Source organism: Entelurus aequoreus, unplaced genomic scaffold (assembly GCF_033978785.1).
Source record: "Entelurus aequoreus isolate RoL-2023_Sb unplaced genomic scaffold, RoL_Eaeq_v1.1 HiC_scaffold_53, whole genome shotgun sequence".
NCBI lineage: Eukaryota > Metazoa > Chordata > Actinopteri > Syngnathiformes > Syngnathidae > Entelurus > Entelurus aequoreus.
This window is the reverse complement of record NW_026907985.1, coordinates 88,081-140,000: the sequence shown is the minus strand read 5'-3', so window position 1 is coordinate 140,000 and position 51,920 is coordinate 88,081. Positions and strand designations below refer to the sequence as shown.

The 51,920-nt window shown below is 38.4% G+C and overlaps 3 protein-coding genes across 8 annotated transcripts; 1 reads left to right on the top strand and 2 right to left on the bottom strand.

Moving 5' to 3' along the window:
• Positions 1 to 11,823: 11,823 nt before the first annotated feature.
• LOC133645424 (uncharacterized) lies at positions 11,824 to 17,464 on the bottom strand. 3 transcript variants are annotated; one of them, XM_062040263.1, is made up of 4 exons: positions 17,424 to 17,459; positions 17,287 to 17,367; positions 13,892 to 14,250; positions 11,824 to 12,578 (listed from the first exon to the last, which is right to left on the bottom strand). In XM_062040263.1, the coding sequence occupies exons 3-4, from the start codon at positions 14,087 to 14,089 to the stop codon at positions 12,303 to 12,305; spliced, it is 474 nt and encodes a 157-aa protein (XP_061896247.1). In that variant the 5' UTR covers positions 14,090 to 14,250; positions 17,287 to 17,367; positions 17,424 to 17,459; the 3' UTR covers positions 11,824 to 12,302. The 3 variants fall into 3 exon arrangements, with proteins under 3 accessions (XP_061896247.1, XP_061896245.1, XP_061896244.1); XM_062040261.1 differs by having other exon boundaries at positions 11,825 to 12,578; positions 13,892 to 14,397; positions 17,424 to 17,464; XM_062040260.1 differs by having other exon boundaries at positions 11,825 to 12,578; positions 13,892 to 14,397; positions 17,287 to 17,446.
• A 2,009-nt stretch (positions 17,465 to 19,473) lies between these two features.
• Positions 19,474 to 27,513, bottom strand: LOC133645422 (uncharacterized). The gene is made up of 3 exons (XM_062040257.1): positions 27,247 to 27,513; positions 21,824 to 23,705; positions 19,474 to 20,765 (listed from the first exon to the last, which is right to left on the bottom strand). The coding sequence occupies exons 1-3, from the start codon at positions 27,282 to 27,284 to the stop codon at positions 20,208 to 20,210; spliced, it is 2,478 nt and encodes an 825-aa protein (XP_061896241.1). The 5' UTR covers positions 27,285 to 27,513; the 3' UTR covers positions 19,474 to 20,207.
• Positions 27,514 to 29,724: 2,211 nt separating this feature from the next.
• Positions 29,725 to 49,871, top strand: LOC133645419 (collagen alpha-2(IX) chain-like). 4 transcript variants are annotated; one of them, XM_062040244.1, is made up of 12 exons: positions 29,725 to 29,796; positions 38,746 to 38,790; positions 38,858 to 38,897; positions 38,958 to 39,011; positions 39,077 to 39,148; positions 46,844 to 46,879; positions 46,963 to 47,007; positions 47,555 to 47,649; positions 47,728 to 47,872; positions 47,941 to 47,995; positions 48,293 to 48,465; positions 49,454 to 49,871. In XM_062040244.1, exons 1-9 carry the CDS (start codon positions 29,777 to 29,779, stop codon positions 47,735 to 47,737), a joined length of 417 nt encoding a protein of 138 aa, XP_061896228.1. In that variant the 5' UTR covers positions 29,725 to 29,776; the 3' UTR covers positions 47,738 to 47,872; positions 47,941 to 47,995; positions 48,293 to 48,465; positions 49,454 to 49,871. The 4 variants fall into 4 exon arrangements, with proteins under 4 accessions (XP_061896228.1, XP_061896230.1, XP_061896226.1 ...); XM_062040246.1 differs by lacking the exon at positions 49,454 to 49,871 and having other exon boundaries at positions 47,555 to 47,587; positions 48,293 to 48,693; XM_062040242.1 differs by lacking the exon at positions 49,454 to 49,871 and having other exon boundaries at positions 48,293 to 48,693.
• Positions 49,872 to 51,920: the final 2,049 nt, after the last annotated feature.

Sequence of the window (51,920 nt, the reverse complement as noted above, 5' to 3'; positions counted from 1 at the left end):
AAAATGGTTGTTTTCTTTCCGAATGGTGCCTGAGTGGCCATGTTGGCATCCCATGAATGCGACTGATGGAGCCATCATGTGACCTCTTTCATCTGGGGAACAACACAAAGCAAACCTACCAAAATAGATGCCACGATCACCGCACACAAACAGGAGGTCGTTGAGGAGCTCCGTGCCACAGCGGAGTTTGGCCGCCTCCGAGCGCACCGGCCAGCCCACAAGACTGAACACGCACAACACCTGAGGAGTACAGGAACACCACGGTCAACATCCACAGGAACACCACGGTCAACACCCACAGGAACACCACGGTCAACACCCACCTTTTGGATACAGCATACATTTGATATAAGACTACCTTTACCTGTGTATGACATCATCATTCAGTCCATTGACACACCTTTCTTCATGTTATTGTATGATACATTTGATACAAGACTACGTTTACCTGTGTATGACATCATCATTCAGTCCATTGACACACCTTTCTTTATGTTATTGTATATGATACATTTCATATAAGACTACCTTTACGTGTGTATGACCTCATCATTCAGTCCATTGACACACCTTTCTTCATGTTATTGTATGATACATTTGATATAAGACTACGTTTACCTGTGTATGACATCATCATTCAGTCCATTGACACACCTTTCTTCATGTTATTGTATGATACATTTGATACAAGACTACGTTTACCTGTGTATGACCTCATCATTCAGTCCATTGACACACCTTTCTTCATGTTATTGTATGATACATTTGATACAAGACTACCTTTACGTGTGTATGACCTCATCATTCAGTCCATTGACACACCTTTCTTCATGTTATTGTATGATACATTTGATACAAGACTACGTTTACCTGTGTATGACATCATCATTCAGTCCATTGACACACCTTTCTTCATGTTATTGTATGATACATTTGATACAAGACTACGTTTACCTGTGTATGACATCATCATTCAGTCCATTGACACACCTTTCTTCATGTTATTGTATGATACATTTGATACAAGACTACGTTTACCTGTGTATGACATCATCATTCAGTCCATTGACACACCTTTCTTTATGTTATTGTATATGATACATTTCATATAAGACTACCTTTACGTGTGTATGACCTCATCATTCAGTCCATTGACACACCTTTCTTCATGTTATTGTATGATACATTTGATATAAGACTACCTTTACCTGTGTATGACATCATCATTCAGTCCAGTGACACACCTTTCTTCATGTTATTGTATGATACATTTGATACAAGACTACGTTTACCTGTGTATGACCTCATCATTCAGTCCATTGACACACCTTTCTTCATGTTATTGTATGATACATTTGATATAAGACTACGTTTACCTGTGTATGACATCATCATTCAGTCCATTGACACACCTTTCTTCATGTTATTGTATGATACATTTGATACAAGACTACGTTTACCTGTGTATGACCTCATCATTCAGTCCATTGACACACCTTTCTTCATGTTATTGTATGATACATTTGATACAAGACTACCTTTACGTGTGTATGACCTCATCATTCAGTCCATTGACACACCTTTCTTCATGTTATTGTATGATACATTTGATACAAGACTACGTTTACCTGTGTATGACATCATCATTCAGTCCATTGACACACCTTTCTTCATGTTATTGTATGATACATTTGATACAAGACTACGTTTACCTGTGTATGACATCATCATTCAGTCCAGTGACACACCTTTCTTCATGTTATTGTATGATACATTTGATATAAGACTACGTTTACCTGTGTATGACATCATCATTCAGTCCATTGACACACCTTTCTTCATGTTATTGTATGATACATTTGATACAAGACTACGTTTACCTGTGTATGACATCATCATTCAGTCCATTGACACACCTTTCTTCATGTTATTGTATGATACATTTGATACAAGACTACGTTTACCTGTGTATGACCTCATCATTCAGTCCATTGACACACCTTTCTTCATGTTATTGTATGATACATTTTATACAAGACTACGTTTACCTGTGTATGACATCATCATTCAGTCCAGTGACACACCTTTCTTCATGTTATTGTATGATACATTTGATACAAGACTACGTTTACCTGTGTATGACATCATCATTCAGTCCATTGACACACCTTTCTTCATGTTATTGTATATGATACATTTGATATAAGACTACCTTTACATCTGTATGACCTCATCATTCAGTCCATTGACACACCTTTCTTCATGTTATTGTATGATACATTTGATACAAGACTACGTTTACCTGTGTATGACATCATCATTCAGTCCATTGACACACCTTTCTTCATGTTATTGTATGATACATTTGATACAAGACTACGTTTACCTGTGTATGACATCATCATTCAGTCCATTGACACACCTTTCTTCATGTTATTGTATGATACATTTGATACAAGACTACGTTTACCTGTGTATGACCTCATCATTCAGTCCATTGACACACCTTTCTTCATGTTATTGTATGATACATTTTATACAAGACTACGTTTACCTGTGTATGACATCATCATTCAGTCCAGTGACACACCTTTCTTCATGTTATTGTATGATACATTTGATACAAGACTACGTTTACCTGTGTATGACATCATCATTCAGTCCATTGACACACCTTTCTTCATGTTATTGTATATGATACATTTGATATAAGACTACCTTTACATCTGTATGACCTCATCATTCAGTCCATTGACACACCTTTCTTCATGTTATTGTATGATACATTTGATACAAGACTACGTTTACCTGTGTATGACATCATCATTCAGTCCATTTACACACCTTTCTTCATGTTATTGTATGATACATTTGATATAAGACTACCTTTACCTGTGTATGACATCATCATTCAGTCCATTGACACACCTTTCTTCATGTTATTGTATGATACATTTGATACAAGACTACCTTTACGTGTATGACCTCATCATTCAGTCCATTGACACACCTTTCTTCATGTTATTGTATGATACATTTGATACAAGACTACGTTTACCTGTGTATGACCTCATCATTCAGTCCATTGACACACCTTTCTTCATGTTATTGTATGATACATTTGATACAAGACTACGTTTACCTGTGTATGACCTCATCATTCAGTCCAGTGACACACCTTTCTTCATGTTATTGTATGATACATTTGATATAAGACTACGTTTACCTGTGTATGACATCATCATTCAGTCCATTGACACACCTTTCTTCATGTTATTGTATGATACATTTGATACAAGACTACGTTTACCTGTGTATGACATCATCATTCAGTCCATTGACACACCTTTCTTCATGTTATTGTATATGATACATTTGATATAAGACTACCTTTACGTCTGTATGACCTCATCATTCAGTCCATTGACACACCTTTCTTCATGTTATTGTATGATACATTTGATACAAGACTACGTTTACCTGTGTATGACATCATCATTCAGTCCATTGACACACCTTTCTTCATGTTATTGTATGATACATTTGATATAAGACTACCTTTACCTGTGTATGACATCATCATTCAGTCCATTGACACACCTTTCTTCATGTTATTGTATGATACATTTGATACAAGACTACCTTTACGTGTATGACCTCATCATTCAGTCCATTGACACACCTTTCTTCATGTTATTGTATGATACATTTGATACAAGACTACGTTTACCTGTGTATGACCTCATCATTCAGTCCATTGACACACCTTTCTTCATGTTATTGTATGATACATTTGATACAAGACTACGTTTACCTGTGTATGACATCATCATTAAGTCCATTGACACACCTTTCTTCATGTTATTGTATGATACATTTGATACAAGACTACGTTTACCTGTGTATGACCTCATCATTCAGTCCATTGACACACCTTTCTTCATGTTATTGTATGATACATTTGATATAAGACTACCTTTACCTGTGTATGACATCATCATTCAGTCCATTGACACACCTTTCTTCATGTTATTGTATGATACATTTGATACAAGACTACGTTTACCTGTGTATGACATCATCATTCAGTCCATTGACACACCTTTCTTCATGTTATTGTATGATACATTTGATATAAGACTACCTTTACCTGTGTATGACCTCATCATTCAGTCCATTGACACACCTTTCTTCATGTTATTGTATGATACATTTGATACAAGACTACGTTTACCTGTGTATGACATCATCATTCAGTCCAGTGACACACCTTTCTTCATGTTATTGTATGATACATTTGATACAAGACTACGTTTACCTGTGTATGACCTCATCATTCAGTCCATTGACACACCTTTCTTCATGTTATTGTATGATACATTTGATACAAGACTACGTTTACCTGTGTATGACATCATCATTCAGTCCAGTGACACACCTTTCTTCATGTTATTGTATGATACATTTGATACAAGACTACGTTTACCTGTGTATGACCTCATCATTCAGTCCATTGACACACCTTTCTTCATGTTATTGTATGATACATTTGATACAAGACTACGTTTACCTGTGTATGACATCATCATTCAGTCCATTGACACACCTTTCTTCATGTTATTGTATGATACATTTGATACAAGACTACGTTTACCTGTGTATGACATCATCATTCAGTCCAGTGACACACCTTTCTTCATGTTATTGTATGATACATTTGATACAAGACTACGTTTACCTGTGTATGACCTCATCATTCAGTCCATTGACACACCTTTCTTCATGTTATTGTATGATACATTTGATACAAGACTACGTTTACCTGTGTATGACATCATCATTCAGTCCATTGACACACCTTTCTTCATGTTATTGTATGATACATTTGATACAAGACTACGTTTACCTGTGTATGACATCATCATTCAGTCCATTGACACACCTTTCTTCATGTTATTGTATGATACATTTGATACAAGACTACGTTTACCTGTGTATGACATCATCATTCAGTCCAGTGACACACCTTTCTTCATGTTATTGTATGATACATTTGATACAAGACTACGTTTACCTGTGTATGACATCATCATTCAGTCCATTGACACACCTTTCTTCATGTTATTGTATGATACATTTGATACAAGACTACCTTTACCTGTGTATGACCTCATCATTCAGTCCATTGACACACCTTTCTTCATGTTATTGTATGATACATTTGATACAAGACTACGTTTACAGTACACACCAGGGCTCCAAAATGGTTCCACTGAGGGCCACACACTCAAAAATCAAAGCATGCTGGGGCCATTTTTCTTTTTCAGAACCAATATCATGAATTTATTTTTAACCCTTTAGGGCTTCCGTCATGTTTGGTACCAGGGACCCAAAAGGGTCTCAGTTGTAAAAATTGGAAAAAATAAGTAATTCATATTTGTATTTTTTCATTCAACACTTAAATCTCTACATCAACTTTTGTCGATATAAAGTTAATTTAAAAAAAATGTTATGTCATTTTTGTCAAACTCTGCTTTTTGTTGCAAAAACACAACATTTATGTTAATATATATTTTCTCTTAAAATGTTCCTAAATTTTGGATTTGAAGTAATTGGAGGTTTAATTAAGTCAATAATTCATTTAAAAATATTTTGATTCATTATTGTTTTTTAAGCAATGACTGTTTAAAAAAAGATCCCACTTGGGGTCCCAAAAGGGTCCCACTTAGTGTCTTTTAAACTTTCAGCCATTGAATCTCGAGATCAACTTCACGTCTATCTGGCCATACAAAGTTCATTTTTACATTTTATTTTATTTTTTTACATACTGACTGGTATACACACATACTGACTGGTATACACACATAATACATACTGACTGGTATACACACACAATACATACTGACTGGTATACACACACAATACATACTGACTGGTATACACACATAATACATACTGACTGGTAGACACACATAATACATACTGACTGGCATACACACATAATACATACTGACTGGTATACACACATAATACATACTGACTGGTATACACACATAATAAATACTGACTGGTATACACACATAATACATACTGACTGGTAGACACACATAATACATACTGACTGGTAGACACACATAACACATACTGACTGGTAGACACACATAATACATACTGACTGGTATACACACATAATACATACTGACTGGTATACACACATAATACATACTGACTGGTAGACACACATAATACATACTGACTGGTATACACACATAATACATACTGACTGGTATACACACATAATACATACTGACTGGTAGACACACATAATACATACTGACTGGTAGACACACATAATGCATACTGACTGGTAGACACGCATAACACATACTGACTGGTATACACACATAATACATACTGACTGGTAGACACACATAATACATACTGACTGGTATACACACATAATACATACTGACTGGTATACACACATAATACATACTGACTGGTAGACACACATAATACATACTGACTGGTAGACACACATAATACATACTGACTGGTAGACACACATAATACATACTGACTGGTAGACACACATAATACATACTGACTGGTATACACACATAATACATACTGACTGGTAGACACACATAATACATACTGACTGGTATACACACATAATACATACTGACTGGTAGACACACATAATACATACTGACTGGTAGACACACATAATACATACTGACTGGTATACACACATAATACATACTGACTGGTAGACACACATAATACATACTGACTGGTATACACACATAATACATACTGACTGGTAGACACACATAATACATACTGACGGGTATACACACATAATACATACTGACTGGTAGACACACATAATACATACTGACTGGCAGACACACATAATACATACTGACTGGTATACACACATAATACATACTGACTGGTAGACACACAAAATACATACTGACTGGTATACACACATAATACATACTGACTGGTAGACACACATAATACATACTGACTGGTAGACACACATAATAAATATTGACTGGTAGACACACATAATACATACTGACTGGTAGACACACATAATACGTACTGACTGGTAGACACACATAATACATACTGACTGGTATACACACATAATACATACTGACTGGTAGACACACATAATACATACTGACTGGTAGACACACATAATACATATTGACTGGTAGACACACATAATACATACTGACTGGTATACACACATAATACATACTGACTGGTAGACACACATAATACATATTGACTGGTAGACACACATAATACATACTGACTGGTATACACACATAATACATACTGACTGGTATACACACATAATACATACTGACTGGTAGACACACATAATACATACTGACTGGTATACACACATAATACATACTGACTGGTATACACACATAATACTGTACATACTGACTGGTATACACACATAATACTGTACATACTGACTGGTATACACACATAATACATACTGACTGGTAGACACACATAATACATATTGACTGGTAGACACACATAATACATACTGACTGGTATACACACATAATACATACTGACTGGTAGACACACATAATACATACTGACTGGTATACACACATAATACATACTGACTGGTATACACACATAATACTGTACATACTGACTGGTATACACACATAATACTGTACATACTGACTGGTATACACACATAATACTGTACATACTGACTGGTATACACACATAATACTGTACATACTGACTGGTATACACGCAGTAGCATGTCAATATCAGGCCACTGTCAAGACTTTCTATGAACATTGAGATGAAAATAGAAAGATGTCTTTAAAGTCAGCCATGTTGACTTGAAAGAAGGTGAATGGGACTCTTACTTTGAAAGAAGGTGAATGGGACTCTTACCTTGAAAGGCCAGCATCTGGCGGGAGAAGCGTCCATGCTGACTGTGCAGCTGACTGTGCACACCTTGTCTATTATAGTGTGGAGGGTGTCCTTCAAGTCTGACATCATTCCCTTATCAGAACATTCAGCTGCACTTTGGCGAAAAATGTTCCTTCTTTCTTTGTCGCACGCGATAAGACGCTGGACTCATGATATTACAGTTCCAAAAGATCATCAAAGAGAAATATTTGTCTTTTCAGTTATTCATTTATATATATAGTTCATTTAGTAACATGTCATTTAACAGTAAAAATGCATTTATTTCAATATGCATCATAACAAAAACGGTAATATTAAAACAATGGTTAGATGTTGATATTCCAACTCCTATAGACTGGTATACACACATAATAAATACTGACTGGTATACACACATAATAAATACTGACTGGTATACACACATAATAAATACTGACTGGTATACACACATAATAAATATTGACTGGTAGACACACATAATAAATACTGACTGGTATACACACATAATAAATATTGACTGGTATACACACATAATAAATATTGACTGGTATACACACATAATAAATACTGACTGGTATACACACATAATACATACTGACTGGTATACACACATAATACATACTGACTGGTATACACACATAATAAATATTGACTGGTAGACACACATAATAAATACTGACTGGTATACACACATAATAAATATTCACTGGTATACACACATAATAAATATTGACTGGTATACACACATAATAAATACTGACTGGTATACACACATAATACATACTGACTGGTATACACACATAATACATACTGACTGGTATACACACATAATAAATATTGACTGGTAGACACACATAATAAATACTGACTGGTATACACACATAATAAATACTGACTGGTATACACACATAATACATACTGACTGGTATACACACATACTGACTGGTATACACACATAATACATACTGACTGGTATACACACATAATACATACTGACTGGTGTATACACATAATACATACTGACTGGTAGACACACATAATAAATATTGACTGGTATACACACATAATAAATACTGACTGGTATACACACATAATACATACTGACTGGTATACACACATAATACATACTGACTGGTAGACACACATAATACATACTGACTGGTATACACACATAATACATACTGACTGGTATACACACATAATAAATATTGACTGGTGTACACACATAATAAATACTGACTGGTAGACACACATAATACATACTGACTGGTAGACACACATAATAAATATTGACTGGTATACACACATAATACATACTGACTGGTATACACACATAATACATACTGACTGGTATACACACATAATACATACTGACTGGTATACACACATAATACATACTGACTGGTATACACACATAATACATACTGACTGGTATACATACATAATACATACTGACTGGTATACACACATAATACATACTGACTGGTATACACACATAATACATACTGACTGGTATACACACATAATAAATATTGACTGGTATACACACATAATACATACTGACTGGTATACACACGTAATACATACTGACTGGTATGAAGTTAAAATATGACTTATTGCTGGTAAATATTAAAAGATAAGTATTATTAAATGAAGCTAAAATATTACTTATTGCTGGTAAATATTAAAATATTAAAAGATAAGTATTATTAAATGAAGCTAAAATATATTATTAAATGAAGCTAAAATATGACTTATTGCTGGTAAATATTAAAAGATATGTATTATTAAATGAAGCTAAAATATGACTTGGGCATAGGGTTAGGGCATGTATGTAGCTGCCTGAGCCGCATCAGAGTGGTCAAGGAGCCGCGGGTTGCCGACCCCTGAGCTAGGGAATATAACAACTACACTACCCAGCATGCAACGGGAGTGACGAGCATGCGCGGTAGCCCCGAAAAGTGTTGCATGTTGCCACGCTGTGAAAGTAAACGTCAAGAAGTCAGCCAACACGCCTCGTCTGCATTATTTATCATTAGACAGACAACACGTCTACAGTGTGATTTTGTAACGTTTACAAGGAAAGAAAAACAAAAGTTGAAAAAGGGAGATCATGTCATATATGTATGTGCTGCGGTTGCTATAAGAACGTTGCGACAGCTGCCGTAAAGGAGGTGCGTTGCTATGTTTCCGGTGGGTCGTAAAAGTGTTCTTCATGTGTTTGTAGTCTGCTCAAATCTCCCAGTAAAGTTATTTATTGGATTATACCTTTTTGTTTAGAACTTTATTACACCTTGGAGCGCTTTTTCCCGTCCATTGTTTTCCTGCTTTCGCTATCTGCGCCTAATGACTGAGCTACGTGACGTCATTTGTTGTGATGTCACACGGAGCATTTTTGGTCGGGACGGGATTCGTTCCGAGGGATTCCAATATAGAACCAACTCTTTCTTTACTATAGTGGTCTCGATAACGGTTTTTAAAAAGGGATTCGAGTCCGAGGACTCGGTTCTTTTCTTATCGAACAACCGGGAAAACCGGTTTCGAGTATCATTCCTACTTATTGCTGGTAAAGATTAAAAGATAAGTATTATTAAATGAAGCTAAAATATGACTTATTGCTGGTAAATATTGGACACAATGTGTTGTCAAGCTGATGAGATGTGTAGCGGCTACCAAAAAATTGGAAAAAATAACAATAAAGTAATGCAGAGTAGTCTTGAGGAGGAGGTGTTTGACTCACTAAATTCCTTAATAAGCACTCGCATAGATATTTCTATATTCCAAATGATCATCATTTATTTTCACTTTTTGGCTGTTTAACTCTGGCCATCAAAACAGCTTAAAAAGTGCTCATGGCCAACAAGCATTAAAGTGTCATTTCTGCACTTTAGATGATCACATCTTATTCCAAAGTGGTTTAGGTTAGGGCAGGGGTGGGCAATTAATTTTTACCGGGGGCCGCATGAGCAACCTGAGCACTGCTGGAGGGCCACATCGACAATATTTCAATTAAATTTTGCTCAATATTATTTTTGATATATACCGTAAGATAAATAATAATAATAATAATAGTAATACTTCAACATAGTGTGTGTAACAGCATTCCATGACTAATATAAATAAATTAACATTAATAATAAATGACAGTAAAATATGCACACGTATGACTGAGGAGTCATAGTGTAACTTTGTGTGGTGTTTGAGTTGTCTGACTTTTTGTGTGGCCATAAACGCACCAGTGGTTTAGTGCTATGCATGTTGGTGACAGATGACAAGTTGCTTTTGGCCTGGTTTGTACGGCAGAAAATGACTAGTTTTTCCAGATATAAGTGTTTTACTCATGTTTTTGGTGTGGTTATGTCCGAATATAAACAGTTTTGCTCAATAAAGTGATCGATATAATTCCTGTCCTCGAAGCATCTCAATAGACGTTACAATAATTGAACGGTGTTGACGAACACCGTTAGGGCCGCTTGTTGTCACTGTCACTCAAAGTTGCATTGCAAAATTACATAGAATAAATATGTTTATTTTGTTTAGAATTCAGATGGGATTTGATTTGGTGCGCGGCATATATTTGCTGTGCGCAGAGGACGCTTGAGCAGCGTTGCTTTGCAGTCCATGTCTTGTTGGAAACACGTCATTCTTCATCAACTTTTCTCTTTTTAGTGTCTCGGGTGTAAAGCGTGCATCACTTGTCGCTGCATGTGCACCTTCACTCGCAGGTTACACACGGACACACGCCCATAAATAATACTTTTCAAAATAAAAGTAGCACAGTTGTATTGCGCGCACGACATAGATGTTTTTTCAACTTTATTTTGTAATTTGTAATTGCAGCTGTTCACATTCACTCACAATCACGCACACGCATACGTCCACACGGAAGTAATACAAATAACGATTTTCAAAACAAAAGCAGCACCGTTGTATTGCACACTCGACATAGATACTTTTTAAAATTTATTTTGTAATTTATAATTGGCCTCACGCGGGCCGGACAGGGACGTACAAAGGGCCGCAGAATGCCCAGGTCTGGGTTAGGGTCTGATCACTACACATCTGCACTTTAGATGATCACATCTTATTTATTATTGATTTATTCCAAAGTGATTTAGGTTGGGGTCTGATCACTACACGTGCACCAATATCGCCCCCTTGTGGTGGCAAATGATAACAAACCTAACTTCCTTCCACATGCTTCAATCTTCCTGACATTTTTAATGGTGGGTTGGACTGTAGCCTTTCAACACTTGAATGTGATTAGTTCCTTCAGAAAAATCCTTGTCTGCATGAAACATGCAGTTTTCCTCAGCCTGAAAGAGGGTTCACTTAGTGGCACACAGGCTGCTGATCTTCTCTTTTAATAGGGCCTTCATTCGAGCAATCTTTTCCTGTTGCTCCAGCTCTTTAAAGTCAAAGTCTTCTTTGGGAGTTGAGCAAAAGTCTGAATGCGGAGACTCGCTGCTGAGCCACTTATAGCTGTCGGGTGGATGAACTTCTTGCGGTTCATAGGTCATGACAGAATGAGCCTGTTCCAAATGGTTTTGGTTGTCACTGAAATGTTCCACTTGGTCCTGGGGTGCAGCGTGCTGCTCATCCAGCTGCAAAACAATACAGACGCACGTCACTTCACGGGAAGTAAGCAGTAATTCCTTAGTCATTTGTTCCAAAGGGTTAGACAAAATACTAATCGTACGGGAGCCCAAAATATTTGTGCAATGAGAAATAATGTCAAACATTTGAATAAAGAACAATTCTAGTGCAGGTCAAAGTATGAATGACAAAACAGTGGACAGCAAATAGGAACGGGCATAGAATCTGGTACATTTTTGGTGCCGACCCAAACCAGCTGGTCTTACTAAATGTACACACACAAAAAAGAAAACATCTATGAGAAGTTTTGGATGTCACCATGCTTGCTACTTTTTATTTGTCACTGCTCTAATATGCCTAATCAATAATCACCAAACTCAATTGAAAAAAGTACGGCATATCTCATTTTTGCATTGATTTAACCGCAGACAGAGTCACGGAATTGGCCAATAAAAGGAAAACGGCTGTTACATCAGGGAAAGTGACATAAATGTGAGTGAAATGATGTCATTGTGAGAAGAAGAAACATTTCTTTGTGAAAATGATGTGTCCGGTAGCACTGATTCATCCAACCGCCCCGTGCTCAGGCAAACAACACTTGAAACAGCCACTAAACTACCAAGCTAATGTTTACAAGAAGAATCCATACACATTTCATCTGCTTGTGAACGACATCAGAGATAAAAACATTCATGTACAAACAGTGGTTGCAACGTCTCCCTTTAAAATATTAGCTTGGTGCGCCACATCCGGTCTAACTGTGCTAACAAAATAAAGGCTGCAAAAAAGTACCTTGCACTAGCGTAATGTATTTTAAACCCTTATTGATACATTTACACAATTATTATGCTTTAACTTCAAATACTTCTCAAAATTGTCCAAAGATGTATTGTACCAAGAAATGTGAGGATTTTTTTGCATATAATTCACAAACATTTTATTTGACACATTAAGCACGCACTCTATTGTGGTAAATTAAGTGTAAAAGGTCAAAAACTAAATGAAAAACAATTAAAAAGGAAAAACTGAATTGTATTGTTTTATACTGCTATTGTTATTTAAACGGACTATTATTGCTATTACTGTTATTTGTTGTGGTTTATTCCTTAATAATATATATCCAGGGTTTATAAAACTAATTTCAAAGTAGAGTTTTGGTGGTACAATACTCATGTTTTCAAATCAATAATCGTGATTACAATATCAATCAATTTTGCCATAATGGTGTAGCCGTACTTCCGAGTAGACGAACACAAAGATATACAACACACGACTCTTTATTAGATACATTTTTTCATGATCCAAACGTCTTCATGCTTACCTTCTTCTGGTCCTCATCTGGTGATGCTGAATGAGGGATGGGCTCCCGGGCTTCACATGTCCCCTGTCGGCTTGGTGTAGGGACCCTCATCATCAGGTAAATGTGTTGCTTGTAGATGATGATGGCATCCTCAGAGATGTGAGGTGCCTTCTCCACGTGAGACAAGAGGGCGGTACGAGGGCGGCAGGTCCCCGGCATATTGTTCCTCAACACGTTATACGCTTCCAAACTAGACGAGGTTGAGTAGATTTTCAAGGGACTCTGGGAAAGCTGGAACTCAGCTGTGAGCAGCGAGCGGGCGTCGTGTGTCGCCGAGCTTCGCAAGACTGCTGGACAGATCCATATGCCTCGTGGGGAATCTGCAAGTACCTTCACGCAATTAGGGTCCATGGCGGGGAGGCCCAGTCCTCTCACCACTGAGGGCGGTAAACTCCAAATTGCTATGTTCTTTATTTGAGCCTCTTCTGGGATGTATATCTCTAATCCATCTAGGACGTTCATCTTTCCTGAGGACACCGACAGTTTATCAGCTTGTCATAACTCATCATGTCAGAACACTCCTGATGCTACATATAGTCTGACAATATTTCAGAAAAAATAATCAATCACCATTTTAGACTTCAACCTGAAGAGCTGCGTGCACTTTTGAGTTTCCTTATCAGATTATTTCTAGCGGAGGTCTTTGCTTTCTGACATTCCGTGGTTACGACGCACTCTCATAAATGACTTCAAGTACCAGTACAGCGGAAAAACAAGTTGCCTCTATAATGAAGCTATTATCGTGTCAATCTGATTTATGACACTTCCAAAGTTTGTGGATAATTACATATGATCAAAATAGTATCAATCTGACGGAGATTCCTGTGCCATTTGGAGAGATAACGAGGAAGCCAGTCACGTGACCTAGATGAGGAACCACAGATCCCTTCCCCATCAACAACAATATGCTAATCAAACACTTTGTGACAGCCAACAATTACTTTGGGAACAATTATGATCCAGAACCTTATATTTTTGAGCCCGAACACAAAGAGGAAGAGCAATAAGTTTTAGAAGCAGAGTGATGGATGCAGTTTCATAGTGACGCTAGCATACGCAGCATTGCTAGCTGCTAAACCAGAATAAAACTAACACTTACTGTAATATTTCCACTCTCGCTGGAATGCCGACCGACAGCACGCTCACATAATCTCTTTTAGATGAAGATTCACTCACAATCCTCATGAAGGGTTAAACAAACTGCAACAAGCGTCGTTTTGTGTCTTTTTCGCCACATCAGGTATGTGAAAGTCGAAATGCCTGTCAATCCATGGCCACAAGTGTCTACTAGCAGGTGAGAGATGCGTAAAATATCATCTAGAATTGACTTTTAATACGTTTGAGACCGTCGGCTCAGTGTGTCAACTATAGCAGTGAGCTAATGCTAGCTCACTTCTACCAAAAGTTTGTCTGCGTTGGCGCTTATAATAACAATATCACTCATATTTGGCTCATTTTCATGTAACGACATGTCAGTGGAATATTGTTGGCAGTTTCTGGATGTTTTAGAGAGTATAATGAGAGGACCCTCAATCTGTTGACTCAATTGTTAACTATTTATTTACGATTTAGAATGCATAAAAGAGCCAAACATATGTGTTCTTGTCTTACATAAAAATTGTGAATGATAAACAGCGCATCTCTTTCCAATTATTATTTCCAGTATGACTGACCTGACAACACGGTGAGAGTATTTCCAGTATGACTGACCTGACAACACGGTGAGAGTATTTCCAGTATGACTGACCTGACAACACGGTGAGAGTATTTCCAGTATGACTGACCTGACAACACGGTGAGAGTATTTCCAGTATGACTGACCTGACAACACGGTGAGAGTATTTCCAGTATGACTGACCCGACAACACGGTGAGAGTATTTCCAGTATGACTGACCCGACAACACGGTGAGAGTATTTCCAGTATGACTGACCTGACAACACGGTGAGAGTATTTCCAGTATGACTGACCTGACAACACGGTGAGAGTATTTCCAGTATGACTGACCCGACAACACGGTGAGAGTATTTCCAGTATGACTGACCCGACAACACGGTGAGAGTATTTCCAGTATGACTGACCTGACAACACGGTGAGAGTATTTCCAGTATGACTGACCTGACAACACGGTGAGAGTATTTCCAGTATGACTGACCTGACAACACGGTGAGAGTATTTCCAGTATGACTGACCTGACAACACGGTGAGAGTATTTCCAGTATGACTGACCTGACAACACGGTGCGAGGGCAGAAGTGTTACTACCGTGACGTGGAATCTACGGAAATTACAAAAGGTGTTCGGAGCGGAATATTAAAAATGGCTGACTGAATTGGTGGCATTTTGTGACATTTTAGATGGTATTTTCACACACTTTGCAGACTGTAAATATAATTTGATAAGGTTTAATGGATACAATGACACACAACAAACATATAAAGTAATCTTGTTTTTCCACTCTACTGCTACTTTAATATTTAGTTTCGACCTAAGTGGTTTATTTACGAATTAGGATGCATAAAGAAAGAAAAATATATGTCTGACATAAGGATTGTGAATGATTGGTGAAATTCCCCCAAAATGCAGTTCACCTTCAATTGTTAATTTTTTAGGTGTAAGTTTCGACTAACATTAATAATCTGTTTGTAAAACATATCTAAATATAACCATTGTCCACCTCAGATGTTGTTGATAGAAGAATGTAATTCATGTCATAAAAACAACAACATTGCTGTTATTGTCCTACCGATAGTTCACTTTTCCTTCACATTTACTGGCAAATATAAGGCTAATAACGGATTGATTGATTGAGTGAAACTTGTATTAGTAGATTGCACAGTTCAGTACATATTCCCTACAATTGACCACTAAATGGTAACACCCCAATAAGTTCTTCAACTTGTTTAAGTCGGGGTGCACTTAAATGGATTCATGATACAGATATATACTATCATCATAATACAGTCATCACACAAGATAATCATCAGAGTATATACATTGAATTATTTCCATTACATTACTAACACGTTACTTAGATTTTCACTTTTTTAGTTAGTTGTATACATCGTGAATAAAAGTTACACCCCGTTCAATGTTTAAGATCAAATGGTTGTCATTAATTAGATGATTATTGTCTTTTTGACATGTTACAGTTGTAAACAAAGTAGTGGAATACCTTTCTAAACAACTTAGTTTGACACATTTATTCGCACTTGAAAATGTATTTAGCCAGTCGGTTGAAAAAGGAATTTAACGTCTGTCAAATGTTTTGTGGCAACGTCATTGGCAAAAAAAAAAGGTACATAAAAGAAAGGTAAATAAAATAAAATAAATGAAAGGTAAATAAAAGACGACGTACCTTTCTTGCTGTTGTGTGCTTCTCGGCGGCCTTCTTGCTCGCACTTCCGCTTCCGGTGATAGTATTTGACTATATTTCAGTCTGTAGATTTACCAAACGATTATTCACTGTTGTGCGTCCTCATTTATATTTCTTACCTTTCCAGTTCAAGTTCCCCCTTCTTAACGACCAAAGGAAATCCCACAACAAACGCCGTCACAAATCTTACAGCAGAAACCGGAAGTGCAGATTGTCGTGAGCGCTATGGCGAAAAGTCCAAATTTGATTACAATAAGTCAACTCCTATCTTTCAAAAATAAACTTATGAGCATATTTGTTTTATATGTGATACTTCAATTAAATAATATATTCTTCAAGAACATATCTGGTCACTGCTCGCTGTACATATCCTTCTAAGTTTGTTTCAATGTCCATTTCTCTGATGATGCAATTGTTGATGACTGAAGTGCCGATATCAACCAAACCTAACCAATCACTGATAGCAGTTATGCGATAAAGATGTGGATCAGAATAAGGTATCACATTGGTGGCTGATATCAACCAAACCTAACCAATCACTGATAGCAGTTATGCGATAAAGATGTGGATCAGAATAAGGTATCACATTGGTGGCTGATATCAACCAAACCTAACCAATCACTGATAGCAGTTATGCGATAAAGATGTGGATCAGAATAAGGTATCACATTGGTGGCTGATATCAACCAAACCTAACCAATCACTGATAGCAGTTATGCGATAAAGATGTGGATCAGAATAAGGTATCACATTGGTGGGAATTATTCTGAAATATTGATTATTTAATGTTTTGTGTTTTCTCATTGTAAACATTTCAGAAATTGGTAGCATATCCCTAAGCTTTGACAGTGACAGCATTTTAACTATACGGAAAAAATACATTCAAAAACTAAAAGTAAGAATAACATACTAAAATCCTTGAACTACTACAGAACAATATCCAGAAAAGTGAATCTAAAGAAAAGCAAAAACTTTTTCAATGTTTATTTAAATAAGGTGTAAATAAGTAGTTGTCGACTTCAAAACCAGTACAATAAAAACTTTTTTCAAAGTACTGGAAAATGCCATTTCTGTAGAAATTTACTGTAAATGCTGAAAATCCAAAGCCTAACTGAAATGCTAACAGCTAGCACACTGACCAGGTAGCAAAATAAGGTACAAAAAGAGAAAAAAGTTTACATGCTAATTTAGTTAGCATTAGTGAAATTGATCAATATGACACTGAGGGGGCAGCACGGTGGCCCAGTGGTTAGTGCATGTGCCTCACAATACGAAGGTCCTGGGTTCAATCCCAGGAACTTTGTGTGGAGTTTGCATGTTCTCCCCGTGACTGCGTGGGTTCCCTCCGGATACTCCGGCTTCCTCCCACCTCCAAAGACATGCACCTGGGGAGAGGCCCCTCCCACCTCCAAAGACATGCACCTGGGGATAGGCCCCTCCCCCCTCCAAAGACATGCACCTGGGGATAGGCCCCTCCCCCCTCCAAAGACATGCACCTGGGGATAGGCCCCTCCCCCCTCCAAAGACATGCACCTGGGGATAGGTTGATTGGCAACACTAAATGGTCCCTAGTGTGTGAATGTTGGCCCTGTGATGAGGTGGCGATTTCCGCCCAAATGCAGCTGAGATAGGCTCCAGCACCCACCGCGATCCCGAACGGGACAAGTGGTAGAAAATGGATGGATGGATGACACTGAGGTGTACACCTGCTAAATTAGCAGGGGAAATATTTAGCATGCTAATGTTAGCATGTTAAAATGTCAACTAACATGTGCCAAGTACCAAAATATGTTTGATATGTATACCTACAAAATGTGCCTTTTTTTTTTTTAAAGCTAGCATACGAATGCGGGCATGCTAACAGATATAATTTGTCAAGTAACAAAATATTGTACACTCCGGTGTATACCTGCACAATTACAAAAAGATGCTGCTCTTAGAATGCTAACAACTGTGCCGAGGGCTGTTTACCGTTGACTTGGACTCATTTTCTAGTCCAGTTAAAAAACGACTACTAAACAAACGGCTCACAACTGCAAACCCACTGTCATCGTTCACTTAAGTCGTTCAAAAGACTCAATTTGTTTACGAACGTCACATCGCTATTCAAAACCCCCGTTTTTACCCCATCATGAAACAACTATTTACCGCAACAACTTTGTCAGTTACCTGTTTTTATTGTATAAAATAATGTTAATATAAAAGTGCTTCAACAATTTTATTAGAGAGGTAAGCGTATCTTTGACATACATGCCTGTACAGTACTGAATTAAACAAACGTGTCATTTGCTAACAGTTGGTTTGATAAGTAGATAGTACTTTATTGATTCCTTCAGTAACATCCTATCCTGAAATAACGGGCCAAGGCAAAGAAATCAAGCCAACGTGTCGACATAGAGACTTGAAAGAACTAATACAAGGCGTGCAAAGAAATGTTAGTGTTGTCATCAGGAGGAGTCCTGGCTGGTAACATTACAGACCAGTGGCGTTAGACCTGAGGCTGCCGAGACAGTAACAGGGACATTATTCACTATTTTTACACTCGTCTAAACGTAGCGTTATGAGAACAACACTTGAGAACGATACAATCAAGGTTTTAGAAATATCCCTTTTTTAAAAATACTTACACAATTCTATGAAAGTTACAATATAGTGCAGACGAGAATTAAAGTTCCTATTTCAGCAGCATAGGAAAATATACCAGCAAAAATAGGGATGGAATTGCAAAAAGGGATTTCCTTACTTGAGTGTAAATGTTGACAGGGATGGTCAGTGTAGGACATCTGTTGTGTAACATTTCCAAATAACACAAACTGGTGCATTGCAGTCTAACTTCAAATAGTACAACAAAATGTGCTGCTTTTAGAACTTCAAGTGTTTCTGATTCAGGTCGGTTCTTACATTCACTTGTTTGATTTGAACTTTTGCTGACGTCCACCACTTTTACACTCTTTCCTTACTTTGAGCACTCTTGGCCTGGCCGGGACGTCCACCCTCAGACCGCCGGAGACACAACATGGACACTTTGTGCGCTTCCTGGCCCTTCCCATTCTGCTTGTGTCCATAGGAACACTGTTGAGGTGCTGGACAGCCGAGTCCTGGGAGTTGGTGGCGTGTGATTCAGCCATGTCGGGGAGATCGTCATCTATCGGCTCCACGTAACCAACCACTGAATCCGGGTCCAGATCACACAAAGCATGTGCATCCGGACTTAGAGTAATTGTAACTCCTGGCAAATGATCTTTGTCTGAGAGTTTCCTTTTTTTAATGTCAGAGTCCTGCCAACAAAGTTCCTTCCGTTTCAACAAGGATCTCTTCTCTTCAGACTCCTCAGATGATACAGTGTTCATCTTCTGCAGGCAAATGTTCACCTCAGATGTAATCCCAAACATTTTCCTGTAAAGGTGGTCACTTTTGTGGTTTCTGGAAGATCTGCACACTGGTTCTGCATTTGTCGAGATCTGGAAAAAAGCTCAACTTTAATTGAGCAAGTCTGACACAATATGGAAAACACAAGTCGACAGTCTCCCTAAAGTTCCTTATGTAACTTATTCCAATTTGATCAATATGTTATTTGACCAATTTTAGGAATTTACTGAACAAAAAAATAAACGCAACATTTTTGTTTTTGCTCCCATTTTTCATGAGTTGAACTCAAAGATCTAGAAACTTTTACTATATACACTATACTATATCCCACTTCTCTGTGAGCGCTTTGAGTATCTAATAATAGAAAAGTGCGATATAAAATCTAATCCATTATTATTATTATTAATAAAATACCTATTCCTCTCAAATACTGCTCATAAATCTGTTAGCGAGCATTTCTTCTTTGCCAAGATAATCCATCCCACCTCACAGGTGTGACATATTAGAATGCTGATTAAACAGCATGATCATTGCACAGGTGTGCCCACAATAAAAGGCCCCTCTGAAATGGGCAGTTTTATCACACAGCACAATGCCACAAGTTTCGAGGGAGCGTGCAGTCGGCATGCTGACTGCAGGAGTGTCCACCAGAGCTGTTGCCAGTGAATTGAATGTTCATTTCTCTACTATAAGCCGTCTCCAAAGGCGTCTCAGAGAATTTGGCAGTACATCCATCCGGCCTCACAACCGAAGACCACGTGTAACCACACCAACCCAGGACCTCCAAATCCAGCAGGTGCACCTTCATGATCTGAGACCAGCTACCCGGACAGCTGCTGGAACAAGTGGTTTGGATAACCAAAGAATTTCTGCACAAACTGTGAGAAGCCGTCTCAGGGAAGCTCATCTGCTACTATTTGAGAAATCTGACTAATTTAGTGCTTGGAAACATAGTCAAAGGTAATAATGTTTTTTGTGTCCTTGGTTTGGTCACTTTCGGTTTCGGACCACAATTTTATTGTGGTGCATTTCTACCCAAAATGTTAGATCATCCCAATGGGGAGCTAGTAATAATATAAAAATGGAAATTAGGGGGACAAACTTTGACCTGAACCAGGGGGAAAACCCACTTGGAAGACAGTTTCCTTACCTTGATTTCATCCGTGGATCCTCTGTTGTTGTGATCTGAAATACTGGAATCTGACAAACTCTTCATTTCTAAGGCCAGCTCCACGTTGTCCATCTGTTGCTTCGTCCTGTATTGACTGCTTATGACATCAATTTTATGAGTTTCTGTGCTGGCCAACATGCTCTGGTCAGGTTGTAGTCTTCTTTCAGTAGGGATTCCGTTTGTGTGTTTGCGTGTTAGTTGATTAAGGACAGAACTGGAACCATTGAGGTTTGCCTTGTTGTGTTCAGTCACACTGTTCAGGCTCTTTATGCTTGTCTGGTCGGTTTCATTCTCAAGTGTTTCAGCTACCGGGCACAGTGTTGGCACAGACTTCGGGTTTGGTGGAATATAGGACACAAATATCACATTATCTTCATCCAAAGGAACAGCTAATGGTGTTGTCTGACACAAATCCTCTGGATTATTGTCATTGCAAAGGTCAATCACTTCATTTGGCTCCTTTGAAATAATGAGTGAACTCTGGGGTGATGCTACTGGGAATTCTTTGCAACGGCAAACTTTTTCAGCTGCAGCGGTCGAAAAGGTTTCCTGGCTCCCTGTTGGAAGTGAAACGTTGCACTTTGTGGATGCAAAAAACACAGTGCCGTCATATATGACCAAGGCTTTATGACAATCAGCTTCACTTCGAGAGTTTCTTGTCAAGCCCGATGGATGAACAGGCTTCATTATTTCCACTACCCCATCGTTCTTGGGGCCCAGTTCCATTGTTTGGAAAGTCTTGGAACTAAGACTTTGCACTACCCCAACATTCTTGCTGCCTTGTTGCATTATTTGGAAAGTCTTGGAACTAAAACTTTCCACTATCCCCAAATTCTTGCTGCCCTGTTCCATTGTTGGAAAAGTCTTGGAACTAAGACTTTCCACTATCCCAACATTCTTGCTGCCCTGTTCCATTGTTGGAAAAGTTTTGGAACTAAGACTTGGCACTATCCCAACATTCTTGCTGCCCTGTTCCGTTGTTGGAAAAGTTTTGGAACTAAGACTTGGCACTATCCCAACATTCTTGCTGCCCTGTTCCGTTGTTGGAAAAGTTTTGGAACTAAGACTTGGCACTATCCCAACATTCTTGCTGCCCTGTTCCGTTGTTGGAAAAGTTTTGGAACTAAGACTTGGCACTATCCCAACATTCTTGCTGCCCTGTTCCGTTGTTTGAAATGAATTGGAACTAACTGTCAAAGAATGTGAAAGTTCAGTAGATGACTCATTGGAGTTAACTTCTTCGATCACCCACTTCATTGGGCTGTTGGACCTATGGGATACCTTTGGAATTAATTTCAAATGTGCATTGGATATGCCCAGTGACAGTGACGTCTGAGGCGATGCAGACCAAATACTCTCAGCTTCGGAATGGTTTGAAACAGCATTGCTTTCATAGACGGATGTCTTGGACGATCCATTGGTCCTACAGGTCGGGTCTGAAGTCGATAAGGTGTTCGTTAATGGAGTGAAAATCTGTCTCCTTCTGCAAGAGGGAGGTTGAGATGCTGGAACTTCTTGCACATGGCTTCTGCGGTGCGGTTCAACAATCCTTAACGGGTGGTGATTTAACGACACGCCAAGCGCCAGCCTTTGGTCTGCTATACCAAGTTGATTGGGCAAGGAATTCCCAAAGGAAGCCGGACTGCTGACTGTGTGTTGGGTGGCTAAAGAAGCCATGAGTGCCTTTCTTCCATTGAGAACAGGTGCAGGTCCAACGGTTACTGGTATAAACTTGCATGTTTGAGGCTTGTTTTTTTGAGTTTGGACAATATTTCCATTAACCATTTGAACAGGGATCAGCGACATGACGTTCTTGCCATCAGCTCCTATGGCAGGCATGGCCTGGTAGAAGATACCTGTCCTGCAGAGAGAGAAAATAAAATTAACAGACATATTACTCCAATATATTTCTATGTTTAGTCTTATTGCTTTTGCTTCACTAATCTTTATAAAACACAATTAATAATTAATTGATGTCATAGTAGGTTTTCACTTTATCATATTCATTTTTTAAATCCTTGTTACCTGTGCCAGTAAAATATGTAGTCGTATGTAGGTTTGTCTGTCTGTTAGCAAAAAGTCATGGGCAGATTTTCATGAAACTTTCAGGAATTGGAATGAGGAACAACCGATTAGATTTGTACAATGTTACCTTAAGTTTACTCTTCTGTGTGTGTGTATGCTAGCGGCCTAGCAGAGACAGAAAGTCGAGTCTTTCATTCCGCTTTAGATAGCTCAAAAGTTTATGGGCAGTGTTTCATTTAAATTTCAGGAAATGGGATAAGAGACACGTCCTCACATTTTTGGGCTGATCTGGATCATTTCTACTTTGTTACCTCACGTTTACGTTACGAACCTCAACTGTGTATGCTAGCGCCTCCGCCTCCACCCTTAGAGACAAAAACAGTCAGTGGATGACAGACCAGAGGCTTCTTTCAATGCGCTACACATAGCTCAAAAAGGGCCGATTTTCATCTACTTTTCAGGGAATGTAATGAACGGCACTGTTAGTGTAAATATTTTTTTGTAAATGAAGTGGTAATCTTTAGTGTAAGTTAGCACATGCCTAAACGTATCTCAAGATGAATTTGCAGTGATAAGGTTGTATTTTTGCCTAATTTCTGTGAGAATTACAACATTAAGGAGTGAGACTATCCAGGACTGGCTGCAGTACGCTCAAACAACCCCATCTGTGAGCAGATAATACTGTATCTTTTCTTTCTCTTTCGGATTTATCAAGTTTTATTTGGTTGGTAGTGAGTTTTTTTACTCATGCTTTAAGTTTGGGATGCGGAAAAAACTATGTTTCATAATCTGATTAGTCGACTAACAGTAGGATGGTCGATGATTAGTCAACTTTCAAAACAGTCCCTATATGTTTAACATGTCTGGAACAAACTGTACCAAATATAATATGAATTAATCACATCACTCGATCATGCAGGAAAACATTTAGTTCAAATTCTGTACACCTTGTATCACCACTTGAAGTATATCAAAGTAGTTTAGATTGTGAAGGCAAATGTGCTAAAATAGAAGATCAGAACAATTTGTATGCAGGCTGTTTTGTCAGATTATCAGCATCATTGCTTCTCATATTTTATATATAATCTGAGTTGTTAAAGGTATCTGTCTTCATAAAGAATCATGTCAATATACATTTATTTTTCAACTATAACAGAGTCGAATGCAGTTGTGGTTATTTGTAGTTTGCAGTGGTGTAGAACTACAATGCATATATGGGTAATATTTTGCCTTTCTTTTGTAGTTAAATGGGGCTGTAACCCGGTTGTTAGGAATGTAACTTCACAATAATTGTAAAGACAACTCCAAAATATAAGAACCAGCTCAGTAGTATAGTATAATGCATACTCGATAAACAATATCAATATATATCACGATAGACAAGGAATCGATAGAAATAAAAAATTAAACGACCGATTATTTTTTTGAATCTTCGGAAGAAAGCGTAAATTGATAGACTTAGATTGCTCATGTCTAGTCCAAAACAGTTGTTTTTTCCCACTACGATAGGGCAAAATCATCCTTGCCCAGGCACACCCTCCTGGTTTTTGACGTGGACGAATGAGAACCTTCATAGACAAAAGCGCAAGTACTTGCACTAGAACCTTCATAGACAAAAGCGCAAGTACTTGCACTAGAACCTTCATAGACATAAGCGCAAGTACTTGCACTAGAACCTTCATAGACAAAAGCGTAAGTACTTGCACTAGAACCTTCATAGACAAAAGCACAAGGACTTGCACTAGAACCTTCATAGACAAAAGTGCAAGTACTTGCACTTTTTTATGGTGGGGCAACTTTAAACTTTAAAGGAGCATTACTGCCACCTACTCTATTGGAGTGTGAACCAAAGTTCCCTCCCTAAACCTGCAGACCATAGTTCTTTCAGCTTTCTCTATGTTTACATTTACACACTTTGTACTATTTTGTTACACTTTACTAAGCAGTTCCTACACATTCCTTATTTTTGCACCTTCAATTTAGGAAGTTATTGGTAAGTGCTATTTGGGAATGTTGTTGACATTTCCTTTCCTTTCTGCCTCGATAGCTGAGGGGATTCTAATCAGAAAAAGTTTGCATTTGAAATAAAAAATGTTTACATTCCATATATTTTTCGATAGATCATACAAATAATCAATATTTATCGATATCGACCGATATAAATCACTAATATCGCGATACGATTTTCTGCCATATCGCCCCGCCTTACGAACACCTCTTGAGAAATATCAATCAACACACATCCATCCATCCATTTTCTACCGCTTGTCCCTTTCGGGGTAGCGGGGGGTGCTGGAGCCTATCTCAGCTGCATGTGTACACCCTGGACAAGTCGCCCCCTCATGGCAAACGATCAAAAATAGAGCTCTGCTTTTATGTTGTCTTTCCAGTCACACTTGTATATCATTAAAGCAGAATTGGTACCTTTGAGCAGCATGATGTTCGCTACGAGATAAATACATGCTTCTTCTTCTCCAATGAGATCCTAACAAGATGAATACATGCTTCTTCTTCTCCAATGAGATCCTAACAAGATGAATACATGCTTCTTCTTCTCCAATGAGATCCTAACAAGATGAATACATGCTTCTTCTTCTCCAATGAGATCCTAACAAGATGAATACATGCTTCTTCTTCTCCAATGAGATCCTAACAAGATGAATACATGCTTCTTCTTCTCCAATGAGATCCTAACAAGATGAATACATGCTTCTTCTTCTCCAATGAGATCCTAACAAGATGAATACATGCTTATTCATCTCCAATGAGATCCTAACAAGATGAATACATGCTTCTTCTTCTCCAATGAGATCCTAACAAGATAAATACATGCTTATTCTCCAATGAGATCCTAATGAGATGAATACATGCTTCTTCTTCTCCAATGAGATCCTAACGAGATGAATACATGCTTATTCTCCAATGAGATCCTAACAAGATGAACACATGCTTCTTCTTCTCCAATGAGATCCTAACGAGATGAATACATGCTTCTTCATCTCCAATGAGATCCTAACAAGATGAATACATGCTTCTTCTTCTCCAATGAGATCCTAACAAGATGAATACATGCTTCTTCTTCTCCAATGAGATCCTAACAAGATGAATACATGCTTCTTCTTCTCCAATGAGATCCTAACAAGATGAATACATGCTTATTCTTCAATGAGATCCTAACAAGATGAATACATGCTTCTTCTTCTCCAATGAGATCCTAACGAGATGAATACATGCTTCTTCTCCAATGAGATCCTAACGAGATGAATACATGCTTATTCTCCAATGAGATCCTAACGAGATGAATACATGCTTCTTCTTCTTCTCCAACACTTGCGGGAATTGATCAACAACTTGCGTCATTAAAGCAGAATTGGTACCTTTGAGCTGCATGATGTTCGCTACAAGATGAATACATGCTTCTTCTTCTTCTCCAACACTTGCGGGAATTGATCAACAACTTGCGGGAGACATACTAATGATCCATTCTTGCTAGTTTAGTTAGTGAGCCACTAAACACAACGTCCACCTTTATTCATCCATATTTGCCTCCAGCTTTTTGGATCTACACGGCCTTGTCATAATCACACGTTCAAATCAATTCAAGGCAAAACATTTCGGACGTTATTGTTCTTTCAAGCAGCCATTTTTTAACAACCGGAAGGAGGTAGGGTTTTCCCCCTTCTTCTTCGGATATTAAATAAGCTCCAGCAACCTTAAAGTAGTCATACTGCCCCATCTGGACACTTGATATTACTATACAGTCCCTTTAACGAATGAGTTTGATGGTTTATCACAAACCTTCATGAAAGAAGTCCTTTTTCAACTGCACCATGCTTTTTTGATTGATTGATTGATTGAGACTTTTATTAGTAGATTGTAGTGATGGGTTGATGAGGCGTCATGAAGGGTTTCGACACATTGCAAAACTGTATTGATACTGTGTCACTAAATACTGACATCTGCTGGACATTAAAAATCCCTACAGGGAACCTATGGACCGACTCAACTGACACTGATTTTATGAATTAGTACAATAATATAAACCAAGTCATTGTATTTCATTTAGGATTATTTCATATCTTTATTTAAATACAAATATATGTTAATCTTTTTTAGATACAGTCAATAAAAAATGTGAACATGTATCATAACATGGAAATCTAAGAGAACGTGTTGTGAATGAGGATGCTTGTGGACTGGGACTTTTTTAAATTTATTTTTTACACATTTTTATTTAAAAAAAAAACAGTTTTTCCAACGTATTCAATTTTAGACGATTTCTTTCATTGTTTGAGTAAAACTTTTATTAGTAGATTGCACAGTGAAGTACATATTCCGAATTCCGTACAATTGACCACTTAATGGTAACACCCGAATAAGTTTTTCAACTTGTTTAAGTCGTGGTCCTCTTAAATTGATTCATGATACAAATATATACTATCATCATAATACAGTCATATCACACAAGTTAATCATCAGAGTATATACATTTAATTATTTACATTATTTACAATCCGGGGTGTGGGATATACAGGAGGGGGGTGGGGTGGGGGGGGGGGTGTTAGGTTTGGTTGTTATCAACACTTCAGTCGTCTCTTCTTAGTTATTATTTCTCCGGCTGTAGAAAAGAGCCGCTCACAGGGCACAGAGTGCGACACAGTTCGCGACCAAAACAGCTCATGATCGGTCACGTGACTTTCTAAAAGTGGTACGCGCACCGACACAGGGTATTGCTCTATGAGGTCGATGCATGCGCCGATGCATCGGTGTTGCCGGACCCATCACTACATTCTAAAACTGTATTGATACTGTGTCGATACTGTGTCACTAAATACTGCCATCTGCTGGACATTAAAAATCCCTACAGGCAACATATGGACCGACTCAACTGATACTGATTTTATGACCTAGTATATACAATAATATAAACCAAGTCATTGTATTTCATTTAGGATTATTTCATAACTTCATTTAAATAAAAATATATTTTTTATCTTTTTTAGATACAGTCAATAAAAAATGTGAACATGATGGACATCTAAGAGAACGTGTTGTGAATGAGGATGCTTGTGGACTGGGAAATTATTATTATTATTTTTTACACATTTTTATTTAAAAAAAAAACAGTTTTTTCAACGTATTCAATTTTAGACGATTTCTCTTCTTAGTTATTATTTCTCCGGCTGTAGAAAAGAGCCGCTCACAGGGCACAGAGGAGGCGTCAGTGCGACACAGTTCGCCTATCGGTCACATGACCAAAACAGCTCATGATCGGTCACGTGACTTCCTAAAAGCGGTACGCGCACCGACACAGGGTTTTGCTCTATGAGCTCGACGCATGCGCCGATGCATCGGTATTGCCGGACCCATCACTAGTAAGTAGTTATTGAAAAAATAACTAGGAAGGAAATGTTTATTTACATGCGACAAGTCAGTTGGCAATGTTTCGGTAGAAAACCTTCATCAGGCTTGACTCGTAGACTAGCACGACAGGTAGGAGAAATTGTCCTTCGTCGAATAAAGGTCATGTAAATGGCTAGGTGCGGATAGCTATAAACCAGGGGGTAGGGTCTCCGTAATTCACTGTGTTGGACTTCAAAATAGAAGTTTTACCAAAAACAAAAGTGTAAATCAAAAGCCAACACGGCGACCCTCTGTGGCCCCAAGCTGCTATTGCAACATGCCTGCTGAAACAATAATAACAGAACAAGAAACATTGAATATTCCATCCATCCATTTCTACCGCTTGAATGTATACATATAAAATAAATATATATGAAAATATGTTAAGTAAACAAACACAATTTGACGGAAGTGACGTCCTCTCCGCGCATGCGTGGAACAACTACCAAACATTTCGAATGAAAATGGCGGGTCCTACTTGCTTCTCTACTCCCGAGTGATGCAATGTTTTGGTTTGGAGATTGGTGAGTGACTATAGCTTTATTTACATGTATAACCTCTATCTCTCCTTGTAGCGACTTAGCACAACAGCTAAAATCTCGCGTTTTAAACATTGATGTTCGCGTCAAACTGCTAATCATATTTGGACGATTACTATTGCATTATAATTATTCAATAATTGTTTTAATATTCCCCCTTCATATTTATATTCTTGTTCTCCTTTACTTTTAGGTAAGCTAGTTTTTAGATAACATTCATAAAATATTCTAAAATAAGAAAACGTGACGTCACGGAATGCCGTCAAAAAGTGACGTTGTCTTCGCGCATGCGCGGACCCCGGCCCTTGATGTATAATTACTATCGTGAAGTTTTCGACTATTTATTAGCATTCTTGCCAACCCTCCCGGATTTTCCGGGAGACTCCCGAAATTCAGCGCCTCTTCCGAAAACCTTAATTCAATGTGATTATCTTGTGTGATGACTGTATTATGATGATAGTATATATGATAGTATATATCTGTATCATCAATCAATTTAAGTGGACCCCGACTTAAACAAGTTGAAAAACTTATTGGGGTGTTACCATTTAGTGGTCAATTGTACGGAATATGTACTTCACTGTGCAACCTACTAATAAAAGTCTCAATCAATCAAAAAACCTCCCGGTACAAATTTTCTCCCGAAAATCTCCCGATTTTCAGGCGGAGCTGGAGGCCACGCCCCTTCCAGCTCCATGCGGACCTGAGTGAGGACAGTCTGTTTTCATGTCCGCTTTCCCACTATATAAACAGCGTGCCTGCCCAATCACGTTATAAAACGTGAAAAAAAGACAATATAACATACATCCATAAACGTGGATGCATGTGAAAAAGTGCAATATATTTATCTGTACAGTAACCTATTTATTTATTTATATATGCACCTTATTGCTTCTTTTATCCTGCACTACCATGAGCTTATGTAACAAAATGATGTTCTTATCTGTACTGTAAAGTTCACATTTGAATGACAATAAAAAGGAAGTCGAAGTCTATAACATCTACGGCTGGATGGCTTTCAGCAGGACAGGACCTCCCCGTGAACTCTGAAGCGTCGTGCGCTATCTGCACCACAAGGTGGCGCCAATGGGCATACCAGGTGACGTCAGACTGTTGCGCTAACTTGTAGTTGATCGTTTAAATGTGCTAAATTTACATTTAACAGCATATATATCTGTATGTAAATAGCATGAAAGCATAAAGGATAACGTTCAAAGTTTTCATTTGAATTAAACTAATAATTAATTTAATAACACATGATTTAAAAAAACAACAACGTTACACAGTGAAATTAGTGTTATTTCTACTTTTAAAAATAGTGACAGACAATAGAACGAGGATGGACAATTCAACCCTTAACTCACTCCTTTCCTGCAAAATACATTTCACAGATGCTGCCCACACCTGTGCTCCTTCAAAGGCTGTGCTACTGGCTGCAAAGCATTGTACTTTCAAGGAGTAGATGAGTATTATGTGTGTGTATACGTGTAAATAAATGAACACTGAAATTGAAGTATTTCTTTTATTTATATATAATATATATATAATATATATATAATAAAAAAAAAAGTAAAAAAATTAAAATAAATAAATATATATATATATATATATATATATATATTAGGGCTGTCAAATGATTAAAATTTTTAATCAGATTAATCACAGCTTAAAAATTAATTAATCATGATTAATCACCATTCGAACTATGTCCAAAATATGCCATTAACTGTATATTTTTGTGGGAATTGAAAGATAAATGACAGAAGACATGTGCATTTAACATATGTATGCATGTTTATTTTAATAACATCCTGTTTTTTACAATGACATTTCCTCGTCAAAATAGGAAAACAAAATAGGATGGCGTCTCTTATTTAAATGAAACTGAAATAGTAAAACAAAATAGGATGGTGTCTCCTTCTGTAACACACTAGCCATCTTGGCCATTTCTCTTCAACAAAGGAAAAACAAAGAGATTTCTCTTTTTTATCAAACCAAAAGAACATGGCCTACACAATTACATGTGGCCCGCTTCTCTATTCATCCTTTAGCCAGTTACTGAGGCAAACCAATTTGTCCACATTTTCTGAGAGTAAAGCTGACCGCTTCTTTTGCACAATGTGACCGGCAAGTGAGAAGAGTCTTTCACAGGGAACTGAGGATGCAGGAGTGGCTAGATATTTCCGAGCCAACGGAGCCAGCTTGTCATGGGCTCCTGCATGAGATGACCACCACTGCAAGGGACAGTCCGTCATTTCAATGGTGGGCTCTGCTCTGTACCTGTGTAAGGCTCTGTCAGGCTGTACCTCTTCATCTGATTCTGAATCTGAGCCCAGCTGTAGAAGAAGGTTCATTTTCTTCTTGGGTGGCCCATCTTCAGTAGTGTGTGAAGGTCTTCCAGGTGATTCACGCAGAAGGCCTCCAAGTTTGGTCCACACCTCCTCTCTGTCTGCCTTGGGCACACTTTTCAAGTCCTTAAAACGTGGGTCCAGTGCGGTTGCAATCTTGAGCCATGCATTGTTGGTGTGTTCTTGGCGGGAGCCTAGGTCGTCTTTGAATTTGGTCTTAAATCTAATCATGTATGCAGGGTCCTCATCAGAAGTTTCCATTACACGGTGTAAGTGGCAGAGGGCAGGTAGTACCACTGAGCAGGAGACGTAGGCCTCCCCACCCAGGATCTGAGTCACATACCTGCAGTGGAAAACACACACACACACACACACACAGAGAGAGAGACACAGAGACAGATACACACACACACACACACACACACACACACAGACACAGAGACAGATACACACACACACACACACACACACACACACACACACACACACACAGAGACAGACAGACACACAGAGACAGACACACACACACACACACACACACACACAGACAGACAGACAGATACACACACACACACACACACACAGCCACAGACAGATACACACACACACACACACACACAGACAGACAGACACACACACACACACACACAGCCACAGACAGACACACACACACACACACAGACAGATACACACACACACACACACAGACAGACACACACACACACAGAGACAGACACACACACACACACACACACACACACACACACACACACACACACACACACACACACACACACACACACACACAGAGAGAGAGAGAGAGAGAGAAGGAGAAAGACTCAAGTAAATTACTTGAATGCAAGTTGTTACATTTAATAGTAGATTAACGTTTGGTTTAATAATTTAATTTCAGCCTACAATGAATTTCCACATTATATGATGGAAGGCTTACCGGCAGGGCTCTAGAAGGGTCTCCAGTCTCTGGAGTTTATCCCATTCTGCTGGCGTCAGCATGACGAGATTATGCTGCTGTTGATCCAGGGTTGCTTTTATTGCTGCTTGATTGGGGATGATGCGTTTGACCATTTCAAGTGTGGAATTCCACCGCGTTGGAACGTCTTGGATCAGTGGCTCCTGCTGCTGTCCGAGTTTCACCTGCTCTGCATTCAGCTCCGTTAAGTTTGCCGGGCTGTGTTTAAAATGTCCCACAATCTTGCGACACTTGGCTAATGCAGGAACAAATCCGCTGTCAGCGAGACTCACAGTGATGCTTCTCTGTATGACGTGCGCGATACAGGGCATATGCTCGTATGGTAGAATACGAGCCGCAGCAATCATATTGCGTGCACTGTCAGTCCCAATGGTTGTAACTTTTCTTTCAATTTCCCACTTGCATGCCACAGTTTGAAACTGTTCTGCACATGCCTCTGCAAAGTGGCGTTCTTCCGTTTTCATTATAGTTAGCGCAAAGGACTGCAATTCCCATGCTTTAGTTATTAAATGTGCAGTTACTCCCAAGTAATTTGTGTTACTCACTGACGTCCAGTGGTCTCCTGTCAGGGCGACATATTCCGCTTGAGCTAAAGCCGCCTCTTTTTTCCCCTTTTCTGTTTCATAGAGTGCGTGGATACTTTTCATTATTGTGCCTCTGCATGGTGGCTTGTAGGATGTATCGAGGGACGCCACTTTCAAAACATCAGCGAAGCCCTTATCTTCAACAATGCAAATCGGTCTACAGTCCTTTGCGACCCATTTGGCAATTGTGTTAGTTAATTTATCCGAGTTGGACTTGCTTACTGGTCTGCGTTCACTCAGGGTTGTCTGACGCAAGCCAGGTGTAGCACTGGAAGCCCCCACAAATGCATGTTTAGCGTTGAGATGGTATTTAAGGCTTGAACAGGTTCGGTGAAACTGAAACTCTCTGTTGCAGTGCGTACAAATGACTGTCTGTTTATTTATTGTTCCATCTTTGTTCTTCTTAAACTTAAATCCCTCCAGAGGGCCAACCTGTTCGTCTTGCTCCATGTTGCTGCTCCGTTCAGTGTCGGGAGGAATTATGGGAAGTATGGGTGGAGGGATTCTGCGCATGCGTTAATTACGTTAAAAAATTTAACGTAATTAATTCCAAAAATTAATTAACGCCGTTAACGCGATAATTTTGACAGCCCTAATATATATATATATATATATATATATATATATATATATATATATATATATATATATATATATATATATATATATATATATATATATATATATATATATATATATATATATATATGTATGTATATATATATATATATATATATATATATATATATATATATATGTATATATATATATATATATATATATATATAGCTAGAATTCACTGAAAGTCAAGTATTTCATATATATATATATATATACATGTATACTGTATATATATATATATATATGAAATACTTGACTTGATGAATTCTAGCTGTAAATATACTCCTCCCCTCTTAACCACGCCCACACCCCCTACGCCCCCACCTCCCGAAATCGGAGGTCTCAAGGTTGGCAAGTATGTTTATTAGTAACCAGCGAAAAGGTTTATTATAAACAGAGGTCACAACATCAGAACTATATATATTATCACCCTAACCCTAACCCTTGTCAAATTGTTTTTTATATTCAACAATTTTACACATCCATGTCAAGGAAAGAAAATAAAAGCAAATACAAAGAGTATTAAAAATAATAAAAAATATGATACAATTTAAAAAAAAGGGTTAAATTAAGTCACTTGAAAACTTTTTAATAAAAATATCTATTTAAGGGTTTTTGTACTTTTAACCATTTTCCCAGATTTAATTGATAATTTGAAAGCCAATTAGAAAATGTTTTTTCTTTCAGAAATCATTATTTATGTATACACATTTTTGCTTGCAGCATAATAATGTTGACAAACATTTATATGTTACTATCATTTATATATATGTCAAATTTGATCTCTTATTGTGAATGGGGACATCACCACACCCTTAGACATGTTTGTCAACACTATTATGCTGCAAGCAACAATTTTTATACATACATGTCGATTTCTGAAGTTAAAACCTACATGTTTTAATTGGCTTAATGGTTTGAAATTACCAATTAAATCTTGGAAAATGATTAAAAGTACCAAATACCTTAAATTGATATCTTTATTAAAAACATTTAAAGGGTTAGGGGTTGAATGTAGCCCTTTTTTTCTCTTTGAATTTTGTATTTTACCATGTTGTTTTATTATTTTTAACACTGTCTTTGTATTTGCTTTTATTTTCTTTCCTTGACATGTTTTGTTAAAGTCATAATTTGCTCAACCTGATGTGTAAAAAATATGTTGAAAGTGCCTTGACTTTTAATAATACCTGGGATTTATATAGCGCTTTTCTAAGTACCCAAAGCCGCTTTACATGTTAATAACCCATCATGCATTCACACCTGGTGGTGGTAAGCTACTTTCGTAGCCACAGCTGCCCTGGGGTAGACTGACGGAAGCGTGGCTGCCAATTTGCGCCTACGGCCCCTCCGACCACCACCTATCATTCATTCATTCATCATTCATTCACCAGTGTGAGCGGCACCGGGGGCAAGGGTGAAGTGTCCTGCCCAAGGACACAACGGCATGGTAAGAGGCGGGGAGCGAACCTGCAACCCTCAGGTTTCTGACACGGGCGCTCTACCCACTACGCCATGCCGCCCCCTTTTATGTACATTGTGGACATGTTTGTTGTTCAAAAAAAATAGTGTAGATGTGTACCCCATCCATCCATCCATTTTCTACCGCTTGTTCCCTTCGGGGTCGCGGGGGGCGCTGGAGCCTATCTCAGCTACAATCGGGCGGAAGGAAGGCGGGGTACCCCATTGCAGGAAATTTATTCTTACATTTTTTTGTCAGCCTTTCTCTTTTTTTTTAAAGTGTGCTCACATGCCTGCAAATGTTTAGCTAGTCCTTGGCTTGAAAATGTCTCTCCCCATAGCCCGTGTGTCGTATAGCAGCTGAAGAGTAGTTTCAAACTGAATAGCCAGCAGCCTTCAGGCTATAAACCTAGCGTTAATGAAAAAAATAACAAAAACTGCTAATTAATGACTTTATAAGCAACACGTTTGGTTACTACATACAGCAAAAATTAATATGAGCACTCTCAAAATTTAAAATGCTAAATATCTTTAAAAAAATGACACTAGTGCAAAGGGAAACAGTGTTTCAATGGTATTTGAACCATAATGATATTAAAGGAGCTAGGCATTTTTGAAGCTCAAAACTTGTCGCTTTTTAAGACTAAGAAAATAAATGACCTACTTTTTGGAAAGTGAGCTTCAAAACATAATAAATGCATGAATAAAAAGTAAGTAACTTAAAGAAAATCACTTCATGCAATATTTTAAAACTTGATAGGTTATTTTTTATTTAATGAACCAAGTACCGACGTTACAATTAAAAATAGCTGTAACTTCCATATTTTGTTGAATTTTCAAAGAGAGTTTTGCAGTGAATCATTTAGCATTAGTATAAAACTATCGGACCATAGCCATGGACTTTTTTCCGGATGAAATGTTACAATGTTTGTTTTGTTTGTCCGAGGCGGCGCCGGCAGCCTCACAAAAAGATTTTATGGAAGCTTATTGCATGTTGATTTATTCTACTTCTTCAGCTTAGATTTGTGAATTTCCAAGTCTCTGCTTTTCAATTGCTCCAAAAATAACCCCACGCACAGTAAGCAACGATACGCATCGCAAACGGCCGCTGCAATAGAGATAGGTAGGTCAGCGGCCTCAAGCACCTTGCACCTTTTGTTTCAGGTACCAACATATAGCATATATCGCCATTCAGACTATAAATGCATAAATGCTATCAGTTTTGGGCCATATTACCCAGCCAGACTTGTGTGCTTATTGAAGGACATTTAGCTTTTATGTTTAGACATTTCCACAAGTGAACGCATTGCAGGACTGTTCATATTGAATATTTTGTGTAAGTCCATTTTGCCGACCGTTGCGGCTCTGGACACCCTATTAGTAAATGTGAAAAATATAGACACCAAAATGTGCTATGTTGAACCACTTATGTTCTATTTTTTTACTGTAATACTTTGGTACACTTTGTCATCCATAACACAAAGCTGACACTAAGGCCATGTCCACTTGAACAGAGATACCTAATAAACACATAATAAATAAACTCTGTGTTTAGGCCTCTTGTCCTCTTTAAAAATGCAGACTTTTGCAAGCGCAGGTCAAAGAGTTCCAAAACTCTCCGCTGAGCGTATGCGTGTACACGGCACAACTTGTGATGACGTCACGGTTGTGTCATTTCCAAGCTCAACAACACTGCCTTGCTGCCTTTAAACACACTATAAGATGATTTATTGTATGTTTGAACGTAAATGTGCTGCTATTTTCACTCAACATGAATTCAAAAAAGACACATTAAAATGGGCTTTGCGACACTGTTTTGGATATGATGGCTGTGGAACCTCCACCTGATGGCACAACTTTGACAAGCAAGACTTTTTGCTCTGTGTCATAAGAAAGGTGCAACATTATCTTATGTTTTTAGTCCTTGTTTAACGACAAGTCATGAAGTTAACTTGCGTGTCTTGCTACCATTATTGTAGATTGAGCCGGGCGCGACCGTGCATGCACTTAAAGAGCGACCAAGCAACAACAAAAAAACAATGTAACGTCATCCTTGTAGTGTGTACTGATGTTAAAGACAATATACACTTCATTACACATATACCATATCATTATATCCATGATTAAATGCTTTATAATTCCCTTAAACATGCAAAATGGTTTCCTTAGTGCGTGCTGATTTGATAAATAATGTGGACTTCACTGCACATGTAATACATCACCATGTTGCTGAACATGTTATAATTCTATCATTCGCTCTTTAATAATGTTCCCAGGGCTCTGTGTACGTGCAGGCTGGGTTTAAAGATAATGTACATGTCATTGTGCGTCTAGTATTTCACAATACAAATAATAAGAGGTTTAATGCCACCATTTGTCAGGCTTCTGATTGGACACAATGTGCATGACAGCAGGTGTATGTGTTTGTGTAAGTTTGGTCTTTAATGTCTGTTGAGTATTTTTTTTACAAAAAAAAAAAATATCAAAACGGTGCCCGCATACTTTGACTTTTTGGTGAAAAAGTTTAGACACCCGTGTGTCAACATTTATATTCCAATAATTTTTTTGTTGAAATGCTTGTTCCCCTGACTTATGACTTTAAAAGCAAACATGTAAAGCTTGTTCTCCAAGTACCACTTCAGGAAAAACAACTTTGCTCTCCAAGTACCACCATAATGACCAACATTGAAATACAGTTGTGTAGTGGCCATAAGTATTCATTGAATATTTTTGCCCACAGTTTGAACAGTAACCCTGTGTTTGCATATTTATGTCATTCTTTGTTGTACCACAGTTAGAGAATCACTGGCTTAGGGAATTGTGTAATACTATCATGAGGTGATTATACATTCAAATGCACTGTAACATGTGGTCCTAAATAAAGACTATGTACTAGTACATGTGTATGATTGTGCTGCGTTTCTCTCTCTAGGGATTACCTGGTAGTCCAGGGGCCAAAGGTGGACCTGGAGTTCAAGTAAGCACTATTAAATCAAACTTTCTACATTATGCACTTCACTTTTAACCACTTTTTCTCTTGCTAGGGTGAGCCTGGTCCCAGAGGTCATGCCGGCATATCCGGAGGTAAATACTTTTGTCAATAACACTTGACTCCAGATACTCACCTCATATGTGTAACTGCAGGGAGACCGAGGTCAGCGCGGTCCAGTGGCTCCACAAGGAATAGTCAAAGAGGCTGTAAGTTTTTTGCAATACATTGTGTTGAAAGTACAATACTTATTCATTGTTCTCATATATGACAGGGAAGCAAAGGAGAGAGAGGACCGATGGGTGTTCCAGGTGCTCAAGGTCTGAGTGGAACCAAAGGAGACAAGGTATGTGGTGAAAGAGTCCACCAGGGGGCAGTGTTTACCCAGGAGTTAAATACAAGTCATACATTCAAGCAAGATGATATAGTTCTGTCTTTGTAGTGCTTCAGTACTTTGAATTTATTCTGAAGATAGTATATTATATAAGTATTTAGCAATACTTACAATTTCTTCTAAAGATAGTATAACATGTGTTTCTGTCCTTGTAGTACATCATTATGCTGTCTTTATTTTTTATTAAATCATAAAAAACACAAGATACACTTACAATTAGTGCACCAACCCACAAAATCTCCCTCCCCCATTTACACTCATTCACACAAAAGGGTTGTTTCTTTCTGTTATTAATATTCTGCTTCCTACAATATATATCAATACAGTCTGCAAGGGATACAGTCCGTAAGCACACATGATTGTGCGTGCTGCTGCTCCACTAATAGTACTAACCTTTAACAGTTAATTTGACTCATTTTCATTCATTACTAGTTTATCTGTAACTGTTTTTATATTGTTTTACTTTCTTTTTTATTCAAGAAAATGTTTTTAATATATTTATCTTATTTTATTTTATTAATGTAAAAAAAAAGGATCTTCTCTTTACCAGACCTGGTTGCCAATGAAATTAGATTGTTTAAAGGGTTCTTAAAACCAGGTCCAGTCCAGATTATGTCCAGGTCGCACAACAACCGATTGCATATAATCTATAAACAAAATTACATTTTCAAAATAAGCATTTATTTACAGTTCAGATTATGTCCAGGTGGGACTCAGTAACACACACCTTCATTTATGTCCACTCAAATGAGGAAACACAACAACACATTGCATATATCTGTAAACAAAATTACATTTTCAAAATAAGCATTTGAGGACTTCCCATCTTTTTTTTAATGTTTTTTGGCCTCATTATCGGTTTCAACCATGTAACTTTCTTAAAGTTAAGAAATACTGAATACATGTTTTAAAGAGAATAATACTAAGTGAATATCTGTTTTTGGCCTTAAAAATAAATCTTTTACCGAGTACTATAATTAAATTGACTAAGTCATGACTGTCAATGATCTCTCCTAAAATAACAAACCACATCAAGCTTCATAAACAAACCAATCCTTAAACACATTTTTTCTACTTCCACCCAAAAGGAAGACACAATATGACAAAACAAAGACACAATATGACAAAAGGAAGACACAATATGACAATACCAAAACAAATGCAGGGTGGATTCAGACTCCTGACAACAAAATCGGCAATCATCCGACTCTGTCGCATTCCATAGTTTTAACATTTTTCTCATGGGTAAGAAGTTAAAAATAATATTAATTTGAAAATAACGATTTTGCACATGGATAGTAGTTTTGTAGATTAATTTGAATATGGCATCAGTCAAAAAAGTCCTCCCATTTTCCATGAGTTATATGAGGCAGCCTTCAAAGATTTCTCTATTAAAAAAAAATATATATTTTTCTATTTATTTTAGTTCCTTTTTGCCAACTAGAATTTCTTATTAGAGGTTTACAAACTAATAATTTAGTAGTTCCATAATTAATTATTTGTTTCCATCTTTTCCCAATTACTCCAGTTAGTTGATTAAAAGAAAAGCTTGAACAAGCATCACCATACATACCATATTTTTCGGAGTATAAATCGCACCGAAGTATAAGTCGCACCTGCCGAAAATGCATAATAAAGAAGGAAAAAAACATATATAAATCGCACTGGCCAAACTATGAAAAAAACTGCGACTTATAGTCCGAAAAATACGGTAGTTGTAAATTCATCATACTTCATCATCTTACCATTCTCATTGATGATATCATTGACAAATATATCATTCATCATACTTCATAATCTTACCGTTCTCATTGATGATAATATTGACAAAAATGATTCCTCTTTCAAACATATTTTTCCAAAAGAAAGGCTTTCCATCCATTACAATATTAGAGTTTATTCATATTATCTGCTGCAAAATGTCATCTCTTTTTTCTGGCACATGAAATTGAAAACACCACCATGAGTGGATTGTTTCCTTTATGAAGCCCGCCATGTTTCATGAGTGGATTGTTTCCTTTATGAAGCCCGCCATGTTTCATGAGTGGATTGTTTCCTTTATGAAGCCCGCCATGTTTCATGAGTGGATTGTTTCCTTTATGAAGCCCGCCATGTTTCATGAGTGGATTGTTTCCTTTATGAAGCCCGCCATGTTTCATGAGTGGGATTGTTTCCTTTATGAAGCCCGCCATGTTTCATGAGTGGATTGTTTCCTTTATGAAGCCCGCCATGTTTCATGAGTGGATTGTTTCCTTTATGAAGCCCGCCATGTTTCATGAGTGGATTGTTTTCTTTATGAAGCCCGCCATGTTTCATGAGTGGATTGTTTCCTTTATGAAGCCCGCCATGTTTCATGAGTGGATTGTTTCCTTTATGAAGCCCGCCATGTTTCATGAGTGGATTGTTTCCTTTATGAAGCCCGCCATGTTTCATGAGTGGATTGTTTCCTTTATGAAGCCCGCCATGTTTCATGAGTGGATTGTTTCCTTTATGAAGCCCGCCATGTTTCATGAGTGGATTGTTTCCTTTATGAAGGCCGCCATGTTTCATGAGTGGATTGTTTCCTTTATGAAGCCCGCCATGTTTCATGAGTGGATTGTTTCCTTAATGAAGCCCGCCATGTTTCATGAGTGGATTGTTTCCTTAATGAAGCCCGCCATGTTTCCCAGCAGACTCTCTACATAAGGAAAATGGGAGGGCATCACTTTTAAAAACGGATACAATTTATTTTGATACAGTGCATGCTTTTTGTCCAACAGGACACTTGTGTACCACTCAGTGTTTTAATACGTCTTTGGAACAATTTGCTATTACTTTTACCATCATATTTGTACATGTCCTATTTGCTGATGTTGCTCTGTTGTTGTTGTTGTGTTTGCTGTTGTTGTTTTTGTCTCTCTGTCTAATCCCCCTCTTGTCCCCACAATTCCCCCCTCTGTCTTCCTTTTTCTCTTTCTATCCCCTCCTGCTCCGGCCCGGCTGCACCAAATGATAATATAAATACATTTAATAAAGTCAAATACAAATAAGGCAACAAGAGAAGTATCCTACACTTCTCTTTTGTAAAGTCAATGTGAATAGCCGATATGATCATCTACATCTACTATATGATCATCTACATCTACTATATGATCATCTACATCTACTATATGATCATCTACATCTACTATATGATCATCTACATCTACTATATGATCATCTACATCTACTATATGATCATCTACATCTACTATATGATCATCTACATCTACTATATGATTTGCCTGAGAAGCTGGCCAGGACAAAAAAAAAAAAAAAAAAAAAAACAACTTGTTTTTTTTCCTTCAGCCACATAAATATAAGTTTTCTTTTTCTGTTGTCTGCAAGACCATTGCAATTATAACTAATTATTCCAACTTCATTATCGTTCCTATAAACCACATGACCTGAGTAAATTCATTATATATTTTATTGAATGTCTTAACACCATAAGTTTCATAGACATGAAAATCTTGTAACTAAAAACTGCAGCATCACCTGCTATTTACCAGGAAACCAAGATCCCCTCTAATAAAGCCACAGACACACCATTCACACCACAGCATACAAGACAAACAAACACGTACACCCCAACATATATTATTCGCTGACCAATTCCCAACATCTATCTATATTGTCCAGTCCAAGAATAAACTAAAAAGCTCCAAAACAAAATGTCAATTCTTATCCGTCAAGTTGTCACCACGGCGATGTCGCGATGACGCAATCACTGCTCTACATTATTGTTCCTCACATGCTTCTGTACAGCTCACCGTTAACGTACAGTTTATGGAAAACAAGACGAGCTTGTTGTCCTTTCTGCCTAAAGGACTTCATAATTGGAATTAACTTACGTGGTTTCTCCACCACCTGGATTGGGTATTGGCTGGTCATGAAGAATGTAGTAACTTTCAGTCTTCTGGAGAGAGCAAGCACTCCATCTTTGCATTTGGAGTTAGTAAACTTTACAAGCATAGGTCTCGGTCTAGCATCCTCCTTGCGTTTGACAATCCTGTTTGCTCGTTCCATTTGGATCCTCTTGACTTCTTCCTCCGAGATGCCGAGTTGCTCCTGCAGAAAGGCTCTGACGAGGTTCTCCGTGATGCTGTAAGTTTCTCCTACATCTTCATGATCAGCAACTTGTCTCGCATGCTCCTGCAGCGGAGTTCTAACAAGTCCGCCTGTTACTCCCTCCGAGGTCTTAATCAAGGCTCAAGTTGTTCATTTTTCTCAGACGTTTATTTTCAGCCACGCCTTCTTCTCGTAACAACGATGCCAACACAATGCCAAAAATAATGCCGTCAGAACTAATAAATAAGAAAAACAGAACTTACAATTAGTCTGACATCCAATAACATAAAACACATTGATTTCACATACATATCAGAAAGAAACTTACCTCATTGGCCTCACAAACTCTGAGGGAATAAAGTTTCCCTCCATTAACTTCTTTCATCAAATGCTTGCTGTCTCATGCTGCTTCCCTTATTCCGTCACATATTCATTGTCCCCCCAACAATGTGACCAAACCGGAACAAAAAATATGTTCCTCTCCAATTTACATGGGTTTTGTAACAAAAATAAAGTTAACGTATACTTGCATGAAATTACCAAAGAAAATAAATTTTTAATCACATTTTATGTAAATATGAACTTATATTTATACATTGTATGTATTTATTCTAACTAACTATGAAATGATATAACATAAATACAATGTGCTTCTGTCAGCAGCTACACCGCCTTTAATTTCTCGCTCTCCGTAGTCAGTCTAGTAGTTTTGAGTTTCAGGCTTGTTAACTCAACTTTTAGTGTTATCTGTTCCTTTTTTATCTCCACCATTTCAGCGTGATTGTACTCGACTGATTTTTTACAGTTCTGAAACGTCAGTTTTTAGTTCATCCAAAATGTCCAGTTTTCCAAGTTTTTCAACCATAGCTTGCAACATTTTTCGATCGTCCGGAATAAACGTTGTATTTTCGTCCAAATCACTAGAGGACAATTGATCACGGACGCGTTTAGATTCTTTTGATCCGCGCTGTGGCATGGTTGCAGGGGAACAATGGGCCACTCGGCGTTCGAGGCACCTTATCTTCAGCCAAATCACCCTTGTGAGTAGTATATATCTCACCAATTGCAGAGAGGTGGATATATATAGCGTAAACCACTTCAAATCTTGTGTCACTGGCGCGTTGATGCCATTTATAACATTACATACTGGGACTTGTGTAGAGACGGTCTCAGCTCACGTTGCTCACGGCGGCCTAACCCTAACCCATTATGCTGTCTTTTAAACTTGGTATATTATATACGTATTTCTGTCCTTGTACTGTAGTGCATCAATACATACACTGTCTTTGAAATATAGTATGTGTTTCTATCCTTGTACTGTAGTACATCAATACTCCCAAAGATAGCATATACGTATGTATTTACACTTTCTCCTAAAGATAGTATAATATATAAGTAATTATGTCCTTGTACTGTAGTTAATACACTCTTCTAAAGTAGTATATTATATAAGTATTGCAGTATATCAATACATAAACTTTCTTCTAAAGATAGTATATTATACGTCTTTGTATTGTACATCAATACTAAATTGTCCTAAATGTAGTATATTATGTAAGTATTTCAGTACATCAATACATACACTTTCTTCTATATAAGTACTTCAGTACATAAATACCTACACTTTTTTCTAAAGATAGTACATTATATAAGTATTTCAGTATATCAATACTTAGTTTCTTCTAAAGATACAATGTGTAAGTATTTATGTCGTTGTACTGTAGAACATCAATACATAAACTTTCTTCTAAAGATTATATAAGTATTTCTCTCCTTGTATTGTAGTACATCATTACTTAAATTGTGTGTTTCTGTCCTTGTACTGTAGTACATCAATACTTACACTTTCCTCTAAAGATAGTGTATTATATAATTATTTCAGTACTTCAATACTTGCACTTTCTCCTAAAGGTAGTATATTATATGTATTTCTGTCCTTGCACTGTAGTACATCAATACTTACACTTTCTCCTTAAGGTAGTATATTATGTAAGTATTTCAGTACATCAATACTTACACTTCTTCTAAAGATAGTATATTATAAAAGTGATTCTGTCCTTGCACATCAGTACTTACACTTTCTCCTAAAGGTAGTATACTATATAAGTATTTCAGTACATCAATACATACACTTTTTTGTAAAGATTGTACCGTATTTTCCGCACCATAAGCCGCACCTAAAAACCACAAATTTTCTCAAAAGCTGACAGTGCGGCTTATAACCCGGTGCGCTTTATATATGGATTAATATTAATATTTATTTTCATAAAGTTTAGGTCTCGCAACTACGGTAAACAGCCGCCATCTTTTTTCCCCGAAGAAGAGGAAGCGCTTCTTCTTCTACGGTAAGCAACCGCCTCCATAGAAGAGGAAGCGCTTCTTCTTCTACTGTAAGCAACCGCCAAGGTGAGCATCCGCCCCCGTAGAAGAAGAAGCGTGCGGATATTACGTTTCATTTCATTTGTGTGTTTCTGTAAAGACCACAAAATGTCTCCTACTAAGAGACACGCGTACAAGGTTCCACTGACTTTTGATATTCATGTGAACCGCACTGTGTATACAACGGGAACACGTACGGTGAATATTCACACCACAGGGAATGAGAAGTCGTCTTTTACTGTGGTTCTAGCTAGCCATGCTAACGGCCAGAAACTTCCACCCACGGTGATATTCAAAAGGAAGACCTTGCCAAAAGAGAACTTTCCAGCCGGCGTCATCATAAAAGCTAACTGGAAGGGATGGATGGATGAAGAAAAGATGGTTGATAGACGTTTACGCGAAGAGACCGAGTGACTTTTTTCACGCAGCTCCGTCCCTGTTGATCTATGACTGCATGCGCGTCCACATCACAGATGGTGCCAAAAAACAAGTGAAGCACACCGAAGAAGAAGAATTTGAGGGATTTGTGGATGAGTAATAACTTCAGAAAGTGAGCTTTAAATGTTTATTTTGTGTGTTGTGTGACATTAACGTTCGAGCAACGTTGAGTTATTGATGTTGCTATTGCTCGGCACTATTTTGAGTGTTACTATTTTTGTGATTGCACATTTGCACATTACATTTTGGGACTGAACATAGTTGTTAGAACGCTGGTCTGTAATATATTATTAAAGTTTGACTGACCTATCTGACTGTTTTGTTGACGTTCCCTTTAGCGCAGCGTAGGTGCGGCTAATAACACGGGGAGGCTTATAGGTAAACACAGTTTTGAAATATGCCATTCATTGAAGGGGCGGCTTATGGTGCGGAAAATACGGTATATAAGTGTTTCTGTCCATCAATACTTACACTTTCCCTAAAGGTCAACATTATATTATATAAGTGTTTCTGTCCTTGTACTGTAGTACATCAATACATATATGTTCTTCTATAGGTCTAAAGTAAATTATACAAGTATTTCTGTCCTAAACAGTAGGGCATCAATACTTACACTTTCTCCTAAAGGTAGTGTTTTATAGAAAGTACTGGAATTAGTTATTGTGTATAAGATGTATTTACGGTATATTTTTTAACTCCACCATGTCATACATGTATAAGTTTGTCTCTTGTCATTCAAAGGGCTTCCAAGGAAGAGGTGGACCCAAAGGAGACATTGTGAGTATCACTTTTGTTTGTGAATGATTGGAGCCTTCAATATTTCATGAAACACTAACAAATATTCCGTTTTCTGCTTGAAGGGAGACCCTGGTGTGGAGGGGATGGCTGGTGAGAAAGGTGAAAAGGTAAGAACAGTCATTTTGGACTTTCTGAAGTTGACCTATTAATATTTAAATGTTGAAAGCAAAGACAAATAATATATTATTTGACTGAGACCCCTTTTGGGTCCCTAGGACTTTTAACAATCCTCAAGGAAAGACTTTAAGGTTTTAAAAACAACAAATATCAAAATGGCCCCTACATTCGATAACTTTTCAGTGTGCGGCCCTTTGTGGTAAAGTTTTGGACATCCCTGGTTTAGTTTTAATGAATAGCTGAGCAGAAAGGAATCTTGTATAGATTATAGATTAATAGTACTTAAAAAAAAAAGAGAGTCATTGTGTTTCGGTATTGTTTTCCCCGCAACTAGTAGGAACCCTCATTCTGCAGGTTTTTGTACGGGCTATTGTTGGACAATCTTTTAACGCTGCATTCAAACTTTTTCATAGTTGAACTCTACATGTAGAAACACAACCGTTTCTTGGTGCTGTGTTTACTAAACGGAGGAAAACAAACCTAAAGGACCAGAGCCTACAATCATTAAAATCAGTAACTCATGATTGTTTGTGACAGGGTATGTCTGGAGAACCTGGCCCTAAAGGACAGGTGAGTTGTTTGTTGTTTGTTTGTGACAGGGTATGTCTGGAGAATCTGGCCCTAAAGGACAGGTGAGTTGTGTATGATCATGTGTTAAGTAAATATACACTTCATGCACTTGTATTCAGCCTACATTTGTGTGTTTGCAGCACAGAGTGAGGGGAGACCTTGGACATAACGGTCCAACTGGAGACTGGGAAGCCAGGTGATCTAGGACCCCCTGGACTGCCTGGTCCTCGGGGGTTGAACGGCATGAGAGGAGTGCCTGGCAGGCCGGGTATTGAGGGTCCACCGGTGAGTCCACTTCCTGTCCGGGAAATGTAAAGGTTTTCACTTTTACACAATGTTGTTGTTCTCTTCAGGGAAAAGATACATCTGACCAGCATGTTATTGATGTGGTGCTAAGAATGTTGCAAGGTGAGCTTTCACACTCAAATTTCCCCCCCAAAATAATAATGTGCTTGTTATTGTAAACAACAACTCTATTTAATGTGTAAAGTATCAGTTCTATCTGTCAAAAGTATAAATGACAGTTAGCCAAAATCAAATCAAAACCATACATGTTGGAAGATGTGTGGAGATGTAGTGGCGAGGGAATGGTTAGGGTTTTATAGGAACTACTGGAATTAGAGTTATTGTGTATAAGATGTATGTACAGTATATTTTTAATCTCCACATTATACAGTTTCTAAATTAATCTCTTTGTTGTGACAGAGAGGCTGGCAGCAGTAGCAGTGAGCACTAAAAGGGCTGTGCCATGGGACCCCCCAGCTCTCCTGGACCTCCGGGATCAACGCTTCCACAAGGACCACATAGTTTGCCTGGTTCTCAAGGAATTCCTGGGATGATAAGAGCGGACGGACAGATTGGAAACACAGGTCTTAAAGGTAGGAACATGTTAAGTTTCATCTACAGTAATGTGTGTGCATAAGTATACATATGTGTACATATACATATTTAAACATATGTATATGTACACATATGTGTACATATGTATGCATAGTTTTTTTAGTCAGTATACAAACGTATGTTTGTATACTAACGAACTAGGGTTAGGGTTAGCCCTAGCCCTAACCCTAACGAACTAGGGTTAGGGTTAGCCCTAACCCTAGCCCTAACCCTAACCCTAGCCCTAGCCCTAACCCTAGCCCTAACCCTAGCCCTAACCCTAACGAACTAGGGTTAGGGTTAGCCCTAACCCTAGCCCTAACCCTAGCCCTAACCCTAGCCCTAACCCTAACGAACTAGGGTTAGGGTTAGCCCTAACCCTAGCCCTAACCCTAACCCTAGCCCTAACCCTAGCCCTAACCCTAACGAACTAGGGTTAGGGTTAGCCCTAGCCCTAACCCTAACGAACTAGGGTTAGGGTTAGCCCTAGCCCTAACCCTAACGAACTAGGGTTAGGGTTAGCCCTAACCCTAGCCCTAACCCTAACCCTAGCCCTAACCCTAGCCCTAACCCTAGCCCTAACCCTAACGCACTAGGGTTATGGTTAGCCCTAACCCTAGCCCTAACCCTAACCCTAGCCCTAACCCTAGCCCTAACCCTAACGAACTAGGGTTAGGGTTAGCCCTAACCCTAGCCCTAACCCTAACCCTAGCCCTAACCCTAACGAACTAGGGTTAGGGTTAGCCCTAACCCTAGCCCTAACCCTAACCCTAGCCCTAACCCTAGCCCTAACCCTAACGAACTAGCACTATTTATTTGCAAATATCAACTGTGACAAATCCTAGCAACATTTCGGCATTAAACCTTCATCAGGCGAGATAAGTCACAGAAAATAGTCTAAAGAAAAAGTTCAAAAAGCTTACTAGAGGTCGGGAATCTGCTTTCATCGAACACTCCAGGCTTATGACAAACTTTTCTTCGAGGCAGGAAGAGAGACCAGAACTGCCTGCTGCCGATTGGTCAAGCAGGAGACATGCATTATGGGTAATGTAGTCTAATGACACTCAGTGGAAAAAAACAGGTTCCTGAAGCGCCCTGTCTGTATATTATGCATGTGCCATCTGGTGGATAAAACCAGTTACTACAGTGCACTGCATCTCAATCAAAATAACACTGCCTAATGCACAAATAATGACTAAAATATAATATAAATCACCTTAAATTATGCTCTATCCCCATGGAATATAGAAAAGACATAATTAGGTGGCAGAGAACTTCATCCCTAGACCCATAATTGTGACCCAACATATTTTATAACCTAATACTTATTCCTTGAAAAAATTGTGATACAAGTTATAACAAGGTTAGCTTTTAGGCACCTACCATAGTGGGGTTAGGTTTAGGCCCCTACCCTAGTAGGGTTAGGTTTAGGGTTAGGTTTAGGTTTATGGTAAGGATTTAGGGTTAGGTTTATGGTAAGGATTTAGGGTTAGGGTTAGGGTTAGGGTTGGGGTTAGGGTTAGGGTTAGGGTTGGGGGAGGGGTTAGGGTTAGGGTTGGGGGAGGGGTTAGGGTTAGGGTTAGGAGAAGGGGATGTGCACTGTCCGTCTACAATCCAACGGACTGACACTTACATCTCATTTAGGCCCCCCGGATGTCTGGTGCCCAATTTGGAGATAGGGTTAGGGTTAGGGTTAGGGTTAGGGTTAGGGTTAGGGTTAGGGTTAGGGTTAGGGTTAGGGGTTAGGGTTAGGGGTTAGGGTTAGGGTTAGGGTTAGGGTTAGGGTTAGGGTTAGGGTTAGGGTTAGGGTTAGGGTTAGGGTTAGGGGTTAGGGTTAGGGTTAGGGTTAGGGTTAGGGTTAGGGTTAGGGTAGGGTTAGGGTTAGGGTTGGTTAGGGTTAGGGTTAGGGTTAGGGTTAGGGTTAGGGTTGGGTTAGGGTTAGGGTTAGGGGTTAGGGGTTAGGGTTAGGGTTAGGGTTAGGGTTAGGGTTAGGTTTGTAGAGGGTTATGGTTAGGGTTAGGATTAGGGTTAGGGGAATGGGACAGGAATTAGGATGGCACGGTCCAATCAACAACCCGCCAGAGTGACGCCCCCACCAGACGCACACCCCCCAAGGACCCCGAACGGCAAGCGCCGAGTGTGGCGTCAACACCGTCAAGTCTTTAAAAATCACACTACGTACGTTTCGGCCTATATGGCCTCATCAGGTGTGAAACTTTAAAAACTTAGGCTTCATTACTTCTCCTAGACCAGTTGTCCCCTCAACTGCTGGAGGTAAAATGAGCCGCGAATGCATAAAGAGGTTTTAAAGGAGCTAGCAGGGGGCGTGGCTTATGCCCTCAACTGCAATGAATTGCTCAGAGTGTTTGCAGGTGGCGATTGCTCACAGCTGCAATAATCACACTCCACAGACATGGACAAGTCTTTGGTGCAAAATAACACCAAAAAATATATTCACTCAAAAGGTAAGTAAAGATAAAAGTGGTCCAGGCCAGCTGGACTAAAAAGCACTGCACACAGGTAAGTAAATAAATCACAGCACACAAATGAAGTATAAATCACTTCAAACGAAATCAAGATACGATCTGTCCATGTCTGTGACCTCTGACCCTAATAATGCTTGGTGGGTCTGCACTTTGTCAAACACCACACACCAACGTCGCCAAACAGAGCCCCCGGGGGGGCGCACGAAAGGCATGGACGCCACTCAACAGGCGGATTGGAGGCACAGGCAAGTTAGGTTTGTAGAGGGTTATGGTTAGGGTTAGGATTAGGGTTAGGGGAATGGGACAGGAATTAGGATGGCACGGTCCAATCAACAACCCGCCAGAGTGACGCCCCCACCAGACGCACACCCCCCAAGGACCCCGAACGGCAAGCGCCGAGTGTGGCGTCAACACCGTCAAGTCTTTAAAAATCACACTACGTACGTTTCGGCCTATATGGCCTCATCAGGTGTGAAACTTTAAAAACTTAGGCTTCATTACTTCTCCTAGACCAGTTGTCCCCTCAACTGCTGGAGGTAAAATGAGCCGCGAATGCATAAAGAGGTTTTAAAGGAGCTAGCAGGGGGCGTGGCTTATGCCCTCAACTGCAATGAATTGCTCAGAGTGTTTGCAGGTGGCGATTGCTCACAGCTGCAATAATCACACTCCACAGACATGGACAAGTCTTTGGTGCAAAATAACACCAAAAAATATATTCACTCAAAAGGTAAGTAAAGATAAAAGTGGTCCAGGCCAGCTGGACTAAAAAGCACTGCACACAGGTAAGTAAATAAATCACAGCACACAAATGAAGTATAAATCACTTCAAACGAAATCAAGATACGATCTGTCCATGTCTGTGACCTCTGACCCTAATAATGCTTGGTGGGTCTGCACTTTGTCAAACACCACACACCAACGTCGCCAAACAGAGCCCCCGGGGGGGCGCACGAAAGGCATGGACGCCA

What these genes read in the sequence shown, in the direction of transcription:
- LOC133645424 (XM_062040261.1), bottom strand. Translation starts at nt 14,392, where the DNA reads ATGAACGTCCTAGATGGATTAGAGATATACATCCCAGAAGAGGCTCAA. An exon ending in CAGATGAGGACCAGAAGAAG is followed by an intron (nt 12,579 to 13,891) that starts GTAAGCATGAAG and finishes ATTGTTTTGCAG; the next exon opens with CTGGATGAGCAGCACGCTGC.
- LOC133645419 (XM_062040244.1), top strand. Translation starts at nt 29,777, where the DNA reads ATGTTTTGGTTTGGAGATTG. An exon ending in ATGTTTTGGTTTGGAGATTG is followed by an intron (nt 29,797 to 38,745) that starts GTGAGTGACTAT and finishes TTCTCTCTCTAG; the next exon opens with GGATTACCTGGTAGTCCAGG. An exon ending in GTGGAACCAAAGGAGACAAG is followed by an intron (nt 39,149 to 46,843) that starts GTATGTGGTGAA and finishes TGTCATTCAAAG; the next exon opens with GGCTTCCAAGGAAGAGGTGG.
- LOC133645422 (XM_062040257.1), bottom strand. Translation starts at nt 27,284, where the DNA reads ATGTATTCATCTTGTAGCGAACATCATGCAGCTCAAAG. An exon ending in GAACATCATGCAGCTCAAAG is followed by an intron (nt 23,706 to 27,246) that starts GTACCAATTCTG and finishes CTCTCTCTGCAG; the next exon opens with GACAGGTATCTTCTACCAGG. An exon ending in GATCCACGGATGAAATCAAG is followed by an intron (nt 20,766 to 21,823) that starts GTAAGGAAACTG and finishes GCTTTTTTCCAG; the next exon opens with ATCTCGACAAATGCAGAACC.